Source organism: Andrographis paniculata, unplaced genomic scaffold, assembly GCF_009805555.1.
Source record: "Andrographis paniculata isolate CXL003 unplaced genomic scaffold, ASM980555v1 Contig65END, whole genome shotgun sequence".
Lineage (NCBI taxonomy): Eukaryota > Viridiplantae > Streptophyta > Magnoliopsida > Lamiales > Acanthaceae > Andrographis > Andrographis paniculata.
In genome coordinates, this window is record NW_026137601.1 from 3,719,406 (window position 1) to 3,774,064 (window position 54,659).

The following is a 54,659-nucleotide window of genomic DNA, read 5'->3' on the forward strand; positions in this document are numbered from 1 at the left end:
TAAGTAAAATAACATCTTTCCTTGCCACTATTTGAAGTTCACCCATGTTAATGGTTGGGGAACCGGCACTTGAGGTATCATTCATGGGGCATATCCTATAGTTGCTATTTGGGCCCCAAAAGGAGCTGCATTTTGTGTTGGAAAAACTAGACGGTGCAACAACGAATCTAGAAAACCCTTCGGGAGTAAGCCCTATGAACCAGACAGCTGGACTAATATATGTTGATGTGGGGCCGGCACTAGGAATCACAGTTGCAGCAGGATTTGCCACTGTGTTATTCACAACGTCTTTAATCGACTCCTCATGAAGGTTGAAACCAACCAATGACATAATCGGGTTTCCGGCAGCATCTATGACGTCGCTGTGCTGATCATTTGTTGTTATTCTTGCAATATATTTATATAATATTTGTTTTAAGATTGTGAGAAATATAATAAAATATTATATTACATGAATATAATTATTAAGATAAATTTAATACCAATATAAATTTGATAATAAAAATAATTTATTGAAATAAATTTAATAATCACGTTGAGTCGAGTTAGAACCTCTTCCTGTAAAACGAATACGCTCTGGTAGTGCCTTTAGTTTAAGGTGTAATATTTCCAAAAATAAAACGACATTCGTCTCCGAATTAGGTGGATAGCACCTCAATATTTTGGAGTTTCGACGAACTAAAATGAGGAGAACTATTACTATATCGGAAAACTTGAAGAAGAAATGAGTGGCGGGATGTTGATAAAAACTCATTGGAGATATTGCAGGAAGCTAATATATTGGAGAGATAAAGGAGAAAGAATATTTTGGCGTGTTGAAATGGCTAATGAAAAGGCCTTTCTATTAGCATATACCTTCGAGGGGAGCGCAAATTGAATAGACTTGAATTGCATGCAATTTGAAATTTAAGTTGCATTCATCATGCATGCATGTGAACATAAAAATTTTGAATTTAAATAGTTGTATGATGTGATATAAATAGGTGTTGATGTCATGTTTTGAATGTAAAATTGATTTTTAGTATAATATAAAAAATAAAAAATATGTGTTTGATTTGATGTTTTTTTAGGGAAAAAATGGGATGAATAGTGGAAATTAAATCCAATCACCCAAACAAACACACATATGAGATGCATATGCAATTACACGCGATTGTATTCGGGTAATGATTTTATTAATTTGGACTTCGAGTTCATTTTTTTTCTTTTGAGGCTCGGAACAAAATGAATTACATTAATCTAATTATTCAAAATATCCAAGTCCAATTCTACAATCATATTATTCACTTCAGGCGAGCGGCACGTCTGTGGTTTTACCGGCATTCATATGCCTAACAAGTATTATGCAATCTGCATATATTTCAACTCACCGAATAATCGGTTTAAAAAATTCTAAAATTTAATTTATAAATTTCATCAATTAAATAATCAACTAACTAACCAATTATCTTATAATATAAATAGATATTGATGTGATATTTTGAATATAAAATAATTTTTAATATAAAATTATAAATTAAAAATAAGTATTATATTTGATGTTTTTGAAGAAAAATAATTAATATACTAAAATACTAAAAACATCCTCCAAACAAACACAACTATTAATGAAATAGTCACCGGCATTTCAACAAAAGTCATAAAAATTCACCATTTGTAAAAGTTTGATTTTATAAAAGAGTATGTGGTCTTTAAAAATGAATAATATTATTTATTTTCCTTATACAATAATTTTAAAATATATATTTAATGTAATATAGTTAAATAAAAATAATTAATGGAATAAATTATATACTCCCTACCACCCTATTCAAAGGTTTTATTTCTGTATATATATTTGAATATTAATTATTATATCAAAACATAGTACAAATTAAGTAAAAATTGCAAATATATTTTCATTAGTGTCTTATAATACTAATAGAAGAACATTTGTACTAAAAATGATACAAATATAAGGATATTTTTAATGTTAAATATAATAGTGTAAAAGGTAAATGTGATCCTTAGAGGCGGATGGAGAGAATATATAACAATTCTTTCTATGATTTATTTATTTGATCATGCCATATAAGGGTGGGTACGGTTCGAATATTTGCAAATATACAGGTATTTGATATCCGAACTGAATCGAACAAATACCCAAAACCGTGAACCGCATTCGAACCGAAAATTTCGGTTAACCGAAAATATTTGCAATATTTGCAAATAATTCGAACCGAACCGAAATTAAAAAATAATATATTAAAAAATAATTAAAATTCTAATTAAATTAAAATATTTGCAAATATTTCAAATATCTGAACCGAAACTGAACCGTAACCGAACCGAATCGAATATAATTATTAATATAAATTTTAAAATATAATAACATAAATATATAAATATATTCGGTTCGGTTGACCGAACCGAAAAAAATATCAAAAATTGAAATCGAACTGAACTAAACAAATATCAAATATGCAGTATTTGTATTCGAACCGAATTTGCTCGGTTAACCGAAAATTCAATTTGATCAAGTTCGGTTCAACAGTTCGATTCGACTTTTTGTGCCCACCCCTAATGCCATATGTCTTAGTAGCACAATGGAAAGAAAATTGACTTTAACTCCAATTTAGTCGGTTGGACACAAATCTGAACGAGCTAATGAGTAGCTCAATAGGCCCTAGATGCGATTAAATAAATGGTCAGAATATTTGCGATGATATTATTATTATTATTATTATTATTATTATTATTATTGTTATGCACATCTATTATTGTTCCCAACAACTAATATAATGGCACAGAGCTTAAATAGGTCCTCATAGGTATCGAATAAAAAGGTTAAATGCAACAAAGACAACAAATCAATCTACTTATAGCCTTTTAGGGCTCCACTAAGTTACATTGTTGTTTCAATTATTTCTCTTGCCATGTACACATCTTTAAAGCAATTTGTGAGAACAATATATACATACATGTATATATATATATAGAGAGAGGGGAGAGAGAGAGATATTAGGGTGTGTTTGGTTATTGTTGGTTGACTTTTCTTATATAGAATAAATTAATAATAACGTGTATCCCTAACAGCTTAAATTTTTAAGTGGAATAATCATTACATCTTATATTTATTATTGGGATAAAGTTTGAATTTTGAAGGTTTTTGGGATTTGAAAAAAATTGAAAATTGTATGAAGTCGTTTGATAAATTTTTAAATTGATATATTTGATTTATATAAAAAAAAATTGTTAAAATTATATTGGAATAAATATATACTCTCTCCCGTCTCGCAACAAGGGTGACGTTTCTTTTTTGCACGTAAATTTTTTAATATTAGTATTGTATTGGATTGTAGTAAAAAAGACAAAAATACCCCTATTAGTATGGTGTAATATAAAAGTAATGATATTTGTGTAATATATTGTAAGTTGAAAGGGTATTTATTATGTGAAATATGTAGTACAATTATTAAATTAGAAAATGATAATCTTGTTTTGGGATGGACGAAAATGAAAAATGGTAACCTTTCAGTGGGACAGAGGGAGTATATATATATATTAAAACAAAATCTTACATGATTGATGTAAATCTATCTATTTTCCAAGGAAGTGGTGGTAAAGGTGTGAAAATACAACAAAATATAATATATATTAAAAAAAAAAAGAAATAGGAGAGAACAAGAAGAATTCGCAGCCGCTACCGAAAGTGCGTACTGGGTAAATCTCCAACCGAACTTAATACCCTGCAAACCATGCTCGACGGGAAAGTCACACTTGACGAACCATGTGTGGCAGACGTCCTGAGACGTCGGGAGTTTGAACTCATGACCTGCATGACCAACCCCAGCACCACCATACCATCACTTACGGGACTTTACTTTATATGTAAGTTAATCATATATGAAGTTGTATGTGCTCGACAGTTATTTGAATAGGAGATTATAAAAACGAAATTTGCTCTATACTTATATTTGTCAACATTGTTTTTAAAATTTTTTTTATCAAATTTTTTATTTCAAAATATATCTCACATTTAATATTTTTATTTTATTTATATGTTAAAAAGAAATAGAAGAGAGAGAGAGAGGGATTCTAACTTGGGGGAAGATTAAGATGTTAATTTACTTATAATAAACATTGTGCTAATTAATTCTTAATTCAACAATTATTATAACAGTAAAGGAAATGTCATTTTATATATATATATATATACACACATGGGCGGATGCAGTTTTAAGCAAGGTGGGTCAATTGACCCACCATAAAAATTAAAATAAAATAATATTAATTATTACTAAAATTACGAATACACCCTTAAGTATTAGTTCTATTTTTATTTGGTTGCAATATTCTAAAGACCCACCAAATGAATTATTGATATCTTTTATTTTATTTTTCTTTTTCTAATTGATTTTTCTCTTTTAATAAAAAGAGATAACATCTACTTGCAGAATTGTATCCTACAGAAGTTTGAAAAGCAAAATGGATGGTTTTTGAATTATTATTAGATAATTTTATTATTGATGTTTGAGATATTCTGGAATTTAAAAAGTCTAAATAAACTTTATATAAAATTTGTTGAGACAAAAAAAAAAAAAAAAAAAACATCTTCTACGAAACTTCTTTCTATAGCAATTGTAATAGTAGAAAGATTATCTTCGACAACTATCATAAATTACAAATTACATAATAGTATTAGAGATTAATTATTGAAAGATTGTTCCGTTACTTTCTAGAAAGAGATATGCTTATGTAAGTTAATATAGACTATACCAAAATATAGGATCTCGTCGTGAATACTTATAGTTATTTTGATGTATTAATGATTATTAATTTGAATTTTCATATTTCTTTTTAATGTAAGTTTTTGTTGATGTAATTATTTATTTTAATTTTAATTTAATTAAATTAATTTATCGACCCACCAAATTCAAAATCCTAAATTCGCCAATATATATATATACATAATAGCATATCATTAATATATATTTAGCTATATATAAATACAAATATCAAATAAGTAACGTGCATTCGCTTTCTATACTATTTTGTAAAATAATTAGCATATTTAGATAAATTTACTCATTTATATATATATATATATAAAGAAATTATACATAGTTAATATTCGTTTAGTATTCTATGGTAAAAATAAAATAACTTAAGTATATTTAGACAATTTACTTATATATAAATAATATATAATTTATATTAAAATAGAAAGACATATAAATACAAACATCGTATAGGTCCATTTATCATTATACGGTGAAAATTAAAGCTGTGTTTGGTATAGAGAATTGAGAGTCGAAAACTTTTACATTTCTCTTATTTGTTTAAACCAGATATATAAATGAAACATAGAAATAAGTCATTTTTATTTCTCTAATTTTATTTATCTATGGTATCCAGAGAAGTTGAGAAAAATAAATATTGATACAAATATATTTATTTTTTTAAAATAAAATTTAATTTTTTTTATTAATATATTATTTCAATATTACAAAATATCATATTTAAAGTATTTAATTTTTATATATATTTTTTAAAAAATTACAGTAAAATCTGAACTTACAAATTATTGTATCTAATTTATTATTTAAACAAAAATATACCAAAAATATTTTTTCATATATTTTCACTCATTAAAACTTCATTTTGTTCAATTAATCATTTATTTTTTTTATTGATTCATCCATATAGTTATATTTTTTATATCTCCCAATCGAATTTTCTGTTTTACCAAACATAAGAATTAATTATCATTTTAAGTTGAATTCCTTAACTACCCTTATAAAATATAAACACGTGTGTTTGTTTGGGGATTGGATTTTAAATCCACTGTTAATCCCATTTTCTCACCCCAAAAAGCATCAAATCAAACACCTATTTGTCATTTTTTATATTATACCAAAAATCAATTTTTCATTCAAAACATTACATCAACACCTATTTATATCACATCATACAACTATTCAAATTCAAAATTTTTACTATTCAAATCCCAAACTCAAAATCCAAACCCCCATACAAACACACCCATATATATACTGATCAAACGGCAGCATGATATAATATATATTTTGATAATATAATGATGAATAAATTCAATGTAAAATAAAAATATCTAAAATATCATGTAGTTATAAATTAGACAATCTAAATTATAAGTGACATTACAAGCGAACGCACCATGTTTGGGGATTCCCCCTCAAATATACTATTTGTTGCGAAAATCGGGTTAGCCCCACACAATCGGCGAAATATCGTACCTAATTAATACCAAAGAAAATTTCCAGGTAATTGGAGGAGACACGAGACTCACTTAAAACCCAATTTCCTTAGACCTTTTATAGTCTTTTTGACATAATTTCCCATTGCAAATTAAAGCACAATAAATAACCGCAAAATAACCAACACACCAAAGCAAAATAAAAAACACCAAATTTAACGAGGTTCGGCAAAATTATGCCTACGTCCTCGGACCCCAACCAAAATTATATTATGAAAGAAGATAAGAAATACAATACAATTAGAATATGAGATTGTATTATGGGGTGAATCAAACATCAAAGGCAGGGGGTGAATTTATAAGAAAATCCAACCCCCCACCCAAACCCACAACCGATGTGGGATGGAGATAGCCAACATTTGTTGACTTTTCTTCAAATCTCCACCTTTGGCGATCTCCAAATCCCATCCAAAGTATCTTGTCCAAAAACTCTCTTGTTGTAAAGTTTGGCAGGGCCCCCAAATGCGCTTTTTAGCGCCAACTTCAGACTCTAACGATATTTATCAAGTTCAAACAATGTTCAAACTTGATACCTGTTACACTCTTCGTCAACATATCTGCAGGATTCTCAGTGGTTTTAATCTTTTGCACTCTGACTCCACCTTCTTCAATTATTTCCCGCACAAAATGGTACCGCACATTTATATGCTTTGTTCTGGCATGATATACTTGGTTCTTTGCTAAATGAATAGCACTTTGGCTGTCACAAAACACTGTAACATGTTTTTGACAAAATCCCAAGTCATCCAGTAATCCTTTTAACCAGATTGCCTCCTTAACAGCCTCAGTGATGGCCATGTATTCTGCCTCTGTTGTTGACAGAGCAATGGTAGACTGTAAAGTCGACTTCCAACTAACTGGTGCATTTGCAAGAGTAAACACATAACCAGTAGTTGATCGTCGTTTATCCAAATCTCCTGCATAGTCTGAATCGCAATACCCAACTATATGTTGACCAATATCATTATTTCTTTGAAAGATCAATCCAAAATCTAAGGTTTTCAAGATATACCTTAGAATCCATTTCACGGCTTGCCAATGTTCTCTGCATGGATCATGCATATATCTGCTCACGATCCCAACTGCATGTGAAATGTCAGGTCTTGTACACACCATTGCATACATCAAGCTACCAACCGCATTTGAATAAGGAACCTTTGACATGTAATCACGTTCCTCTTTCGTTTTTGGAGATTGTGAAGCACTAAGTTTGAAATGAGAGGCAAGTGGTGTACTCACAGGTTTGGCTTTGTCAGTCATGCCAAATCGCTCTAGTACTTTATTCAAATATTGCTTCTGGGTCAAGCACAATGTGCCTCTCTTTCTGTCTCTCGTTATTTCCATGCTGAGAATCTTCTTTGCTTCACCGAGATCTTTCATTTCGAACTCCTTGCTGAGTTGGAACTTCAATCTACTTATCTTTCTTCTATCTTTTGAAAAAATTAACATGTCATCTACATAAAGAAGAAGATAAATAAATGATCCATCAGGTAGCTTACAAAAATACACACAGTGATCGAAACTGCTCCTGGTGTACTTTTGGCTGGTCATGAATTAATCAAATCGTCTGTACCACTGTCTTGGAGATTGTTTCAATCCATACAACGATTTGTTCAACTTGCATACCCAATATTCTTTCCCAGCAACCTTAAATCCTTCGGGTTGAGTCATGTGGATTTCCTCATCCAAATCACCGTGTAAGAACGTCGTCTTTACATCCATTTGAACTAGTTCCAAATCATACTGCGCTACCAAGGGCAACAAAATACGAATAGAGGAATGTTTTACAACATGAGAAAATACCTCATTGTAATCAATTCTTTCCTTTTGAGCATAGCCCTTGGCTACCAATCTTGCCTTGTAGCGGACGTCATTACAATTGGGAAATCCTTCTTTCTGAGTATAGACCCACTTGCAACCAATTGCCTTCTTTCCCTTCGATAGTTCAGCTAGCTTCCATGTGTGATTTGCTTCAAGGGAATGCATTTCCTCGTCCATGGCTTTCTTCCACTTTTTTTTTTCATAACAATGCACTGCATCAAGAAAAGTTTGTGGTATACCTTCTTCAATAACAGGAAGTGCATAGGCTACCATACTTTGGAATCGAGTAGGTTTCTGAATTTCTCTTATTGGCTTCCTAACTGCAATTGGTAAATCTTGTTGTTGTTGATGTTCTTGGGTTAAAACCTCTTTTTCTCCGGGCTCTTCTTCGGTACAAGAACCATCATCGTCAGTTGGTTGATCATCTACAAGTTGAGTCATAGATGTCTGGAACTCCACCTCATTGGAAGAACACTCCACCTGCTGGCGGGTATTCTCTGTCTGCTGCTTGGTTACTTTCTTCAACATCTCTGATTCGTTGAAATTAACATCCCTGCTAAAGATTATCTTTTTCATCTCCGGGCACCATAAGCGATATCATTTTACTCCAGATGATATCCCTATGAAGATAGCTTTTCTCGCCCTTGGATCTAGCTTTGATTCTTTTACGTGATAATATGCAATAGATCTAAACACACGTACAGAATCATAATCATTTTCAGGTTTGCCAAACCATACCTCCAAAGGCGTTTTGCCTTTAAGTGCAGCTGATGGTAGTCGATTGATCAAATGGCTTGCATATGTGACCGCTTCAGCCCAGAATTGTTTGCCCAAATTAGCATTGGACATCATACACCGAACTTTCTCCAGCAAAGTCCAATTCATGCGCTAGGCCACTCCATTTTGTTGTGGCGTATCCCGAACTGTGAAATGTCAGAAGATATCTTCTTTTTTGCAAATATCGAAAAAAGGGTCATTTCGATATTCCGCACCATTGTCAGAGCGAAACACTTTAACATTCATCCCGGTCTGGTTCTCCATTGTTTTCTTCCAATCGAGGAATTTTCTGAAAGCTTCATCTTTAGTTCGCATGGGATATACCTATATTCTCCTGGAAAAATCATCAACAAACGTTATAAAATAATGGTTTCCTCCCAGAGAAGTTGTCTTGGTTGGTCCCCACACGTCTGAGTGAATGTAATCCATAATGCCTTTAGTATTATGGATTGTTGTTCCAAAATTCACTCGCGTTTGCTTTCCCAGAACACAGTGCTCGCAAAAATCAAGTTTGCATGTCTTTGCACCCTTTAATAATCCTTGTTTTGCTAGAGTTTGCAAGAATTTTTCCCCAGCATGCCCAAGCCTCATGTGCCAAAGCTTGGTCATTTCCTCTTCTTTATCTGGTGCTGATACAGCTGCTGCTACACCACCTACTGTGCTGCCCTGAAAGTGATACATATTATTTTTCCTTATAACTTTCATTATGACAAGTGCTCCCCAGATCACTTTTAGAATCTCATTCTGAATGCTGATAGAATGACCTTTAGACTCCAAAACCCCCATTGATATGAGATTTTTGGCAAATTTCGGTATGTACCGAACCTCTGTCAGCACTTTAATTGTTCCATCGTGGTTCTTCAGATAGACTGAACCTACTCCAATTATCTGGCAAGGTTGGTTGTCAGCTAGATAGACAACTTCGCCGTCAATATTTTCAAAATTGACAAACCACTCCTTCCTGGAACACATGTGGAATGAACATCCTGAGTCCAGCAACCAGTCGTCACTGTAGGTCACCGATGAGGCACAAGCTAATGAATAATCTGATTCATCATTATCAGCAACACATGCTTCAGCTACCGCTTTCCCCTTTTTCTTTTGTAGCTTTGGACAGTCTTTCTTCCAGTGTCCTTTTTCATGGCAAAAGACACATTCATCTTTTGCTACTCTGCCTCTTGACTGGGATCTACCTCTTCTCGTCAGCTTGTATTTTTTGTTACGACCCCGAGCATAGTGGACTTCACCAGTCGAACTCCTATGTTCTAACTTATCCTTTTTCTTGATCTCGTTAGAATACAAAACAGTAGTAACTTCTTTAAAGGAAATTGTTTCTTTCCCAGTCAGCATACTAACAATTATATGTTCATATTCATCAGGGAGTGATGCTAGCAGTATCAACGTCTTATCAATATCATTTATCTTCTCATCAAGATTCAGCAAATCAGTAACTAGAGAATCAAATCTAGTTATGTGTTCGTTCATGGTGGTACCTGAAAAATACTGGAAGCGATACAACTTCGTCTTCATGTAGAGCTTATTTTCTGTGCTCTTTTTCATGAATTTGTCCTCCAATTCGTTCCATAATTTGTGCGCCATCGTCTCTCTCATAAATGGATACTTCTGCTCCTTGGAGAGACATAGCCGGATTGTACCACACGCCAGGCGGTTGATCCTCGTCCAGTCTTTATCATCAACATCCTCCGGTTTGTTCTCTGCGAGCACTCCGTCCAGCTCTTGTTGGAACAAGATATCCAACACCTCGCATTGTCACATACCAAAATTATTGGTACCGTCGAATTTTTCGACGTCGAATTTGGCATTCGAGACCATCATTCTTGATGACGACGTCACCAACGACTTTGAATCTGAAGTTGATTTTTCACCGGATTTTTCCGCCATTCCTGCTCCAGAGTTTGATTAACATAAAAAATTACACAATAAAGGCAGTTTAACCGAGACGCTTTTCTGATGTGGAAGATCAGTTTAACTGCGACCACATAGCATACTCAGCAACCAAGGCTTTGATACCAATTGTTGCGAAAAACAGGTTAGCCCCACACAAGGTAATTGGAGGAGACACGAGGCTCACTTAAAATCCAATTTCCTTAGACCTTTTATAGTCTTTTTGACAGAATTTTCCCTTGCAAAATTAAAGCACAATAAATAATCGCAAAATAACCAACACACCAGAGCAAAATAAAGAACACCAAATTTAACGAGGTTCGACAAAATTATGCATATCTCCTCGGACCCCAACCAAAATTATATTATGAAAGAAGATAAGAAATACAATACAATTAGAATATGAGATTGTGTTGTGGGGTGAATCAAACATCAAGGGCAGGGGGTGAATTTACAAGAAAATCCAACCCCCCACCCAAACCCACAACCGATGTGGGATGGAGATAGCCAACATTTGTTGACTTTTCTTCACTATTTATCTCAGTTTTTTTCCTCAAAAAATCAAATCAAATACTTATTTTTTATATTATATTTAAAAATAAATTTTACATTCAAAACATCCCATCAACGCCTATTATATAACATCATACAACTATTCAAATTTCAAATTTTTATTATTCAAATCTCAACTCAAAATCCAAACTCTCAGACAAACACACCCGGAGAGAATATATATAATTCAATAAATTTATAACATGTGACTGAAAAAATTCAATTTGAAAAAGTAGTGTGGGTGTTGGTGTTAAATCAACAATAATTCAATTTTCATCAATTTTGCCTTATAATATATCGATATATTTATATGTATATATATATATATATCATTGGACTCTGACTTTCTTAACTCCTCAAGGTGACATCAATTTGAAAAAATTGCAATTATATATATATATATATATATATGAAGAAAAGTGCAGCAGATGATGAGATGGAGGGCAAATCAATGGAGGCGAATTCCTCATCCAGGGGTGGATGGAAATCCGCCATTTTCATCATCTGTATGTTCTTCCTCTCTAATTTAATTTGACGTTTCTCTAGATTTTTTGAAATGCATTTGACTGATTTCTATTGTGAGCAGTTGTGGAGGTCGCTGAGCGATTTTCGTATTATGGAGTCGCCGGAAATCTGTTCGTTTACATGACGACGGTGCTCCGCCTTCCTACCGCCACTGCCGCCAAGAGCGTCAACACCTGGCGAGGCGTCTCCGCCCTATTCCCTGTCGCCGGCGCCTTACTCGCCGACTCCTACTTCGGCAGATTCAAGACGATCCTCCTCTCATCCGTTATTTACCTAACTGTATGGTTAATTCCTTGCTTTTTGATCTTCGTTGTGTTAATTAGGAACATTAAATCAAACCTGAAAATCCAATGGAATAGTAATTTCTTCATAATTTTGAGAATGATTCGCAACTGTTGATTAACTGTTAGATCTTCGTACATGGATTGCTGTTGTTGAATTAACCGTATGTAGAAGATGTTCGTACTTTTTGAGCGTGAATTGGTAGCTGTAGTTCGTTAATCGTAAGATTTCCCCAATTTTGAGCATCGATCAGTTTCTTCTGTTGCTTAATCGTAAGATTCTTCTCGATTTCAAGCATCAGTTTCTGCTGTTAGTTAAATCGTAAGATTTCCTAGTTTTGAGCACCAATTCCTTCTGTTGATTAATCGTAAGATTTTTCTCAAATATTGATTAATTAATTTCAATTTGGCAGGGGTTAATTGCGCTGACGGTGGCGGTTTCTGCAGTTCCGCCGCAGCTCCGCCGCACCGTCTTCTTCGTAGCGCTTTACATCCTGGCGGTCGGCGAGGGCGGTCACAAGCCGTGCGTGCAGACGTTCGCCGCCGACCAATTCGACGAGACGATCGCCGAGGAGAAGGCGGCGAAGAGCTCCTTCTTCAACTGGTGGTACGTCGGAATCGTCGGCGGCGCCACGGCGGCGATCCTCGTCGTCATATACGTCCAGACCTACATCAGCTGGAGCCTCGGCTTCGGGATGCTCACGGCGGCCGTGGCTGCGGCGCTCGTCGTGTTCCTGATCGGGAGCGGCGGTTACCGCCGCCAGGCCCCCGTGGGGAGCCCGTTCACGAGGGTAGCGCAGGTAATAGTCGCCGCCGCCAGGAAGAGGCGGCTGTCGGAGAGGGAAGCGCGCGGCGTCTACGCTGAAGAGAGTTATGATATTATTCAGGACGGCGCGGCTCAAGCCTTGGCTCCGACCGCCAAATTCAGGTATTGTTAAAAATTTCCTTACATAGCTACCTTCTTTCAACAGAAGGGAGTTCATTATTTCATTAAATGATACTCCTTCCATAGTTTTTTTTTTAGGCCATCATTTAAATTTATTTTCGATTATTTAGTAATAAAATACTATTTCTGTCATGATCTCATTTCTTTTTTAGATATTAATTTTTAAATATTAATTATTATATAAAAATGTAATAATAAAAAAATAATAAAAATATTTTTATTAATATTTTATAATACTATAAATATAAAAATATTAAAAACCAATAAGCATAATATATAATAGCATAATATAAATGTTATAAATAAATTAATATTTTACTATTGATCTCAGAATATGAGATATACCGTACAACACACCTATAAAATATATATATATATATATTATCTCTCTATTTTTTTTATTTTTTTATTTTTTATTTTTATTTTTTATGTGTTGATTAGACAGTGAATCACATTAACTCGTCCTGTTGTTTTAATAAATAAATGATTTATTAAGGTGAACTGTATTATATGATTATTGGGGAGTAGAGCTAATTCATCATAATTAAAATTGAAATTAGTGGTGATAGTGATAGTGGCACTCCATATTTCTCTTTTATTAATTTCAAAGATAGTTTTGACTTCTCTTTTACTAATTTCTCTTTAGGTATGTTTCGTTTGGTTGAGTTTGAAAAAATTTGGTTTGAGTTTGGTATTAAAATAATATTTAATGAGATATTTGTGAGAGAAAAAAATATACTCTATCTGTCCCACATACCATGTCCACGTTGCCGTTTCTATCCGTCCCACATACCATGTTACTTTTGTTTTTTGGAAAATGATTATACACTTTAATCTCATTTTAAACATTTTAATTTTATTTTTTTAAAATTTTAATTAAAATAATTAGTTATCTTAATCTTAATCTACAATGATATATTATAGTATAATTATTTTTACTAATACATTCTTAATTATCTACTAATTACAACCCTCATAAAATACTGTGTCTATAGTATAGCAGACACGGTATGTGGGATGGAGAGAGTATTTTTTTTCAGGAAACGCAGAGTCCAAATAGTAAAATTTGGAAAAATTTGTGTAAAGAAACATACATCCATTAAATTTACTTCACTTTTTTTTAGTCTATATATTAAATTTACCATATTATTAATTTTAAAAGATTAAAAATTAATATTTAATTATTATACTTCGTTCAATAATTATTATCCATAAATGTTGCTCCATCCGTCTCAAACACTCTGCAATATTTCATTTTTGGTACGTCCCAAACACCCTGCAACATTTCTAAAATAGGAAATAATTAATTATACTTAATCCCTACCACACACTTTATCACCTCACATCATCCAAATAAAAAAATAAAATATATAGTTCTCTTCTCCATCACATCACCTAATTTCTAAATTATCTCACTTAATACTACATACCTAAAAATCCGTGCCAAAACCAAATGTTTCACAATGTTTGGGACGGAGGGAGTATTATTTTTATTATATTTTTCCTCTCTATATTTTTTTCTAAATTTCTAATTAATTTTTTTTAAAATACATTCAACTATTTTTTTAATTTTATCACTTTTTCAATAAAATATTCAGTTTTCGCGTCGGACTCAAGGTGTCCTAATTTTATCGGATGAAAAGAGTATATAATACATATCTTTATATTATAAACTAACAAAATATTAAGGGTGTGTTTGTTTTTTTTTATGTTAAATAAGAAATATTACTATTCATCAATATAGTTTTTAATAAAAATACTCTTTTTGTCCAATTTGAAAGTTTTTTAAATACATTTGGAGAGGAATTAAAGAAATAATATTATTTTAATTGTGGCGAGTAATTAGAAAAAGTATAAATATAATTTTGTTCTTATTTATAGAAAAAAAATTGAGGTAGTATTGAAATGGTTACTTTCTAATTAAATAATTTAAAATAGAAAGTGGATAGAGAAAATATTATTTTTTCTTACAAAATATCATATCAAAAAAAATTTTAAATTATAACTCAAATCAACAGTATCAAATCACAACCAAGCAAACCCTGAAAGTTTATTTTATTTATATTGTATTTTAGTTTTTCTACTATTCAACTATAATAGTCCCTCCGTCCCATCCATTTTTTTATTTCGGTCTGTTCCAGATCATTTGTGTTTTTTCTTTTCAAAAATATAATTATATATTTTAATCACATTATAAATTTTATAATTTATAATTTTTTTATTCTTAATTAAATTATTTAATTATGTTAATTTTAATTTATAATTATTTTTACTAATATATTTTTTAATTACTTATTAATTATACTTAGCAAAATTTTTGTATATAAACATTAAAAAAAAAAAAAAAATTGGTATGAAAGATGTACTTGTTTCTAATCAAATATAATATTTCATTTTCAAAAATATTAATTTAAATCAGTATTTTGCAATTCCCCAATTACTCACCATTGCAAAATATTTTGTTTACACACAATTTTGATCATTTGACTATTGAATTTTTTAAGAAAATATACCATCAAATATTAAATTTTCTATTATTATCAAAATTTTCAAAATTTTCTTATATAAACGAAGTATTTATGATTGTCACGTGATTAAGGGTGTTTGAATTTATATTTCACTTTATATTTAAAAAAAATTTATATCTCAATTTTATTTTTAGTGTTTTTGCAAAATATTTAATACTCCTTTTGTCCATTAATAATCTTTTTATTTATTTTTTCACACGAATTTAAGTATATTAGTATTTTATCGAAATATGGTACAAATGACATATATAAAGACAATTTTGCTATTTTTTGTGAAAAAATAATAATGTGACGATAAAATAGAAATATTTTTATATTTAGGTGAATATAAATTTACTTAAAAAAATAAAAAAAAATTGAATGGACAAACTAAAATAGAAAAATAAAAAAATAAAAAAATTTTAAGCGGACCGAAGGCTGTATTAAATGTTTAGTTATAATGATCATATTTTGTACATACCCAAATAAACACATTCTAAATCATACTACCGAGCACACAAACCAATACATATTTATATAATTCAAACAAACTAATAAATTACAGACATTCACTATTTTTAAATTTTTTTTCATATATTTTTCAAAAAAATTAATACACTACACACATTCACTATTTTTATATTACCTACACAATTTCCTATATTTTACGTAAAAAAAAAAAATTTCTTTTCCAACAATGTCATAAAACAAACACACCCTATTATATGAAGTTTGTTTACTCGTTTTTTTCTCCTTTTTAACATTTGTTGTTTTAAAAATATATAATTACTAAATATGATATTTTGAAATAAATAAAAAAATAAAACAAGTGTATAATATAATACTTTTTAAAAAGTTAAATAATAAAACATAGATAAAGAAATTACAATATGAAAGATATTTCATATTGATTTTAATTTGATTATTTTTTAATCAAAAAGTTGTACCAAGACATATTAACCCGAAAGGTGTAATAATAAAAATTGAATAATTTTTAATTTCATTAATTTTAAGAAAAACAAATATGTATATATCATTTGAAATATGAATATTGTAAATAAAAAATAATTAAATAATACGATATAATATTGTATTGTATACAAGTGCGGATCCACCTTTGGTGGAATGGTGGCAAATGTCACTAATGATTTTATTATATCTAAAGAAAATTTTTATGATTTAATAAATATGCTACCACTAAAAAATTGTAGTGCCTCAACTTAAAATTTAAAACGGCATCATTATAAAAAAAAAAAAAAAATAAAAATAAAAAAAAAAATTAAATAGATTATTTAAAATTGAAAATATTATCAATACCCAAATAATTAATTTATATTTTAAAACATACAGTGTGTTTGTTTGGTGGTTTAGATTTTGAGTTGTGATTTAAATAGTAAAAATTTTGAATTTGAATAGTTGTATGATGTGATATAAATAGGTGTTGATGTGATGTTTTGAATGTAAAGTTAATTTTTAGTATAATATAAAAAATATAAAATAGGTGTTTGATTTGATATTTTGGAAAAAAAAAAAAATGATAGAATAGTGTATTTAGGAGAGAATCCCCCAAACAAACACACCCAATATTATATTATTATTATTTTTTAATAAATCGAATCTTATAATATATTTTATTTTTAAATTTATATATGGTAGAACCATTGTACAGGTAGGTAGAGTGAAAGAAAGTAAATTTGCATGCAGGTACTTAGGGAAAGCAACGTTGATGGACGAGGAGGATGAGAAGGAGAAAAAGAATAGAAACAGGAATCCATGGAGGCTCTGCTCCACAACCCAAGTCGAAGAAGCAAAGCTAGTCTTCCAACTGGTCCCCCTCTGGCTGACCTGCCTCATGTTCGGCGTCGTCATCGCGCAGCTCGCCACCTTCTTCACCAAGCAAGCCACCGCCATGGACCGCTCGATTCTCAACTCCCAAATCCAAATCCCCCCGGCCTCCTTCCAAGTCTTCACCGGCCTCACGATCCTTGTCTCCGTCCTCCTCTACCAACGGTTCCTCGCCCACAGGATAACCACCCTCCAGAGAATCGGGATCGGTCTAGCCATCTCCATACTCACCATGGTCGCGGCTGCCCTGGTCGAGTCCGGGCGGGTCTGCGTTGCCCGGCACCACGGTCTGCTCGACAAACCCAATGCCGTTGTCCCCATGGCTGCATGGTGGCTGGTTCCGCAGTACGTCCTGTGTGGGGTGTCGGACGTGTTCACGGTGGTGGGACTGCAGGAGCTGTTCTACGATCAAATGCCTGTAGGGATGAGGAGTGTCGGGGCTGCTGCTTATATTACGGTCACCGGGGTGGGTAGCTTCTTGAGCAGCGGTCTGATTGCGATTGTGCAAGCTGTGACCGCCGACAAATGGCTCGCCGGCGACAATCTTAACAGGGCCAATCTTGCATGTTTCTATTGGCTTTTGGCAGCTATGAGTGCTGTCAATTTGTGTGGGTATGCCTATGTTGCCGCGAGGTTTTTGCAAGTTTAGGGATACGATGAAAATGGACACTGAAAGAAGGTAAGGTTAAGGTAGTCGGGTTGGGCTAGTTTATCGGATTCGAATATTATTGACCAATTTGGAGGGAAAGGTGGATCCAGAACAGGATCTATGCAATTGGGATTAGGATTTGATATTACAAAATACATTTAAAATCAAATTGAACTAAATGAAACAAACAAAATGAAGATAATGTATGTATTGTATTGGCAAGAATGTTAATGCACCTTACCTCGGTCCTAATAGCGATCTGAAATTGTCAACAAGATAGTAATCCTTTCTTCCCTCCTGTTAGAGCTGGCAAAATTGATCCGACACAAACTCGATACGAAATAATTAAATTTGAATCAAAGATTCAACTCGATTATGTATACGGGTTGACACGAACCCGGCACGATAATAAACGAATTAGATTAAGATTGAGCACTCAGTTCAAATCCAACACAACAATCTGATTATAATATATTAATATTAATTAATATATTTATTATATTATGTAAAATAGTTAGTATAATTTAACAATTTGCTTATAAATTAATTTAAACTAAATTCAATTTTAAATAATTTAACCTAATTCATTGTACATATTACTCTCAAACCAATAAAAACTAGCATAACAAATTATAATTTAAATTGAATAAAAAATTTCAAATTAATTTTGTATACCCGAGTCAACCCAACCCAACATGATAATAAACGGATCAACACAAATCCAACACAAACGGATCAAATTAGAATTAAATAATTTAACCCATTTAAAATATTCAACCCGACACGAACCCTCGACATGAATCGACTCATTGCCAGCTCTACCTCCTATAACCTAACCTAAACGTGTTTAATAAATAGGAACCTACCAATATCATACTCCAAACTTCTTACACTTTTCTCTTACAAGGAAATTCATTACATCCAAACCAAATTAAGAAAAAAAGAAAAAAAAAAGCTAACAATATTTCTTCACTAAAACTCACTTCATCGACTACATTCATGTCTTCCTCTATTATATTCCGCAACTCAATTCTCTTCGAATCAAACGCACCCCAAATGTCTTCGCCCAGGGAAACTAATTACACATTTTTATCACTCACTTACACTTGAGAACCAAACAAGAATCTTATGGTTGAGAATATAGATCCCCATCTAAGAAAGAAGAATAAAGCTAAAATCATAGTCATCAAGAAACATCATCAGAATCCAAGTATGAATTCGCTCGCTACAAATCTAAGATCACTTCTCATATGAGCTATAATGGTCAGCAAGAAGAAAATATATGGTTCAAGCAAGAGGCATAGAAGTAACAAGGAAGGCTCCATCAGAGCTATAAATTTACAATACAACAGAGAGAGAGAGAGAGAGAGAGAGGTGCGCGCACCATTATCGCAACAAAAACATAGAAAGATATACAACAAATTGTCTACTGGTGAGATTGGCCGTGTGGCGGAGGGCCAGGAGGCAGTGGGGGAGGAACTCCTGATGGAAGATTATAATTTGATTGCATTCCAGGTGCATTCGGATTCCCAGACTGCACCATTAGTACATAACGTAGAGTAAACAACAAAGCCAAAATAAAAGGGTTGAAAGATATTATTAATAGACAGCACATATATCCAAAAGTATCTATCAACAAATCAGGTGGATCCATTACACTGCTAAATCATATCAATTGTAATTAAATAGCATATAAGGAAAAATTGTACCACAGAGCTACTTGGACATGTGTAATCATCGATGCTTGCTAGTGTATGTTTACTTCGAACATATGTGAAATACACAACTAAAAATTAAGGAAGTCCTAGCTGTGAATCGTCAAAACCTATCTATGAACATTATACAACTTAGAACCAAGTTAACAAACCAATGACAACATCAGTGAACAACAACAAAAGGAACAAGCAAAATGTAAATCTAGAAAAACATCTATTTAGTTGAATTAATAGAATGATTTACCGCTATTTCAATCTTTTCAAGGAGCTACTGCATAAGTTCTCACCTGGTAAGGGTTAATTCCTGGCATCATAGGCATCTGCCCACCTTGTGGCCTGTTGAAGCCACCTCCTGGTTGAAACATTTGATTTCCACTCGGATTAGATTGGCCCTGCATATTCGGCAATCCATTTGCCATCCCCATGAAGTGACCTTGGGGCATTGGATTCATACCACCCTGCATCCCCTAAACAGGAGGAGTTGCCAATTAGGCTAGTCCAATACTATTACATAGCAAAAGCACATCATTAATTAAGTCATTTTCTCACCATTGGACCAGGCATTTGACCAGGGCGCATTGATGCATTGGGCAGGGATCCTGGCATTGAAGATGGTGCATTGGGAGACATGTTAAGCTGTTGTAGCTGGGGTGGCGGTCGAGGTAAATGAGGATGCTGCAACATGGGCATATGGGGAGGTTGCATTTGGGGTAAATTTGGCGGTGGCATCGGCATAGAGGAAATTTGCTGTGGTAGTTGATGCTGTTGGACGGGTGGAGCATTTTGTTGGTACGGTTGCTGTTGGTTGCCCGCAAGAAGAGATGGATGTGGACCAGGTGGCAAAGGAGGAGCTCCTGAAGGCATGGAAATTGACATAGGTGGCTTCTGCTCACCTTGAGCACCTGAATCGATAGATGGCACAGATAGGGGCATGGCTGCTCCTATCCCAGGAATCGTTCCTTCATTCCGAGCCAACCCAACTCCAAATGGTCCAGGATTTGTGGGGGCATCAGCTGCTGGGAAAGGAGCAGGAAGGCGGCCCCCCATAGCAACATTCTGCTCGACAAAACCTGCTAGACAAATTTTACTATCAAATTCTGAAGCATAGAACAACAAAGCAGCATCAGTGTCTATGTTAATGGCTGTAGTTCTTCATAGCCTCAAGTAATAACATTTGCGATCTCCAAAACGAGCAGGTGTAGATGCAATTACTGATCCATTAACCACATATTTAAAAAATAAAAATGAAAAAGAAAAGATCAGGGAAACCTTGGTTTGACCCCCCCATGTTAAATTTGTCACGAGCTGGTTCCCCAGGCCTATTTCTGCTCCAAAATTTCGTTGCATGATCATTTCCACCACTGCACAAGAAGCAACCTTGTTAAGAGGCAAATTATTTTTAAACAACAACGATGTGTAGTCACAACCAAAATGCCAGAGAAATAAACTTCTATGTTTGAGAAGAAGTGTTACTGAAGTGGTACCAAGGAACATGGTAGCACATAGCCAATTTAACTTCAAAATGAAAAATTACCAAACAGTTACTAATTCTTGACTAAGTCAACTATCTAAGTACCAATATAGCATGCCATAAGCTTTTTCCCTGAAGATCAAAATTGAACCACAACATTGATGATTTAACTTCTGAAGGATTTAATCAAACTTATATGTGAATGAACTTCAGCTGATGATTCACAAAATTTGATAGGATTATTCAGGCTCTCAAGGATCCACTTCAAAATCTCGATCACCCAGCACACTTCTCATAGTAGTTGTAGATTACAAATGCTAAGATAAGCTCTCAAGAGTAAATAGTCAAAATGCAGTCCTTAATGATTTTTCTTGCAGTTGGAAAAAGAAAGATTTAAAAGACGAGCAATCATTCACGATCTCATATTGGTTAAGGTTACTGCAACAATGGTAACATATTGATGTGGCTACATAATAGATAGAGGTGACAGGTTTGAAATATTATCAATATTATGAAACTAAAAAGTTCACTTGGTAAATTATGGATAGCCAGATTCATAACAATGGAGAGGATCTCAAGTGATTTGACAATAAATGACAGTATAAACAGTGGAACTCTAAAGAGACTCAAAATGGTTAAAGCAAATACCTTCCATGATCTTATTATATTTAATCGATCATAATTAATCTCACAATCAAAATAAAACATATGACCTATATTAGAATCTCAGTCTCCATCATACCACACTCAAAACATTTTTACCCCACCAAAAAGACAGCTAACTATTTATAAAATCGCTATGGATAAACCAGACCTGCAAAGAAGATATCCTATTGGATGCCATGCAAGGTCCCAAACACTGTTATCATGCGCATTAGGAATCTCAACCTGAGGGGTCTCATCTCTGCACAGAGAAAAGTAGAGTCGTACACATCAACCATGACTATTCTGCTATCTTGTACACTGCCCAAAGACTAAATTCCTCCAATACATACTCAATATTATAATGTAGTTCTTGTTCCTTAAAAGGAAGAGAAAAGGGTTTCAAAAGTTGAAATCAAGCAAAAGAACATCACCACTGCTATATTTTAACCTAATAAGCTGGAAAAAAAAAAGAAAAAAAAAACTCGGAAAATGCACATCAACTTCGGCAAAGGGACCGGGTGAAGAAACCGATGAAATTTTTGCAGTCTATGTTTTTCTTATCAATGTGAAGTGTTGCAATTTGATATAAAGGCTCTAATGGTATGAATCTCAAGACATAATCGTAACTACTTTTTCCATTTTCAAAGACAAATGTAAAAATAGCTCATGCTTCCTTCTAAAAGATTGAATAGAATGTGTAGCCACTGAGGCATGGCCATGTGGCCTTCAACAGACTTAGGGCAACTATATAGAACTGACAGCTACTTCAATAAGGCAAAGAATTTACCCAACTAGCCAATGGAAAATTGCTCCATCAGAACTCCCACTGACAAAGTATTCTTCATGGAATGGATGCCAAGCCAACGCTACACAAAAAATATAAAAACAACATCAATATATTATACGATGTATGGATGAATGGATAAACAAAATCCTTAAATGCTTCAGACTGTAAGAAAAATTGTGAAGTCAGTGAAAGCAAAACGTAAATTAGTTTGAAAGGGCAACATAATGACACCTTATTGACTATAAGCAAAGATAATAGACAGTTATAAATACTGTGCAGCCCATAATCCTGAGGAAATATTTCTCCTAAACATAAATCCAAGCCTGTTACATCACAGACACCCACAAATCCTGGCTTCCAGTTGGTAGTGGGATCTTCCATTCTCATGCTAATGTTTGATACTCCTCCGACTCCAAAAATTGTGCTCATACATTTCGGGACGGGTTTTAATGTGGGGTGTACATTTGGTTACTTTTAGCTTTTTATAGTAAAAAAGTACAAAAAGTATATAATTTTTTACTAAATAAGAAAATAAGAATAATTTCAGATGACGGATAAAAAAGAAAAGCGAAAGCACTTATAAGAGACAAGAGTACAAATTAGTGACAATTCCTTTGGAAATCACTATTCCCAAAAATAAGGGAATGGTTGTCTTTTCCCCTTAGAACATATGCAGTAGTACCCTTTTAGATGGCCACCGTTTTTATTTTGAGGCTTTTCAGTCGCAGCCAAATAAAAAACAGATGCAATAAGCAAGATTTCCAAGCCAAAAAGTCGATGCACCGTTGATTGTTTTTCTTTCTTCAGTCTTGTTCAAGTGTTTTAAAATACACGGTAAATAATTATCACTGTATAACTTTTTCCTTCTGACCATATTTACAATTTTACACCTTGACATGTCATAGCCGTACACTGAATTGAGGTTTTTTTCGTGTGGCCTATTGTTGTTGCTCTTAACATGAGTTACTTAATCCCATCACTTATGAGCAGTTTAAATATAAATATAATGATTATTTTATTTTATTATTAAATACAAAATATTAAACATAAGAATATGTTTGTACAATATACTAAAATATTATATATATATATAATTTATCATCAGACAATTATTTCATTTCTTTTTATTGCTCCTTTGCAAACCAGCCATTAGAGTAAATTCATAGAAACATTAAATTCAAACTTACATTTCATTCTTCACTAAGTTCACTTCATTCCTACATATGGGTTCATAACAGTAGTGTGGCCATTTACAGAACTCAAAAATCAATATATAAAAATCAAATTATATATAAATTTAATATTCATGACTAAACAATATAACAAGCAGCATTCAATGTCACGTAACAAAGCTCAAATCCAAATAATGCCTTAATAATTTGTAGACATACAGAGCCTTTTGAAACTAAATGGGTATCAGGTAATTGGGTATTAACTAAATAATAGATGATCGTGAAGTGGATCAATAAATAAAATATAAAAGTTTTATACCAGTAACATCCTTCTTGTGCCCACGAAAAACTTCAAGTTCTTTCATTGCCCTTATATCATATAGCTGTAAACCAAGAGAAACCATTACTCTTAGGAAGTAATAAGTAAGGGCAATCCAATTTATTATCATTGATTATAGTTCCTGTCAAACAGTTCAGCGTGGAAAAAGAAAAGTTAGACTAAACGAGATGTATGAACAAAGAAACCCTACCTTGATAATCTGATCTTTTGAAGCTGTTAAAACCCAGTTACCATTTTGATTCCACTTTACACAAAGAACTGTGTTCTTGTGGCCATGACTGCAAATGATAAATGCTGGTCAATTAGATTCAGATCATAAGAAGATTAAAATAATAATAATAATAATAATAATAATAACAACAACAACAACAACAAAAACAACAACAACGATAATAATAATAATAATAAATTGCTTTCAAGTTATAGCTAGATATGTAAAGGATTGAACGGCTAGAACTCACAAAGAACAAAGTTCTTTCCCTGACTTGGCATCCCATAACTTGACGAGATTGTCTTTACCACCTATAAAAGACCATTAAATGGATATTATATGGCTTTCATAAAGTACTATATCTACTATGCCTGGGAAAATAAAGCACTCACCGGAGACCAACAATGACTTGGTAGGATGCCAATCAATACACTTTACATCCCAACCATGGCCTGCCTGAGTTCAAAGGGCACAAGAACAGTTCTTAGGTTAACTTGCAAAAAAACTCTTGGTCAAGAGGGCACCCTTCGATTTCAACGACGAATGTTTGAAGGCTTTCAACATCTATTCAATATGTCTATGGGGGAAAGATCGTTCAAAAAGAATAAAACAAAATTTTCGTTTATTAAGAATGAACAAGGGGCATAGCATTAGCTTCGATTTCACAAGCTTACCCTCCAGAATAAATGTCTTGGATCAAGAATATGTAAACTGAACATTTTAATATGCTTTTGATAATACTTTTAAAAAAAAGAAAGAAAAAAAGAAAAGGGAAATTAAGGGTGTGTTCTTTAAGGTTTGGATATGGGTTTGGGGTTAGAAATAGTAGAAATTTAAATTGAAGTAGTGTATGATGTGATATAAATAGGTGTTTGATGTGATGTTTTGAATGAAAAAGAAACATATTTTGGTAATAAATAAATAAATAAAATAGGTGTTTGATTTGATGGTTCAGTATACACAAATGTTGCATTTAGTTGGAAAGTAACACAAAAGCGCCAAAGGTGGGAAAGGAGTTTTTTAAAACAGAAAAAGCATTTAGACTTTTGAAAGTAAGCATTCTTTATTCATACAGCTATGCTTCTTGATGGAAAAAATACCTACAACAACATGGTTTCTAAGGGCGTTCCCATTTCTTCCCCTAGTAAGAAATCAGGTGGTATGGATTGTGACAGCCAGCTTAAACTAAGAAAAGAGAGCTTCAAAAAATAAAACAATGTGGGTCTGAAATTGGAGAGGAATTTATCACTTGGCTCTAAAGATTTTGAGAATTCATCTAAGTGCTCCAGGCATGCACACTAAGTGTCTTCAGTCAGGTATGTGCATTGGTTTTTGGACTCGTTTTATATCCTTTGCAACTCCAACCCAGATTTCATATAATATAACCCCTTTAATTTCCAATACAATAATAATGATATTAACTTGAGAACATTACCAGATAATGACCGCTCATCTTGGCATCTAGCAAAGTCCCAAACTTTAACTGTTGTATCATCAGAACAGGAGCAGAACTTTAAGTCTGTCCTAGAAAAACTGGTTAGACAGATAGCATAAAAGTTAAAATAGTGCCAAGTATAAAAAGAAAAGAAAGAATTAACACAACTAAAGAGTGAGGAATTTATTGTCTAACACACATGTGAAACACATAATCTATAAGATTTTATGTACACAATTACCTATAGATGATCATTGTAGGAGCAAAATAAAAACCATCCCAAGATACACAAAAAGTAGGTGGTTTGAAGCTTTGAGCAAGGCATCATACCTTAAGCCGCGGACTGACTCCTTATGAGCAGTTTTATTCACTTTAACGTTGTTCATATTATTTTGCCAGTACCTGCAATGAGGTAAACCCAGAAAATCAGTGGTCAACTGAACTACTGACAAAAAAACTCAATATCATATTGTGAAACGAGGAATTACTTACTTTATGGCACCACCGTCATCTCCAGTGACCATCCAGTTCTCATTGTAACTCCATATCATAGATCTAACTGCTTGTTCATGAGCCTGAACATAAATAGTTCTAGTGATCTCTTCTTGTTTCCTAAACATTATGAAAGAGTGTAAATTCAAATTACCTGCAGAATCATTTCAAAGTTAAAGGACTGCCCATTCCACAGTGTGAATTCGCCACTATGAGATCCAGTAATAAGTCGTCTCCCACTAGGAGTCCACTGTCAACAAAGTTGAACACAAACACATGAAAAGATGCAGTTTGTCAGTTCATAATTTCTAAAGAATCTGAAATTTTGTACCTCCCAAATGAATGATAATTAATAGTAACCATGTTAGAAATTTTGCTAAGAATATAATATATACAAAACTTTTGTTTCTACCATAACTTAATGTTTATTATATTTATGACGAATTTAGGTTCCTGATAGAATTCTAATCAACTTCCTAATTGATTCACATTGAATCATAAAGGGTTTGTTTACTTGTGTATGTGTGTGTGTGTGTTTTCCTTTCCTTCATTATTTAATCTCCCAATTTTCCGCCAAAGAAGCACTTCCAGCATATTCATTTTCCACTCAAAACATCATATCCAACCACTATTTCACTTCAAAACCCAAAAGCACACTCATACACAAGTAAACGAACCCAAAGAGTCTTCTTTATTAGTATTACAAGCCTTATATGCCAATAATTGCACTCAATGAGTTAATACTATATTTATTACAGAATACTATCTCTTAAAATTTAGCACATGGAAGATTTCCTTTACTGAGCCTTAGCTCACTCATGTTATGGCGCAAGGTGCTTCAGCTTTCAAGTAATTGGAAAGTTGTGGACCACACACGGCAGGGAGTGCAATAACACCCTGCATGGCAATCTAATGGTTTGATCACATACAGCTCCAGTTCTAACACTAGTTGAGGTTTCACATAACATTTCATTGCATGCATGGTGTGACTCTTGGCTCAGCCATATGATGTGCCATGAAAACAAATTGAGTTCGAAAACATATATATATATATATATTTAGATCAGCTTCACTAGTGTTTTGCAGCAAAACAAGATCAGATGACTAATTTTCTAGTTTTTTATTCTTTTCCAGAAAAAGGCTGTAGTTAGATTACAATTTTGAATTCCTTCTAAAGGTTTTGCACCGCCTCCACACGTACACTTCTATCAGACTCCGGTTTGAAGAACATTTCTTCACTTTACGCACATTTGTGCATAGTTAGCGTAATGCACCAATACACAGCATATCAATCAAACCACTTTTCATAACATCATTCCGTCCTCTCAAATTGATAGACCATCAATTGCGCAAATCAGACCAGTGCCAGAATACTACACCTTCCGCATGACAAGAACTACTGCCTGACACTAGTAGCCAAAAAGCTAAAACTAAAACCAATGTCACTCACAGAAATCCTGGGCCTAAACTCCCATGTCATGCTGCAGTGCACTACTGCTACAATTCTGCATCAGTGTTGTAATGCAGAGTAGTTGTTTTCTCTTGTTGGTGATAGCTGCTTGTTTCCAAGCTATGTATTTAGTTATTATCAAATCTTGACTTGGTGGATTTGGAACATCCTATCACGAAATTTTGTACTTACTGTATGAATTCATGCCAAAACGCTCCAACAAGACTATCCGTCAGTTCATCTGTACTTAACCTCCATCACAACTACAAGTGATGCTAAATATTATCTCTGATTACTGTTAGTTGTAAGAGAACATAATCTACTAAACATCTCTTCTTAAGGAGAATCAATGAAGGCATAAAATATAAGGGAATTGCAAACCCTTCAAAGAATTAACAGAAAGAAGGAATCAAATTTCAAAACAAAAAGAAAAAGGTTATCTAAGGGGAAAATGTGCTCTGAAGCAGGAAGCAAATTTGAAACCAATCCGCTAAATTTAATTACAATTATTGTTAGTTGTAAGGCACACATGAAATTCTCTTCATAAATACATAAAAGAGACATGAATTGGATGGGTAACTCTACAGGGAAAAAGTGCTCTGAATACTTGCATCTTTGGGCCATAAAGATCAACAACCCGTAGAAAAGAACTACCTATACTACAGATTAAGAAACTATGGGATGGGCTCTGTGTAGCATTTACAGAATCTCAATAATAGAGTAACAAATGAGGGAGACTATTGACAACTCACCACAACCCGATTAATTGAACATCGGTTTTTATTCAATGATGTATGTACAAACTTCGCAGCAAAACTGGTGGAAGGATTGTCTAAGTAGGCAACTGTAGGCAACATCTGTGTCAATGATAAAAGAATATAAACACGTAACATCAGAAATCAGATGAAACTTGAAAGAGGGTGGAAGGAACATCTTTTTATTATATTATAGCTTAATCAAAGAAAAATCCAATGTTTAAAGAGTTTCAGCGAATGGATTTTTTTTTTTTTTTTTTTTTTTGTAATGAAGCTACTATTATATATATTTAAAAAAAAAAAAAAAAAGAGGGTGGGAGTAGAATACAATCTGAGGAGCATAGGAGCTCCAAATATGATGTGTAATTGTAACATTATCAAGAAGGTGAGTATGAGGATAGTAGCATACATCAATGGCTGCTGCTGGAGTTGGTTGCAGTACTGTCCTATCTCTTGAATCTCGCTGAAGCATGCGAACCTTCCAAACAACAGAAAAGATAAGCTTCAAATACTCAATGATTTAAAAAAGAAATATAATTGAACTAGGTCCGTCAAACAACAATAGTTTAACAATTAAATAAATAATACAATGGCTATCCCAATAAGCAAAATCTCTAAGTATAGGGTTTCTATGGCACACATTATCCTTATTTGACCACAAACAGCATAAGCGTAGAGTGTAATGCTATGAAAAACTCATTGATCAATAATTTCCAGCCAGATATCATCTCAATTCGCACATGAACATATCGGTCCAACATCAATCTTCAACTAAAGATGCTTCTCTCCTATCCATACCAAATGGGTCTAAAAACTGGGCTATTAAAACAGCCAACCCTTGTAGATCAAATGGTGAGGGATGAGTGTGTTTTTTGCCATTGAGGTAAGCTCGTCTTCCCCATCTTGATGGAACCTCGTGTGAGGACTAGGTCTCAAGTTCGATCCCAGGTGGGTGCGTGTATTGTGTAAGTGTGGGGGATAAAAAAATCTGGGCTAATAAAACGCATTGTCAAAATCAACTATCCATGAGGGCTTGACTCTGGCACTAAAAGCCAACAAATAAATCAAAGCTCCATTCAAGCTGCCTATATGGAAGTACTTATTACTTAATGCACACATGGCTGACCTTTAAGTACTGTCATCTCAAATCAGCTCACCAAAGGGCAGGATAATAATAAAAAGGTAAAAACATGATTTGCTCAGGGGAATTAAACACACAAATAGTATCATTAGTTTTTAAAGGCCGGAAACCAGAAAAACACTCTAGTGTCATAAGAGTCACAAATAATTATAAACTTGGGATTCCACCATTCTGACATATAAATAGCCAATCCAAACCTAAAGGAGCCGTGATTATTAATCATTTACAAGTTGCCAACTTGCCACAATAAAACAACAGCATCTATCTATCTATTACAAGGGCATGCGACTATAAATATAATAGAACAATACTTGTAAGCAAACACCACCTGCATATATCGTACAACAGTACTTGTGTAGTCAACCGCACGTCTTTGTCCAATTTTCCTCATTCTTTTTGCAGCAAAACTGTCTCCATGAGCTGCAATACGTAGAAACTTTTCTATGATCAACAAAAAGAGACATTTCTATGAAAATAAAAATTCATTCTTCCGAAATTTTAACATTTCCATTCTAGCTGCAATATATGAATCAGTTATTTCAATGACCAATAAACGCCTCTAGAGAATACTAAGAAATAGCAACTCATATAAATAAATATCATCCAGCGAACAAGAGGTTAATCAAACAGACACATTACGAAGCTACTTGATTATAAAATGAAATTGTGAAGATATTTTCAATAGAAGCGAGAAACCGATCTGAGCTAGTACAGGTTTTCAAAAGAAAAACAGTATCCCCGTGCTATCGCTGGAATACATGTGTGTGTGAAATAATACTCACAACCGAACATTAAAGACAATCCACATTGAGAATGGGTTTAGGCGCATAAAGAAAATGTGTGACAAGAAACAATAAACAAGCAGGAATAACTGCCTTCCCTACCATCGTATGGGGGTGGCTGCCCGGGGAAAGGAGACTGAACAGGCTGTTGCTGCTGGTGGTGGTGAAAATCAGGTGGAGGATTAACGTTAGTGGAGGAAGCGGCGGAGGGCTGCCGCATTATCTGCGGAGGTGGGGGACCCGACGGGGGGTGCGGTCCCCGAGGAAAGTCGTGTGGCGGTTGCTGGTGGTGGAACTGGTGGGGATTCTGGTGCTGCTGCGGTGGCGGAGGCAATGGTGGCCCCGGCGGCGGTCGCTGGTGCTGAGGCTCTCCGCCGTACATCATGGATGAGCGAGAGGAGTGCGGGAGGATCCGGCGATTAGGGTTTTAAGGTTTTGGGGATTTTGCGGTGTTACAAATCAAGTTGCAACGAAAAGTCATTTATTTATGTGCGTTTAGAGCATTTACTACCTAATGAGTTTTTATTTATTATAACGAGGCCGTTTTGTTTTTTAACCAAAATTTTTAAATATATTTTTTTAAAAAATGTTAATATATTACATATTTATTATTTATATATTATTTGTATTAATTTTTATACTTTAAATAAAAAAATATTCTTTCAAATTAAAATACCAAACAAATACACTTTTATTATCTCACTTATATTATTTTTATAAAAAAATCATTATCTTTATAAAAATAATAAAAAAATAATTATTTAATTAATTATAAACTAAAATGTAAAATTTAATATTTTATAAAATCGAATTTATTAATAATTTATTTATATAAATACAAATTTAAATTTATTTCAAAAGTTCAAAGGCTTGTTTATATATTTTTCAAGTCATTTTATTTATATATCCAATTTTAATATTTGATTTTTTTTTAAATTTTATATTCAATCTCTTTTTTCAATTAATTTTTTAAAAAAACTATTGAAAACAAAAAATTATTATGTCAATATATTAATTCAAATTTATTTTAACTATTCAAATTTCCAAATGCCTCTTATTCAACAAATTCGAATAATTTTAATATTTTATAACATAAAAAAAGAATTTATATAATCTCTTTATAATTCATATAAATTAATATTTATATTAAAATATAATATTATATAATAATAATACTTCATCGGTCTCGGTCAATTAAACATTTTCATTAATAATACAATATTTAAAATAATAATATTAATTAATTAATAATAATAAATTATGATATTATTTTATTATTTGTTATATTATTAATAACATTAGTAGTTCTAAAATAAATTTGGTGTGTTTGTTTGAAGGATTTTGGTGGACTTCTACTATTCATTCCAATTTTTTCCTTAAAAAATATCAAATCAAACACTTATTTTTTATTTTTTATATTATACTTAAAAATTAATTTTACATTTAAAACATTACATCAACACTTATTTATATTACATCATACAACTATTCAAATTCAAAATTTTTACTATTCAAATTCCAACTCAAAATCCAAACCCCAAACAAACACACAGATACTATATAGTTTTAAAAAATTAGAATTGTATTTAAATTTTTAAAAATTATATTGGAAATAAAAATATATATATATATGTAATATAAATAGTATTTAATATAGAATAAAATTTTGTAAATAAAACTGTCAAAACGAGTTGACTAGGCAGATTAGCCCACAATTTACCGTAACCCACAAATTAACGGATTATTTGCGGATCAATTCGCAACGGAACGGACTAAGATTTAGGCAATCCAATTCAAATCACTGGCAGATGGCTAGCCAAGCGGACCAACCACGGACTCTTAAAAAATATTATTTTTTTATTTAATTAATATAAAAATTTGTTAGTACTGTATTTTAGAGCTTAAATAATATATATTTAAAAATAAATATATAACATAAATTAATTCAAAATTTTAAATATTATTAGTCGTTATTTCTTTAAAAATAAGTTTTAATTGAAAATATTTATACAATAAATAGGTGTTATTCTAATAGATCTTTCAATAATTTTTTTTTTTTAAAAAAAAGACAATAAAAAATAATAAAACAAACGGAGAAATTTTAAAATAAAAAAAACAACAATATCGTCAAAATAGTTATAAACGATAGTTACATGACAGACAATATATATTGGTTAATTAGCTTAACATTGGTTAATTAGCTTAACGCAATATGAAAGTTTTAATAAATTAATTATTTGGTCTAACTTATTATAAAATATTTGTAAAAATTATCCTAAAATATAATATTTCATCAATCTCATATATATATATATATTTACCTTGGCTAGCATTCAAAATTGGTGTCCATCAGTCGAGATGAGGATTCTGAATCACAAAGAAAAAAAAAAAAAAAAAACACTCTTGCATCACTCAGACCACGAATAAACCCTTCAAAAGGGTTTGAACCCTTCACGAGTTTAAAATAATTTTACTGGATAACTATTTATTGTGACCTGAAAAAATAGGATAATATCTTTTCGGATACTTTGTATTAATGCTATCATATACCATATTTCCTTCTTGATCCATAATAATAAATGCTCCATTTCCGATTTTCTTGCAAACCACGAAAGGTCCCTCCCAATTAGAAGACTATTTTTCTAGTTGATCAACCTTCTTGTAAGTTGGCAAAATAGTTTTCCAAACCAGATCTCATTTTTTAAAAGTCTTGTAAAAAGTTCTTTCATCATAGTGTATGGTCTGCACCTCGCTTTGTTTGACCATTAGATCGATCGCCTTCAAACAAATAACCCTCAGATCCTCCAACTGCTGCATCATACCTTGTTGACATTCCTCGTCAAAGTCTCACGTGGTGTTAGCAGTACGAATAGATGGTACATGAAGCTCGACTGGTAACATTGCATCTTATCCAAACGTAAGCTGATATGACGAAAATCCTGTGGCTAAACTTCTGCTATTAAGAGGTGCCCAGAGAGCCTGAGGCAACAACATATGACATTTTCTTAAATTTTTACCAATCATCTTCTTAATAATACCAATAATATTTTTATTGGCTACTTCTACATGACCATTAGCTTGTGGATAATAGGGGATGAATGATGCAGTCGATTATTAAAACCAACCAAAAATTCGACGAACTTCTCCCCAGTAAAATCTAAACCCTGATCTATAATAATAGTATGCGGAACTCTAAATCGGTAAATAATTTGATTTAAAACAAAATTAATTACCTTTTTTGTGTTGGATTCTTCAAATGGATAGCTTCAACCCATGTGGTGAAATAATATGCCGCGATTAGAATGAAACAGTGATGCTTCAAATAAGCCGAATGGATCTTACCGATAAAATCCATTGCCTAAGCTTTGAATGGTCATTGTTTGACCGAAGTTTGGAGGTCCATAGCCGGCAGATGATTTAACGGCCCATACATTTGATATTTTTGACATTATTTAGCAAACTTAATACAATTCTCAAATATTTTCAGTCAAAAGAATCTAGGCGATGAATGACCCACCTTATATTTAAACTCGCTCTATAGGCCCTGCACATCCCGCTATGAACTTCCTGCATCACCTCCAGTGACTCTCCTGACCCCAAACATCTCAATAACAAACCTTCGAAGGTCCTCTTGTATAGGAATCATTCAACGAGCTGAAATCGTCATGTCTTTAACCGAACACCCACGGGTGCAACCGAACTAGGCTCTTTTAGATATGCAATGATAGCCGTCCTCCAGTCGGCCATGACCGGCGCCTATGTTACAAACAGCCGCACTTAAAATCAGTCTACAAGCACCTTGAGCCAAGTCATCCGCGTGACGATTTTCCATCCTCGAAATATGTTCAAAACTGACTTCTAGAATTCTTGACAACAATCAAGACACCAAAGCTCTATATCTTCGTAAATGAGGGAAATTGCACGCATATCGTCTTGTTACGTGATTGATCACCAATTGTGAATCCCCTTGAATCACAATTGACTGGACTTTTTTCCCAGTGAAAGCCTCAAGCTCCAGAATCAGAGAATCATATTAAGTCGAATTATGAGTCATTGCTTCCAACTGCAGTTGCAATTTAACCTTTTGGCCGTCAAGCCCTTTCAGAATTCCACCCGTTCCCGATCTTTCTCCTGAACTTGATCCATAAAAAAACATATTCCAAGTCTGAGTACTCATGTATGACGTAGGCCTCACACCCCCTTGTTCTCAGCAAATTCCATCAGAAGATCAACAACTGTTTGTCCCTTCATGACCTTCAGAGATTTTTATTTCAATGAAACTAGAGCTAACTTAATGACCCATTTCATTAATCTTCCTTGCATGGTGGGTCTATGCAGATCAATTTCGTTAGATCTACCTTGGATACGACTTTCGTTTCTCTGGGGATGATGTAATATTCCAGTTTGGTACATGCAAATACCAATGAGTAACTATCTTCTCTAGCATAGTGTAATTCAACTCAGGCCCAACCAACGTCTTCCTCAAATAATAAATCGCTCTCTCTTTTCCATATTTCCAATCATGTGCTAGCAAAGAACTTACCACATCATGAGTATTTGACAAGTACAACTTAAGAGGTCGGACCCCATTTGGATGCATCAAGACAGGCGGTTCAGCCAAAGCCATTTTGATGGCTTCCAAAGCCTCTTATTGTTCGGCTCCCCAGACAAAGTCTGATGCTTTTTCCATAACAATTTTGTAATTGGCGTTAGTGATGAACCTTCGCAAATAATTTACCTTCCCAAGTAGACTTTGAACCTCTTTAACCAACTTGGGGGGATGGATCGTCAGAATCGCCTTAGCCTTGTTTGCATCGATCTTTATCCCCCTTTCATGCACTAGAAAACCCATAAAGTTTCATGCGGGTACTTCAAAAGCACACTTAGTCGGGTTCATCTTTAAGTTGTATTTCCTTATCTGTTGAAATGCCGACTTCAAATCAACTAAATGACTCTCGAAATTATCTAACTTGACAACCACATCATCAATATAAACCTCCATGGACTCACCAATCAAATCATGAAAAACGGTGTTCATCGCCCTTTGATATGTAGCTCTGCATTTTTAACTCAAAAGGCATTGTTGTCCATTTGTAAATCCCCAACGCCTCAGGACATCTGAAAATTGTTTTAAGAATGTCTTCTTCCGCAAGGAAGATTTGATTATAACCAACGTATCCATTCATATGAGTAAGAATCTGATGCCCAATAGCTAAGTCTATCAGCATGTCGGCCACGGGCATTACATACTCATCCTTAGGCTTTGCCGAATTGAGATTGCGAAAATTAATACAGATTATAATCTTCTCATTCTTCTTTGTTACCGGAAAAATATTTCAGCCATTCAGCATATTGACACGGCCGAGTGAACCCAACTTTTATGAGTTTTTCAATCTCTTCCTTAATTTGTGGCATCAATTCGGGACTGATTTGTCGGGGCGGCTGCTTGCATAGCCTAAAACTGGCTTTGATAGGTAATCTATGCTCGATCAAACTCCTTTTCAATCCATGTTATCTCGTATCAAACAACCATTTGCTCTTTTTGTTGTTCAAAAAACATACTGCTTACCCTTACCATCTTTGGAACCTGGTCGTTCCAATATTATACTCAATAAGAGGATCTTGTGCTGTAAATTATGGTTATGTCTTCTCGAATAGATCTGGCCAACGAAACTATCCAACATCTGCTGCTACAACGCTTACATCCTGCAATCTATTTAAAAGTTGTCCTAAGTAGTATTGATTAATTATCATACTACACTCACTTATGTTGGTACCTTCCATAATAAACTTATAAAAATTAATAAATGTTTTGGCCATCAGTGAGCCATAATATTGAGGAGATAATTGTTCCATCAAAAGAATATATACCCTTGGTTAGTGAGCCTATAGCTACGCCATGGGCACCTACTAAAACACATGAATCTAATCTCTTTTTATTAGCACTGAATATATGGTATCTGCATCTACCACAAAGAAGATGGTGGATATTATTTTTAACCCCACCTCTACTGGAGTCACCATCATACCTTCTGACTTGGTTAGTTGACCCGTAAAATTTGTCATTTCAATGTCTATCGGTGACAAATTAGTGATCTCTTTGTCCAACATTTTTAAATGTCTTTAAAGGCAAAATGTTAAAGACCACCCCGTTATTAATGAATACCTTACTGATTGGTTTACTACAGATATGAGCATCGACATAAAGGGGCTTCAATGGGGAACCGTCCATTCAGGGAGATGAGAGAAAGTTATTAGTGGTGGATTATCCTTTGATGGATCCGGATTTATTATCCTTGCCCATTCAAGTTCCTCAAAGCAATCATTGGCTAAGCTAGCCCAAATCAGCTCCTCTCAAGTCGGCTTCTCTTGTTGCCAGCGCAATCCTGATATCCTGACCTCGAAAGGTGATCGTCCCATGGCTTTATCCGTCTTTTCTTTCATAAGTGACTGAACCTCAGTTGGTGAGAAAGACCCGAACTGAACTTCACGACAATCTTCCTTGATCTCTCTTATAGCTGAATCTATATTGATTCTATTACAGTATTGATACATGAAACACTTTGTTTTCTTAATAAGCTTCTCCTAATCCTCTTTCTGCACGGTTCTATAATCCGTAATCGTATCCAGGGATACTTGGATCCCGGGTTTAGACCCAGACGTAAAAAACCCTTTGCTGTTGGTACGATGACCGTGCCTAGCAGCATATCTACGTTTAGCATTACGAATCTGAGTACGATTCATGCCTGAGAAGAGGGTCAATATCTACTGGCAACAACTTCTTATTTTGACTCCATCTGCTGCTGGTTACACAAGAATTCCTAGTCAAACGATCTCGGACTAACAACTTAATTTTAAGTTCCACCTCGTACGTTCTATCAGGATGATCACACTTTTCTGCAACCTGGTCTTCATATATCTTGAACTTCTCTTTTTGGTTTTCAACTGGACACACCTTCTTTTGAAATCCTTTATTTGAAGCAGTTCTGATTGTGGCTATCGTTATTTTGGGAAACAATTGTTGAAAAACTCCCAGGGTGACGTATTTGAAGCATCCAGCTTTTATAGACCTTTGAATTTCCTTTCTCAAATGAGTACACTGACTTGTACTTTGGTAAATGAATTATGCCATTTGCAATAGGACATTCTTTTACTTTCTTCTTTCGTTGTCAATCGTTGGCCTTTAGGAATTCGGATTGGCCCATCCGATAGTAAAATATTAAAGATCTCATCTGCTTTAGAATTGTCAAAATTTGGTTGATCCTTTCATTCCGTTCCTGGGATCGGTTTCAACTTTAGGCAAACATACGTTTTTTCACTGACTATTTCTGCCGTCATTTATTCCACTTCCATCATTAAGTCAGCCTCAGGGGTACACGACTCTACCTCTATACTGGCCATCTGTTGAACTTTGTTGCGCCGAAAATTCTGATCTTTCTTCCTGAACAACGATTCCAAATGTCCAGCTTTAGATGCTAGACTAACAAGATCTTCGACGTCATAGGCAGTTAGTGCCTCACGTAATCGTCCATGCATGTTTCAGACCACAATATTGGTCATTTTTTTTCTTCTATCAGTATCGTACATTTGCCCTTCATTAAACGGATCCTTTCTATAAATTGTGCAAAAGATTCTTATGGCATCTATCTAATTTCCAAAAAATCAGTTAAAGATACCGTGGGAACATGATTGAAAAACCTGGCATGAAAAGGTGCTCAAATCCTTCCCACGTATGAATTTGCCGAGGTACCAGGTTGAAAAACCAAGTCCTGGTCAAAGATAGCCCGAACAAATGTAGTTTATAAAAAGAATTTTTACCAATTTCTCCCAACTTAGCCGTGAAGTGTTCCACATGCTCAATAGTCGACGATCTATTCTTTCTCGGGAATATATGAAAATCAGGTGGTCGATAATTTCTAGGCAGAGGGTGATTGTTGATTATTCTTTCCGAAAATGGTCGTTGATATGCTGTTCGGTTGGTTACTTGGGGATTTATACCGAAATGGACCCTTAAAACATGCGCGATCGCTTCTAGGTCTAACATAACTGGAAAATTATCCAGTACCGGGATGGGATCATATGCTTGACCCCCAGGTCGATCCTCTCTCTGTAAACTTTCTTGGAAAGGATCATGTCTTGCTCCCAGGGGAATGTTGTTAGGAAAAATGATGAGAGTTTTTCCCTTCTCTGTCCTAGTAAGGGTTGTAGCACTTGGAATGATGCTAATCACAAATGATAGCCCTGCAAAGTTTGCTTGTATGGACGAATAAGACATTCCTGGAGGTGTAGGCATGGAATGCAGCGTGTAGCTTGATAGGGCTTGATCCAACATATTTTACATTAAGTTTTGTTTCTTGCGCAACATTACCTGCATAGTTGTTGTTTGTTGATTGTTCATTTGTTGAACATGATTTAACAATTCAAATGGTATTTGGGCTCTGACCCCCGTTGTGGGGATTGATGTGCCATTGCCGTAGTAGCCCCGATGGCTGCATTGAGGCTTTGAGATTGAGAACCTGCCATGAGGTTCTTTGTAATGACTCGACCAAATCGAAGTTGTATGAAATTCTCGTTGGATGTAGGATCAGTAATTTTGCCTTAACTCCCACTGTGGTCGCTAATTTGTTGATGTGGATTTTCAAGAATAAAAACTAAAATTCGAAAATATATTCCAAACTTGAAGTAAAGAGTGTCAAAAATGATAGATCCCTAAAATACAATACATAAAGAACTAGAAAAATGCGTTAAAAACTGAGAAATTTAAAATGAGTGATCACCAATAAGACTTTTCGTAAGATGATTTAAGATCCTTTTCCATTCTCCATTAGTCTGTTAAATAAAGTCCCGTTTGAACCATCCGAAACTACCTCTGAATCGGTTACCCAAGGTCGTGCATTGAACCTTCGTCGGTTACCCTGTTCAAACTAACGTTGGTTGCTTTCAAGAAACTTTTTGCCGACACGTGGTAAATCGTAATCACAACCGACCAACTAGCAATCGATTTCTTCACAACCACCCGACCCATTAATCAAATTCAGATAGGCCTCTTTACGTGATGCGCCGACCAAACGAATCTGATGGTCTGTTGGGTTCTGCAAGTCGAACCTACCAACATTCATTCATGCTCATCGCTGGGCCCATACCCTTTTTTTTTTTCTTGGGCCAAAATTGTATATAATTTTATTTTTTGGAAAATGATATGTAATTTTATTTTTTTACGTGATATATAATTTTATTCTTTGAAAAATGATATATATATTTTTAAAAAATAATGTGTAATTTTATTTTTTTAAAAAAATGATATATAATTTTTTTGGATAATAATGTAAAAATAAATAAAAGTTAAGTATAATTTATAAATATAAAAAATTATATAAAATAATATAACAAAGAATACGTAAGAAAATATTTTTTAAAATTTATTATTGTAGTATAATTACATCAATTGCATTTTTATTATAGCCGTCACAAAAATAAAATAATTTATAAATATAAAAAAATTATATAAAATAATATAACAAAGAATACGTAAAAAAATATTTTTTAAAATTTGTTATTGTAGTATAATTACATAAATTGCATTTTTATTATAATAGTCGTCACAAAAATAAAATAATAAGTTGAAATGGATTAATTTTTGAGTTTTCATTTAGCTTCTGCAATTTCATCCCTTTCAATCTTTTCCATAAGTTATACGCGGAAGCTCATAAAAGAATTTGTTTTGCGTTAGTCCGCGACCTACATTTTCACTTCATTAGGCTAGCCCAATATCTTTATAGGCCGTCCATTAAATTTTTCTGCAATATAAATAAAATATCACAATATAATAATAATAATAATAATAATAATAAAAGAGTACAACAGCCATAATAATAATAATAATAATAATAATATACAGTTTGTTTACACATATATATCTATAATTCAAATTACACAAAATATTTTCAAATAATTGTTCTTTTAAATTTCATTTACTTATATATATATAAAGCAATGGCATAATAATTAAATTAAAATAAACCTTTAAAAAAATAAAAATTATATTATATATTGACAAAATCGCTATAACTCCCTTATAATTTCGAAAATCAGCGTAAATTTTTATTTATTTTAAAAATTGCATGAAGTTCCCTTATATTTTAAAAAATGTTGCTTGAAACCCCTCTATAACTTCGAATCTCACTGTAAATCTGCATTTTACTTAAAAAAAAAAAAAAATTTGTATGATGCCCCCTTATACTTTAAAAAATATTGCCTGAAATCCCCGCCATGCAAAAAATATGGATAGAAAATCATCATCCCGTCACACAATATTTTTGAAAGCATAGAAGAGTAATATGCAATTTTTAAAATATGGAAAGATTTTATGCAAAATTTTAAAATCACGGGAGTTTATGAGCAATTTCACCTTATATATTTGTTTATTAAAAATAATAATAAAAAAAATGTAAATTAAAATAATAAATCTGGATTGGTTCTTGGACTGGTTCATCACCGCCCCACAAAAGAATTCTAGAGACATGTATGTATGTATGTATGTGATGTACATGAATTTGAAGTGTAATAGATAAGCAACGGTGAGGTGAGGTGCATTCTGGAAGACTTGAAAGCTAAGCTTTGTAAAAAATACAAATATATTTTTTATTGTACAACGGTGAGTGCATTGTGTTTCTTTACATTCACATTTCAACTTTCTTCTATTTTGATTCTAAGTTTCTTAAAACAAAATATATTTTTTATTGTATAAAATATTTTACAATATATTATTTTAATACTAACTTTAATTTTTTATAAATTTTCAATATTATTCATTAATAATAATCATTTTTTTTTTTAAAAAAAAAAATTTTATACTTTCTCCGTCCGAGAAAATTAGCTCATTTTGGCTCGTCACGCGGATTATAAAAAATGAATATTTTAATAAAAAAATAGAAAAAATAAAAGGGTAGTTGAGGGTATTTTTGAAAATTTAGATAGTAATTGAAGAGAATGAAAAAAGAGGAAATAATAAAGTTAGTGGTATTTATTATAAATAAGTGTTGAATGAAGAGTAATAATTAAATAGTGATTTTTTGAATTTTCCAAATATAGTGATGTAAATTGGAGAATAAATTTGGCGGAGGGAGTATTAAATAATTATTTTCTTTCTAAAAGTATTAGTATATCAAATACCAATTTTTTATTATTTCTATTTTTTTTTTAAAGTTTCAAAACCTGCATTTAAGTGTATTTTGAAATTATTTTTGACACTATTTAAGAACTAAAAATTTTCTTTTTAAAGCATTATAGTATATACATATTTTCTAATATAGTACATTATATACAAAATATATCTTCTATACAAAAATGATACTACAACATCGACTCAATTATTTGATAATACTAAACTGAAAATGCAAAAAATAAAAATTGAAATTTTAATGCAATTCGCCATAGGATCAAATTAAAATATAAAATTATTTGAAAGTTCGATGAAATATTAGATTTAAAGATAATTAACTATATTTTTACTTAGTTATTTATTATTTTTAAGGTGCGTTTGTTTGGGGGTTTGGATTTTGAGTTGAAATTTGAATAGTAAAAATTTTGAATTTGAATAGTTGTATGATATGATATAAATAGTATTGATGCGATGTTTTGAATGTAAAATTGATTTTTAGTATAATATAAAAAATAAAAAATAGATATTTGATTTGATGTTTTTGGGAAGAAAAAATGGGATGAATAGTGAATTTAAAATCCAATCCCGAACAAACACGCCCTTAAACTATCATGATCTTACTTGTGAAAGATAAATAAAATAAAATAAAACAAGCAAATGTGAAAGGAATACTTATTTGTTTGAATCAAGGAAACCCCATTATCAACGCTCAGCCCTTTCTTTTGTTTGAGTGGGTCACACGTATTGGATATATATATATATATATATATATAAACCGATAAATTATAGGGCTTGTTCTTTTATCAATTTAAATTAAATTAATCTTATTTATTTGACATAATTTTTATAAAGAAATATATTATTTTTTATAAAATATCACCTCGAATGCTATTTAAATAAAAATTTAATTCAACTCTTCATTTTAAATCACAATCAAACAAAACAAATAGAAATTAAAAAGAAAAAAAAAATTAATACTAGTGTCAATATAATTAAAATGTACTATTTCTGTTCGGCTCTAAAGATCTCATTTACTTTTTGCATTTTGATTTTTGAATATTAATTATTATATCAAAACGTAGTATAAATTGATAAAAAATTACAAAAATACTTCTATTAGTGTCTTGTAATACTAGTAGAAAGACATTTGTACAAAAAATTATACAAATATAATGATATTTTTAATGTTAAGTATAATGACGTAAAATATAGATGTGACCCTTAGAGGCAAACGGAAGAAAATATCAATTTTGTCCCGTTAAGAGATAGTTCGGTAATATAGGGATGGACTCGTGGCCGTGAGGTCATAGGTTCAAACCTGACGCCTCTACGTTTTGTTTGCCACGCTTGTTTCGTCTAGTGTGGTTTGCCTTGTCGGACCTAGTTTGCAAACTATTAGGTTCGGCTAGTGTGGCTTTCCGTGTTTGTTGATGAAGTTAAATGACGAGCGTGCTTATTCTAACAAAGAACCTTTAAGTAAATTGTTTTTAGCTTTATTTGAGCAAATTCACTCATACATATCATATATGCAACTTTTCTTGGATTGTGTGAACATATGTTGTATTTGACTATCTAAAACTTGCTTGCTTATGCTTATTGACTCCGCGTTTCTTGAGAATTGATGAGATTAAAATGATAAGGCACTAGGATTACCCGTGTTGGCCTTAATTTCATATCTTCACCTATATCATCCCCTAGTGAACCAAGTTTGAGTTCAATGTTATTATCTTATTTTTCTTGGTTTGTATTCAACCCCAAGCCAATAAGTCCTTTTGTTGGATTAAGCCAAACACTTACTTGAACCCATGGGAACTAGAGGGATTGTTCTTTGATTCATTACATTAGATTATTTAAAGTTGCATTCATTATACGACATTATTCCAAAGTTCTACTGGAAAGTATTCATATTTTGTGGCACGGTTATAAATTCATATATGTTTTTGCCAAAAGTATCTCATTATCTAGCCTTATTTTTTTTTTAAAAAAAAAAAAAAAAGAAGAAATGAAAGAAAAAAGAAATATCACAAGTCCTTAAAAAAAAAAAAAAGGACTCGTGTAAAAGAAAGAAAGTATGTTCTTGTATTCCATTGATCATCGCTTGTGAAGTATTGTGTTGTTCTTGTTCATTCATATATGCGACTTGCGCTAATTGTGATATGATGAATTGATAGATTAATTCATCGGTCCCATTAGCCGTTAATATCCTCTTTCCTACCCCAATCATGGCCTTATTACAACATTTAATTAAGACCTTTGGTTATTAACGTTAATTTCTTGATGAATTGTGTAGTTGATTTGATTTGCTTACAAGCTTATGGGATTCGTCATTTACTTCATGTACTTTGAGTGAATATAGCCTAAATACTTGAGGGTGAGAGCTTCAATTATATACATTCTACATTTGGTGAGGTTAGATGGTTTTTGCACTATTTGAATCTGACGTAGTTGATAACACGGCTAAGTGACTTTTGCGCTAGTGAGTATCTCAATTCTTGGTTTGGACATATGCTTGAGGACAAGCATGGATTAGGTGTGGGGGAATTGATAAATGCTATATATTATAATATTTTGCTACATTTTGGGCAATTTTTTGATGCAAAATTTTGTATATATGCTCATAATTGTGTATTTTTGGGTTGTTCACTAGGCATTGCAAGGTTGACAAATTTTGGGGCATATTTGCAAGTAAGGAGCAGAACGCGAAAAGGCGTTATGTGTGATCATGCAATTACATAACATAATGTGGGAAATGTAGAAATTACAAAGAAGTCTTCCGGGGTTAATTGGAAATTGAGAGGGTGTTAGGGGATTTAATTGTAAAGAGGATCTAATTACAAAGGAGATCATGGGATGAGAATTAAAACACACGATTTTCAATTGAAGAAGAGAGGAGAGGGAACATTCTACCACGTTCTTCTCCACGACATCAACCTTTTGAGGGAGAAGAGAGGTAAGGTAAGAGCGCAATGCAGAGAACTCCCGAGGGTAAGACAAACAAACTTTGAGGGGATTCTTTCTTCATTCTTAGAATTGGTTTGTTTTTTATTTCAAAAGATTGAAGGCATTATGAACTTCTTTATTTGCTTTGCGTTTTTTATTTCTATGGATTGTGAGCAATTTATTTTCTAGCTTAGGTATGAATTGAAGTTTGATATATGAATTTGTGAGATTTGGTTTTGATTTTAATTTGATGTTTATTGGTATTTGGTATTTTTAATTTCTCTGCTTGACAAAATTAGAAATTTTAAATTGATATTTGTGGTCACGTTTTAGTTTGAGATTTCATAGCTATATTGATGATTGACACCCGTAATTATGTAATTTTTCAATTGAAGTAACAACCTAGAGGAAGAATATTCTAGGGAGGAATTAAAATCAATTTTGAACAAATCCTCGTAGGAATTTGGTTAAATTGAATTGGGTCTTTCTAGTTCTCAATGTTGTCGAGTCAATAATACTATGGTCATACCTAGGATTCTCACTCGATTAGGGAAATAGCTAACGATCGTACCTTAGCTATCAATAAAGTTAGGAAATGTTGGTTGTGAACGTGTGTAGATCAACTATAACCAATTTATCCAATAAATCAATAAACTTGATTATGGTCGATGAACAAATTTTCATATCCCGAACGGAAATTTGTGCATAGGCTAGAGTTTAGTTAATTTTGGTATTTGGTTATATTTTAGCTTAGTTTGTTTTCTTTCTAATTTGAGTTATTTTCCTTCTTTATTTAGCATTACTAATCAAATCTCAAATCCCCATATATATATATATAATTATAATTAGCCAAGTGATCAAATCATTATTGGTTTCCTATGGAGACGACCATATTCACCATGCTATATTGCATTTTGCATTTTTCTGTGACGTAGGAACTAATATTTTATTTTGCAGTTGTGCGATAGGCTTGCATCTTCCCTCCATACATATGGAGAAGGGAGAAAGATATATATATATATTTTATTTGATATAAATTATATTATTATATATATATATTATATAATTATAATTTAATTTTTTTATTTTTAAAATTAATAATAGAAACAAAAATAATTTATATGTAACTTCATATTAATATTTAGATTATTTATTAATTATATTTTTTAAAGAAAGTTTATATATCTTATTAAAAATTTAATACTACCTCCGTCCGGCTCTAAGAATCTCATTTACTTTTTGCGTGTTGATCTTGTTAAATATTAATATGATAATATTTTGCTATAATAGTATTATAAGACACTAAGAGAGTAATATTTATATATATATATACAAAAATTTATATTAACTAAAAAAATTAAATATTATATGTCATAAAAATAAACATAAAATATTGCATATTTAAAAGTACGGACAATTCGATTTAAATCCCCATTGGTATTTTGATATTTAGTTCAGTTTCTACACTCATTTTACACACACTGTACTCCCAACTTTTAAAAAAAGATATTGGCATTAACTCCTTCACCTAATGTCAATTCCAAAATTGTCCTTCTCCATCCCCAAAATCTATATTATCAAGTATGTTATTTCTCTTTCTTTGTTAGGTTCTTTTTGTGCAAAATAGTGTTTCTGTCTAACTTGTGGGTTCATTCACGCATGATCGATGAGATATCTGTGATGGCGAAGACACTGTTAAGGAGAAGTTTCGATTCCGAATCCAAATTCCAATTTTTTGTGATAATTTTTTTGTTTGAATACGGTAGTATTTTTAGGGCTTGCAACCGATTTTTGTTAATATTTCACTATTGTTTTGGTAATTGTTTTCCTATTCAAGATTATAATTGCAGTAGTTGATAAATAGATTTCATTATGACCTTTTGTTAAGACAATATGTATAGGAGAAAAGCTTTGTAGGAGGAGCGGGGGCTGTTGTGATTTTCTACTAGTATGCATAGACATTTGCCGAGGTACCTTTTTCTGGTGTAATATATTTATATTTACTAATCTTATATCCTTATTGTCTGATATTGTAAGCTGTATTTGTTTGAAAATGTTATGATTCTATTGGTATATACCATCACTACTCATCTATGAACCTTGATATTTATTTTATATGCTTGTATATTGAATAATGTTAAAATCTTGTTTCTATGTAACGGTATCTACAAAAAATGATAACATTTTGGAATGTTTTTGCAGGAAGTTAAGATTTGTTCTTCACATTGATGGTTGAAATTAACAAAAATATATTTTTTCGGATAGACATTCGGGACTTATAAAGTCCATCCCCGCCGTATCTCTCAAAGCCCACCACAGATATTGTCTCTGGTACTTAGTGTCAACTTTCACACTCAGGTATGCGTATAATATATTTAACATTCATAATAATATGTACAATAATGTAATTATATTTCGTATAGGTAATATGAAGATATACGATGCACAACAAGGAAATGATGGGCATTCTTTTTCAACAAAGCCAATTATGCCCCCTACAGAAGGATTTTGAGCAGCAAATAATATATGTTGTGGAGGCCATGACACTTTCCCGAAACTTCTTACACAATCACAACTCTATTGTTGGGCGAATTCTCTATTCTAATGGACTTATTGTAGGATAATAATAACAATATAGTCGAGTCATTGAATAATTGAATGCGCTCAACAAGGTCATTGTCTTTGTTTGAGATACTTGATTTCATCTGGCAACAAGTGATGTCTTTGATGAACGAGCATCATTATGGTTGTCTAGGACACAACCGAAAAAGTTGTAATGGGGCTTTATTGTAGGTATTTCTGGTGTGTTTCTCGTGGTTATAATTATTTTTTTTTTCTTTTGGAAGATTGTATATTGAATTTAGATGAGTGTACAAGATACTATAAAATTATTTGGAAATTAGTCCAAACTATTATGTTTATGGCCGTACACAACTATTATATTGGGGTACGCATTAGTCTAAACTAATTCTTCCAAAGTAAAAAATAAGGGTATGTGAATTCACAATGTAAGTAATGTAAGTACATTGCAAGTTATTGTAGTTACAGAAAATATAAGTAGGAGTAATAGTATTAACAACAACAGTACATTACACAAGATATTTGTTTATTAAATCGGTTCCAATATGGTCCTAAATTTATAATTCAGGATCATCCTGAATTAATTATAGCCATACGATTTCTTGTATAGATGAACGGTTAAGATCATTTGAAGAGATTGATTAGTAAATTACATTATATAATAAATAAGGAAAATATAAATTCATACATAAATTAAGGATACATATATGTAATATTTATTTATTATTGTGAAATCACTTAAACATTCTGACACCATAAAATTAAAAATAAAATATAATGAAACGACGTTGATCGATCTGAGAAAATAAGTAGTGAAATTATAACTTGGAAGAAGATGGATCAAAATGATATGCATTCCCGTGAGTGCCGGCACCCTGTGGTCGAAGATGAAACTCAAGAAAATAACGAATGCAGTAAATTTTGTTTTTTCTTTCTCATTTATCGCGAAAGTGACATATGGCGGATTTATCTTACATCATATTTGTATTCATTCAACGTCAATTATATGTATACATACATCATACTTTTATTAGTTATCCAGTACAACGGTGGTCGTGTTAGGCGGTATTGAATCCTAACCAAAATTTATAAGAGAAAGTATGGATATTCAATAGTATGTTACGAAACTTTAATTCTACATTATCTGTCAAATTCAATAGCTATTCGCGTAGGTGTGGGGAAAAAACAAAATGATCGAAATTAAATTTTGGATCGATTTTAGATTTAAATGGGTAAAATATTACCTAAAAAATCACAATTAATATGAATGTTATTTTCTAAAAATAACTCCATTAATTGAGGTTAATTTTGATTTATGTGTAGATTTTGAATTTAGGAAATGCAGAAGTCAAACTTACTTATTATAATTATAATTTTAATGTTTAAAAAAAATATGACATCATATTGCAAGTTTGTGAACATCAATTTAAGATAATATATATTATGTTTAATATTTAATACATCATACTAGTGAGATTATGACAGCGTAGTTGGAAGACTTAATTAGTATTTATGTACACAATGTTTAGGTCAAAGTAACATCATAATATTATACTACATGCATTAATTCATGAAACTATGTGCATCATATTTTACTAATTTGAGTATCATTCACTTCTCTAGGAGCCGATTGCTGGGAGAACGCATCATTTTCAAGCCCTGATGATGCATTAATATCATATTGTAATTACGCACATAGATGAGGTTTTCTTGTGCAAAAAAAATGCAAAAAAATGTCAAACATAGATCCTAAAAAATGCAAAAAAAACCAATCATTGTCGTATCTAACATATATATCATTTAGTCCTTATAAGTACATATCAATAATAAAGCATACTTATTTATGATTGGCATCGTCCAGACTATACCTACACATCATACTAATGGATGAATATATATCAGATAAGCATGTCAGTATAAAATTGTCACGATTTAAGATATTTTGCGGGATCATATTAATATAAGATAAAAAAATCATCCAGTATATCACATAAAAACAAGTGTTGAGTATGAGAACGGTATATCCATCATATGATTCTAATGCAGTCATTATATCTATTTAAGATACACATCATACCTATATAAATTATGGACCCAATAACAATTCTCATATAACATAGTTATATATCATTTAGCCCTGATATATAACAAGTATACATCGTGCAAAAGAGATAGCAAAAAGGCTTAATCGTAAACATACCATTCACATAGCATAACTATTTGAGATGGACATCATCTAGCCTAAATCTATACACCATATAAACTTAAGATAAAAATTAGATAAGGATATCGATATAAATCCAAGTTATGTATAAAAATAGTACTTTCATCTACCAGAGAACCCACATGATCTGTTTTTTTCATCAAGCATAAAAAAATACACATTTACGACTGAGAACTATGCAAAAAATACACAATCATAACAAAAAGACAACCAAATTTGTTCAACATCAACCAACCCTGCCCCTCTCCCTTCCCTTACCATGCGCGACAGTACCTCTCGTTCCATGACATGATGGACGCTTTTTTCTTTGTTCTTCTTCTTCTGCAGCTTTCCTGAGTTTGGCCAACGCACCTCCTTTGATGCATATGTTCTTCATTACCCCTGAACATACTGGTCAATTGTGTTCTCTGACTATAAAAGTAGATTAGCACAAATTTGTTTCCTTTCGCCACTAAGTCGAAAGGGCTTGGTGTTATTGAAATCGAATACCTTCCTCGAGATACACAGAACTTGTATCAACTTAGTTCTCTTTGGATTGGGCTTCACGGAGGGCTCTAGGACTATTTTCTTTGTTTTCACCATTGATGTGACAACGGTTGAGTGGTCGACGGCATAAATGGATTGAGTGCGACTGTGTTGCTCAAAATTGCGACTGATTGTACGAGTACAACCGGATTAAGGCTAGGGTTATTTTGGTGGGGGATAGGAGGGGAACGACGATGGTGATGTGGTTGCGGCGGCGGTGTGCGGTTGACGTTAGGAGGGGAAGGAGGCGGCGGCATGGTTGGAGATTGGGGGCAGGGTGAATTCATTAAGGCGATGGGTTAGGGCTGGGTGAATAATTGGGGATTTGGGAAAAATACTCATTTAAGGAATTTTTAAAATTTACATAAAAAAAAAAATTATTGGAATAATGTGAATGTTATTTTCTAAAAATAACTCCACTAATTGAGGTTAATTTTGATATACGTGTATATTTTGAATTTTTGGAAATGCAGAAATCAAACTTACTCATTGTAATTAATATTTATTATTTAAAAAATATGACATCACATTGCGAGTTTGTGAACATCAATTTAAGATAATATGTATTGTGTTCGCTTTACCTTAAGACATCATATTAGGAATATTATGACAACATAGTTGGAAGGTGTGTGCATCAATACGTTTTCGAATAATTTTTATTTGGAAAGAACTTAATAGCATACGTTTCTAATTTATGTGGATTAATATTCCCAAATATAACGAATCTAGTTAATGAATTTAACTTTTTTAATTAATTAACATTTAATTACTTTTCTTCAAAATCCCTAAACAACCCTCGTTGAATGTCAACCATTAGATTGATCCTACGGGCAAGATAAGTTCAGGATGGTGCTGCATATTGCATAAGGTCAGGAGGATACCAACAACCATATTAAATTTTACGTAATACTTGAGGTCCTTTATATCCTCGAAGTACTTGTTACGATATAATATAAACCATAGTGTACCACTATTGTTTATCTCAAATTACATTAACATAAATTGCATTTAATTTTTTCGATGGTGTTGTTACAATGAACATATGAGTATGTTATGACATTCATGGAGTATATTCAGTAATATCATAGGTATACATATCCGAGTAAGAGGGTGCATCTTTACGTATGAAATAAAGAAAATATTCATATTCGTGTACGTGTATAGTTATTGTAAACAAGGGTTCTTAAGTATCTATCCATATATATATTTTTTTTGATTGTTAATGGATCAAACAACTACGTCTTGATTACATCACACTTTTCTTGTCGGAAGTTAGCCTGCATCAACGGATGCTTTTGAAACAAACTATGAGATCACTTATCCATGTATTCAATGACGGATGAGAATATCATTTAGAATATATATGACATAACATATCATGTGGTGAGTCGTAGTAATAGACATTCTAAAGTTAGTGCATAACTGATGATGTATGATGTTCTATTTATTGTGATTGTTCTTAAAGGCAATTTTGAAAGTAGGAGGAATGTCCAAACAAAAATAAAAATGTATTAGAAGTTATATGAAGTAAATGTTACGCATGAGTCATATTCGACATTCCTACAATGTATGGAACATATTAATCATTGATGCGTACATGTGAACCATAGTTATTGATTACATGGCTTATAGAATATTACATTCGCTTACTTGAATTTATATTAACAAAAATTACATTGTTTAATACAAGTATTTAAACTTTTATATGGAGTTCTTACAATTCTTTTAAGAGTATGAAATTATGTGCCTGAGGTATATTGAGTATGACCGAATGTATAATTATCTAATAACCAAGCTTTATCGTTGCATATAGAAGTATTTATATTGCTCTGTGGGTATTAATTTGATAAATGGGTATTTAAGTGATTATAAAAAAAATTCACTGATTATGGCTAGATGAGACTGTTATGGGTTGAATAGATTATTGTATTTCATCGTAATATTCGTGTTTATTAATCAATACTAATGAAACAATTACTGAGGATCATTTGTTCATGTATTCAAGAGTGGATGAGAATATTATATAAGATAGATATGACAAAACATATCATGTTGTGGATCATGGTACGAAATATTAATGAGTTAGTGGATAACTTATGAGATATGTCTCGGTCTCCACACTCTTTATTGGCTTTATCCATGTCTGCATTTTGTAAACTATGAAAAATATTCCCAACAAACAAATGTATTATAAACAAAGAAATGTGTTAGAATGTATGATGAATAAATATTATACACGAGACATATTATGACTACTCACACTATAAGTAAGAATTTGTCATTGAGATGTATATTGAACGTGTCCATCGGTGCTTTCAGGACAGTATGGTGAGTATACATCTTTTTATTACATGTCGAATGCATATATAATTACTTATAAAGCTTAATCTTCAATAGGAGGAGTACATGCAATCATGCACACAATATGCAAGTTAGTTCAATGAGGAACATATGTCTTCATTGGGGGTATATTGTTCAAATTTAGGAATTTGTCTACACCCAACCATGAAATTTTCTTAATATTATGTGTATGTACCTATAATACCGTTCATACTTATAGAGAACTAAATATGATATGTTAAATTAAAAACTATGATGATCCTTAAAATTTTTGGCAAAATATAACATCAATAAATAATTACCCCAATTTGACAATCATCTGCTTTAAACCTTGATTATTCCTAAATCATGCATAACAATTAACATATAAATCCGATAAATGATACTAAACAATCTCTCTGGAGCCTCATGATGTAATAGCAAAAACAAACAAAATTTTAAAAAATTGACAAAATAGACACATGAACAACCAACAATGTGATAGATATATCAACAAACACCTTAAGTACTTAAAAAGTCACACAATACGAGAAATCACATCGTACAAAATAACATTCTCATGCACATACATGCCGAGTGTATTCCAAGAACTATAAACAATTCTTCAGTAGAAAAACTTATTTTAATTTCATAGTCAATTCTAAATGACTGAAACTTGATGTCAAACATATTCACAATCACCCACAACTGATGCCAATGTAGCTTCATTTTTGGAAAATCTAGAAAATACCCAAACAACGTAAATTGTAAAGCTTTCAGTTGTTTGTCGTTCATCCCAACTTTAAGTTTAACCATGTTTTTATAGAAGAAATGTATAGAGAATCTAAAACTAAGCCATTTGTATTTTTTTGGGGTCTGCCATTATTTCAAAATAAAGAAATGTCTTCATGAGTATACCAAACACAAACACAAGTTTATGACATAACTACAAAGGTAAGTAATCTTCTAATTGAGGTATATAAATTAGCAATCAAGACACATCAAAGGCAATAGGAGACACTCACAAACAATATAAAAAACAAACAAAATTCTCACTAATCGACAAAATAGATACGTCTATGACTAATCCTATGATAGAGACATCATCCAACACCTTAGTACTTAAAAATCACCCGATAAGAATAAGTTACTTACGGTATTCGAAGAAAACAAAAAGCACCGTCCGCCTCACATCTCAATCATTTTTACTATGAATGTAAACACATAAAATGCAAACGAAGTTACTTATATAAACAACAAGATCATTTATAATTTCAAACACATCAAAATAACTCATACTCGACACGATGGTGTAAAACAATGTTAAAGTAAAATGACCCCCCACTGAGACTTCTATAAACCCAATCGAGGCACAAATAAAATGGATCCAAGCACACCATGATGATAGGTTCTATTAGAGTTTGTCTTGTTTTTTTCATTTAAAATTTCTGTAACTGATTTTAGGACATAAATAAAAATTTCAGAAACAACTCTGACATTTTCTTGGTACAAAGAGATAATTTTGGAGTACATAATTAGATAATGTAGGTTTATATAAAAATAACGGAAGTACATACAATATTCGTTATATTATATGGTAATTTTAAAGGTAAAATGGATATTATGGAGTCAAGTGTAATTGAAAATGAAAGTAGGGAGTGCAGTGGTAGTACAAAACAAGAAGTCACTAAACTTAAACATTTTAATGCTCAAATATATTTAAATCCAAGTGCCCTTAAAAGTAGAATAAAATAAACTATAGAGTTTTAAATTATTATTCTATAAAGATTTTATTAAATAAAATAAATAATTTGTTAACGCGGAAGAAAGGGTGTGTTCCTTTGGCGTTAAGTTTGGGAAACCCACTGTAGTATTACTGTGGGCTTGTAAATGCGCGCGAAACCACATCCTAGGCAACAAAATTGCAGGCTAGTGTGTAGGATTTTACCATGGTGAGCCTTCCCATACCCCTTGCCTTGCCTTTCATGTATACGAGAAACAATCCATTTACACCATACGTGCATGACTGTGCACATTTACCTGTATTATGCTAGTTCTATGGTTATGGATTGCAGTCAATTGCCAACACATGGGCACGACCGTACATGCTTATCTGCTTATTTCTGTTTCGGTCTTACTTAATTTTCGGACGATTTGTAATGTACTGCACGCCACCGGACGGCCTACGCGTATGACATATTTTTGTCATTGACGCTTGTTAACTTTTGATATTCAGCATACTCTTTCACGTCGGTTACATCTTTTTTATTATATATCAAACGTAACTTGCATTGAAGAAATATATCTTCCACTTGTTCTTCCACACGTAACTATAAGCTACTGTCAGAATTAATTTATTTATTTTTCTTTTTTTTTTCCTTTTTTGTTAACAAAGAAAAAAAAAATTAATAAAAGAAAAACATCACACT

General features: G+C 32.4%; 2 protein-coding genes across 3 annotated transcripts; one reads left to right on the forward strand and one right to left on the reverse strand.

Moving 5' to 3' along the window:
• Window positions 1-11,704: 11,704 nt before the first annotated feature.
• On the forward strand, window positions 11,705-18,325 carry LOC127262491 (protein NRT1/ PTR FAMILY 5.4-like). The gene is made up of 4 exons (XM_051291192.1): window positions 11,705-11,838; window positions 11,919-12,136; window positions 12,552-13,066; window positions 17,296-18,325. The coding sequence occupies exons 1-4, from the start codon at window positions 11,742-11,744 to the stop codon at window positions 18,083-18,085; spliced, it is 1,620 nt and encodes a 539-aa protein (XP_051147149.1). The 5' UTR covers window positions 11,705-11,741; the 3' UTR covers window positions 18,086-18,325.
• A 913-nt stretch (window positions 18,326-19,238) lies between these two features.
• Window positions 19,239-30,956, reverse strand: LOC127262369 (flowering time control protein FY). 2 transcript variants are annotated; one of them, XM_051291021.1, is made up of 18 exons: window positions 30,584-30,956; window positions 30,028-30,119; window positions 28,968-29,036; window positions 28,556-28,660; window positions 26,508-26,603; window positions 26,354-26,436; window positions 26,192-26,263; window positions 25,862-25,959; window positions 24,819-24,878; window positions 24,677-24,737; window positions 24,406-24,493; window positions 24,195-24,258; window positions 22,704-22,782; window positions 22,086-22,175; window positions 21,070-21,161; window positions 20,350-20,873; window positions 20,088-20,267; window positions 19,239-19,619 (listed from the first exon to the last, which is right to left on the reverse strand). In XM_051291021.1, exons 1-18 carry the CDS (start codon window positions 30,864-30,866, stop codon window positions 19,512-19,514), a joined length of 2,244 nt encoding a protein of 747 aa, XP_051146978.1. In that variant the 5' UTR covers window positions 30,867-30,956; the 3' UTR covers window positions 19,239-19,511. The 2 variants fall into 2 exon arrangements, with proteins under 2 accessions (XP_051146978.1, XP_051146979.1); XM_051291022.1 differs by having other exon boundaries at window positions 20,350-20,870; window positions 30,584-30,955.
• Between the last annotated feature and the right edge of the window lie 23,703 nt (window positions 30,957-54,659).

What these genes read in the sequence shown, in the direction of transcription:
- LOC127262369 (XM_051291021.1), bottom strand. Translation starts at nt 30,866, where the DNA reads ATGATGTACGGCGGAGAGCCTCAGCACCAGCGACCGCCGCCGGGGCCA. An exon ending in GTTCAATTAATCGGGTTGTG is followed by an intron (nt 26,604 to 28,555) that starts GTGAGTTGTCAA and finishes CTTTGTTGACAG; the next exon opens with TGGACTCCTAGTGGGAGACG. An exon ending in CAAAAGATCAGATTATCAAG is followed by an intron (nt 24,259 to 24,405) that starts GTAGGGTTTCTT and finishes CTTGGTTTACAG; the next exon opens with CTATATGATATAAGGGCAAT.
- LOC127262491 (XM_051291192.1), top strand. Translation starts at nt 11,742, where the DNA reads ATGAAGAAAAGTGCAGCAGATGATGAGATGGAGGGCAAATCAATGGAG. An exon ending in ATCCGCCATTTTCATCATCT is followed by an intron (nt 11,839 to 11,918) that starts GTATGTTCTTCC and finishes TATTGTGAGCAG; the next exon opens with TTGTGGAGGTCGCTGAGCGA. An exon ending in CATCCGTTATTTACCTAACT is followed by an intron (nt 12,137 to 12,551) that starts GTATGGTTAATT and finishes TCAATTTGGCAG; the next exon opens with GGGTTAATTGCGCTGACGGT.